Source organism: Myxine glutinosa, chromosome 11, assembly GCF_964187855.1.
Source record: "Myxine glutinosa chromosome 11, kmMyxGlut1.1, whole genome shotgun sequence".
In the NCBI taxonomy this organism is placed as follows: domain Eukaryota; kingdom Metazoa; phylum Chordata; class Myxini; order Myxiniformes; family Myxinidae; genus Myxine; species Myxine glutinosa.
The window spans coordinates 113788381-113860469 of NC_136271.1; the positions used below are offsets into that span (position 1 = coordinate 113788381).

The 72089-nt window shown below is 42.6% G+C and overlaps 3 protein-coding genes across 3 annotated transcripts; 2 read left to right on the forward strand and 1 right to left on the reverse strand.

Moving 5' to 3' along the window:
* The first annotated feature begins 2178 nt into the window (after nt 1-2178).
* LOC144894207 (uncharacterized) lies at nt 2179-16365 on the forward strand. Its single transcript, XM_078786306.1, has 4 exons — nt 2179-2553; nt 5470-5592; nt 9144-9267; nt 16259-16365. Exons 1-4 carry the CDS (start codon nt 2254-2256, stop codon nt 16363-16365), a joined length of 654 nt encoding a protein of 217 aa, XP_078642432.1. The 5' UTR covers nt 2179-2253.
* A 3687-nt stretch (nt 16366-20052) lies between these two features.
* Nucleotides 20053-34635, reverse strand: LOC144894208 (casein kinase II subunit alpha-like; the record flags this gene model as incomplete). Its single annotated transcript, XM_078786307.1, has 3 exons — nt 20053-22567; nt 25575-25652; nt 34455-34635. Coding segments are annotated over 3 exons (366 nt in total), but the record flags the coding sequence as incomplete, so codon positions are not given.
* A 1574-nt stretch (nt 34636-36209) lies between these two features.
* On the forward strand, nt 36210-40822 carry LOC144894335 (cilia- and flagella-associated protein 300-like). The gene is made up of 4 exons (XM_078787020.1): nt 36210-36903; nt 37446-37618; nt 38039-38105; nt 40227-40822. The coding sequence occupies exons 2-4, from the start codon at nt 37446-37448 to the stop codon at nt 40353-40355; spliced, it is 369 nt and encodes a 122-aa protein (XP_078643146.1). The 5' UTR covers nt 36210-36903; the 3' UTR covers nt 40356-40822.
* Nucleotides 40823-72089: the final 31267 nt, after the last annotated feature.

Genomic DNA, 72089 nt, shown 5'->3' on the forward strand with positions numbered 1-72089 from the left:
TTTTAGTATAAAACATCGTAAATGTATCGTAACGATTACTGCGAATGCTCTAATATCAAAATATATAGTTATTTGAATGTTAAATTTATACTTTTCTTTATTTGATTTGCCCAGTTTAACACGGGGATGCGAAAAACATTGTATTTCTATTTTTAGGGAGAGACGTTTACAAAGGACGTCATTCTGCGCTGTTTATCAATTCATTGATCATTTTATGTTCATATTCATTAACTTTGTCATGGTTGTTTCTAATTACCATGCAATAAATATTGTTTAAATCACAAAATATATAGGGGGAGTGTTAGAATCCTGGGGAGTCATTTGATCCTGCAAGGGGGAGTGTTAAAACCCAAGGGGAGTGTTAAAATCCTATGGAGAGTGTTAAAATCTTAGGGGGGGTGTTAAATTCCTCAGGGGGCGATAAAATCCTAGGGGGGGGGGGTGTTAAAATCGTAAGGGAGTGTACAAATCAAATGGGGAGTGTTAAAATCCAAGGGGGAGTGATTTCATCCTATGATAAAACCACTCTAGAGTGATTTTATCCTGGGGAGTGATTCTATCCTCCTACACCGGCAGGTAATGCGACCTGACAGATGGTACGAGCCAACTGTAGATATCATCGTTGTGGCGGCAGAAGCAGTAGATAGGACAGCCGGCTTCAGCAACGTTTGAGTGTTCGACCTTCATCATGGAAAAATGTCAAATGTGGATGGAGGTTATGTTTACACCCCTGTCTGTTTGTTTGTCTGTGAACAAGATATCTAAAAAAGTTGTGGACTGATTCAGACGAAATTTGGCAGAGAGGTAGCGTGTGTGACAAGGACGAAATGATTTGAGTTTGGTGAAGATCCTGATCCGGCTACTAGAATTTTAAAGTGATTCTTCACCATTGGGAGAAAGGGCCAAAAACGATACATAGTAGGATATCTTAAAAAGTTGTGGACGGATTTGGACTAAACTTGGTGGACCGGTTGGATGTCTGACAAGGAAGAATCGATTCGATTTTGGTGAAGATCTGAATATGGATTCGGATATGAGAATTATTTAATTTTTAAGTGATTCTTCACCATTGAGTGATCGGGCGAAAAGCGATTATATAACATGATATTAAAAAAAGTTATGGACGACTTATGACTAAACTCGGTGGATGATTTGGTTAGGTGACAAGAACAAGTTGATTAGATTTTGGTTCAGGTCCGAATCCAGATCCGGCCTATCAGTTGGATACAAAACAAACTGTTTAGCCTGGTGGAGGTATGCGCTCTACCGAGTACCGTTCTAGTAAAACAGGTTTTAATTAGTCTGATTCGGCCACAACACCATTTTAAAATTGAACTTATAGTGAAGAAAAAGCAGCGTCGACAATGCGAGGCTACAAAATAAGACTTCAAATAATTCAAAGAAATGCATTCTGGGTATGTTAGTTTGTGGTCGACTGCTTAAATACGCTCAAAATTTGTATCCGAGTGCTGCTGTGAGTGAGGATAAGCTATGAATGCATAAAATGTAGCGCTTTGAGCTAATTCTATCAGGATTAAAGTTGGCTCAAAGCCACAACTGCTCCTTGATGATGAACCACAATAAGAAGCTTTATGTGTATCTGCCAGGTATGTTCATCTTGAAAAGCAAAGATGTGGATGTGAGACTTCAATTTCAAAAGCTCAAGGTGGGAATTTTGATTTTCCATTTCATTATCATTTACACAAACATTTCATTGAAATATATTAATAAACGACAATGTGAGTTTTCAAATATCCTGCATATATGTATGTCGATTATTTTCATGCTTTGTTGGCTGTTTTTATTGCAAATTAGCTAAAGTACCTGCCATTGCCTGGAGAAATGCAATTAAACACTATGGTAATTAAATGCGTTGTTGATAACAAATCACTACAACCTCAACATATGATCTTCATAACACATATTACTCGATCTCTCAGGAAAAAAAAAAACCCCCCACGCAGTGTATAAGCACAAGACCCGATCAGGCCTGAAGGCCAATTATCTGGTTTCATCTGGGGTCAAATTTTTTTGTATCCAAACATAGCCCTTGACCTTCCTCTGGATGAAAGAGGAGGCCATGCAATGTTTGGTCGCACTGGATCCTGCTTAGAATGGACTTATTACACACACACACACACACACACACACACACACACACACACACACACACACACACACACACACACACACACACACACACCCTTTCAGTTTGGCTTCCCATGAACACAAATGTGCATGTAAGTTTGATTTATGGAGTATTTGAACATTCTGATTGATATATTATCTCTTGCAGGGAAGGATGCAATAGAACTTGAGTCATTCAGATTGAACCAGCAATGCAGAACCGAAGAAAGACAAAAACTGTTTGATATGGCTGCGAAGGAATACGTCAAGGTTACGGACACACGAGAAAAAGGTGGAAAATGCAAAAAGGTATTAGAAAAGGACGAGGGGGCCGAGGAAAAGCAACAAGTAAGACAAACAATGGAATCGGACAAGGATTTGATGGCGTACGTGGACAAACTATGCAGTGAAGATTCCTTAAATCAGGTAAGTTCTGGTTCACCCTCCCCACCCCACGCCCCCCCTCAACCCCTTTGTTGTTTCTTTGAGGGGAAAACGGCTGACTAATAAATAATAAATAAAGCCACAGTTTAAATGTTGATATTCTCAGGGTTATCCATGATTTATTTATCCATCCGCATATTATGATGTACCTGTTGATTAGATGAGGAGGAAAGTGTAAGGCTGGTTGGAGGTTTACCTGTTTTTGTATGTGCCGGGCAAAAGATGAGACTAAATCCGTGAATGAGAATCTTCATTATTTTTCAATGTAACCTCAATTAGAAGGTCATCACCTGCTTCTGTGCAGTTTGAACAGATCAAATTAATCAGAGCTCCAACATCCTCGTACTATTAATGTGCAATTGGTCACCGGTTTTGACACCAATACCATTTTTTCCCGAAGGAATGGGGAGGCTATTGTGATCAAAATGTGTGTCGGTGATTGTGTGAATAGAACACACACACACACACATATATTACACACACACACACACACACACACACACACACACACACACACACACACACACACACACACACACACACACACACACACACTTTTGCATCCTGACTCTTCCACCCTTTCAGGTTCATAATAGACAAGGCATTTTTACTCGTCGCTTGATGATGGGTTAAAATAAAAGATAAATATGTACCTCACAAACATTCTGCTCTATTTACTCCATGTATGCCCAAAGTCATCTGCCATCCGTGTTTGAAAGTTAGTTAACACCTTTCGCCGCCAGTCGGCCATATTGGATCTGATCTCAAAAAAGAATGAGGTGCATATGTAAGCCATTAATTCATTATCTGTGTGCAAAGTTTGAATAAAATCAGTAAATACATGTCCGAGAAAGGGTTGAGGACGTGTTCAACATCGGGTTTTTTTACAACTAAAATGGCCGCCAGTTGGCCGTCTTTGATCACATCAAGTGAAACAAAATGATGTGCATATGTACACCATGTATCGTCTTTTTGCCAAGGATGAACACAATCGGTCCATCCATGTCCGAGATATGGTTGCGGACAGACCCACGCACGGACGAGCTCCAATCCATAAGCCTCCGTTTCGGACTATCCAACGGGGACTAATAATTGTGAAAATGAAGTGAAGAGGGATGGGGGCTTGGGAAAATATGGATCAGAGATGGGTTGGGGATGAAAGGGGGAAAAACGGGGATTTTTTTTTTTGTATACAAGATCGAGGCTCGTGTAAGAGCTACTAACATCAATCACAAAAAAAAAACAGACACACAAAACATACAAAAAAGGGAGCGGGAGACAAGATGGGGAGAGATGGGGAAGCACACAAGTACAACAGCAGAGAACAGGGACATCGGGAGATCTGTGGGAGGGAGAGGGCTTGAGGGGAGGAGGCATGGGAATGGGGGTGGGAGAGGTACAAAACACTGACACTGCTAGGACTTCCAGGAAAGAAGTCGGAATTTCAAAAAAAGTGGATCTGGAGTGAATTAACGGGGGTAGAAAAGATCAAGGTTTTGGATGGGGGAAGATAAGAGATGGTGGTGAACAGCTGTTTTAAAGACCTGGAGGGAGGAGTGGGATTGAAGAGAGTGGGGGAGTTTGTTCCAGAGGCGGGAGAAAAGAGGAATGAAGGAGTGAAGGTGAACAGAGAGTCTTGATTTTGGCAGTTTCACCAGAAGAGGTCTGGCAGTTTCACCAGATCAGTGCGTCAAATGGTTCATCAAGACGAGATCCGGCAGGCAAGTTCAGTATAATTTCTGTACAAGGTATGGAAGGAATCCCCCATCATGGATGAGTATTAAAAGTGGTACAAAAGGTTTAAGGAGAACGGAAGTTTTCAGAAACAGAAAAGTACAGGTCGACCAGGCACAAGTGCAACAGATGTTTAACGTTGAACTAGTGCATCAATCATTTCAACAAAGTCCCAGAAAATCAATCGGACACACATCTAGAGAACTGGGACTACCAACCACCACTGTACACAGGATTTTGTATAAAAGACTGAAGCTTTATGCCTATGAGGTACAGATTCTGCAAGAACTCAAACCAAATGACGGATACAAACACAAGGCGTTTGCCTTGGAAATGCTCAGTCACATAGAGGATGACGAAGATTACCTGAAAAAGGTCATGTTCACAGATGAAGCTTGATTTCATGTATCGGGGAAGGTCAACCAGCACAATGTGAGGATCTGGGCCTCTGAAAATCCCAACGTGGTCATTGAACACATATGCGCCAGTGCAAAGGTCAATGTGTGGTGTGGCCTTCTCCATGACCACTTGGTGGGTCTGTTTTTCTTTGCGGAGGATACAGTGACCTCAATAATTTACATGAACCTGTTGGAAGGGTTCGCCTTCCCACAGATTGAAGACTTGCAATCAGATGTCAATTTTCAACAGGACGGTGCTCCCCTTCATTGGCCCGTAGTCGTTCGAGCCGTCCTAAATGAAAAATTTCCAGGTCGCTGGATTGTCCGAGACACACCAACTGCCTGGCCCCCATAATCACCAGGCATAACCCCCCTTGATTTTTTTTTCTGTGGGGTTTGTCAAAGATGTTGCGTAAAACACCCTGTACTCATTTTTCCCATCTCACCAATATCATTCATACATCCGTTGCCAAGTTATGCTCTTCCATGCTACCAGCTATTCTATTTATCGACCTAATAAGGTTTGGTTCTTCCAATTATGTATGAAACTGTAAAACTAAGATTATATACTGCACTACACAGCTTGTGTGCATTTGCACTTCAGCATTATCGTTCTTTAATACAATGAATGGTTCCAATTTGTTTTTTGTCCAACCTCTTTCCTTACAAAATTGCAATGTTAAATAAGCTTCTTTCTACAAAGGCCTAGTTTGCTTGTGGACAAAATACAGCCATGTCACTGTCTATACTTTCCTTTGCTGAACAGGTGGAGCAGGAGATTGATCCAGGATTCTTGGAGTACATTTTAGAGGAAGGTGGAGAAGAAAAGAAGAGGCAGTTAACGAGGTGGATGAATAGTATAACATGTGAGACGACTCTGATAGAAGAGGTACAGACACAGCTCATTCTATCCAACTTAGGTCTTTACTGATTACACCGAGGTTCGATAGAAAATACATGGCAAGGATCAACGTCGTGGATTTCAAAGCAAAAATATTTAACTAACATATTTTTTTAAACATCACTATTGTTACATTCAGGGTTTGGGATTTTGATGTAATTCAGGTTTTAACATTGCTCCATTCGTGGTAAGGCTGGTAAAAAAATTTTTCCTGTTTATCATCACTTTTTTTCAAAAAAGTGGGTAGGGCGGGAGGTTTTTTTTTTTTTTTTTTTTTTTTTCAGAGTGAAATTTTAATGGATTATTCAACGCACAATATGTTTTTTTCTTAAATATACTTGATCGGACATACATGATGAATCATGTTCTGATTTCTAAACTAGTAAACCTTCGTAAGTACGCACTGATACGATTCAAATAAAGAAAATAAAGAAACCTATGTCACATTGAGTTCCGTTTACTTTTAATATTTGCTGATACATATAACAATGGTCGACCAAAACTTCGGCTTTTAAGAATAATGTCCGGTTGCCATACATGTATCTATCAGCAGCTATTGCCATATAGCATTCATACATATTTGACGAGAATTCCTCGCCACGAAATATCACTTCATGGTACCGGTACGTGCATATTGAGCAGTTTGGTAAACATGGAAGAGGACATAAACCACATCAAAAGAATGTCTGATTCACGTTTATATGTCTATCTATCAGCAGCTACTGACCAGCGTTCCACATTCGTGTTTATACACCTATCAATCAGCAGCTACTGCTATTATAGCACTCGTACATGTTGAGTAGAGTTCAACACCAAGAGAATGTTGGTTGCCGTTTATTCATGTATCTATCATCACCTACTACATGTAGTGGTAGCGCTCGTTTCATTTTTGACGAGAAATCCACAGCAATAATTATCACGTGAGGCTCTCCCGTTTGCCGATGATATTTGGCTTCTCCTTCAGAATACCAACTGCAACTACTTCTTGAACTTCCGAGTGGGCCTCTTCTCGGCAGTAGGACTCTTAGTCTTAGAGTCTTACCGCAGGTACTGCATATCGGATATGACTCATCTGTGGTACTCAGCTCCTCAACACAGCCACAGAAATAGCACACATCTTCATAGCCAGCATAGCGGTCTTCATAGCGGTCCATGTAAATAGCGAGCGAGGGGGAAAACCCGCACACAAAAACATTCAACAACAACAACAACAACAACGTACATTAAAACGGTTATATTTCTTACCATCAAGCGTTCCTGACACGAGCTCATAATACAGTTCGTCCAGTGATATTTTCTGGCACTTTGACACCAACCCAGGCCTTTAGAACACTGCACGTTCGCCGAATTTGGCAAACAACGAACGCCATTTTCTTTCAAACTGTCGCGCACATGTAACTTGGCTCAGACTTGGCTTTGTACACGAGCACATACACAAAGACTTGGCTTTGTACGCGAGCACATACACAAAGACTTGGCTTTGTACGCGAGCACATACAAAATTCGAACCTGTTTTCCACTGAGCGGGAATGGTACTGACTTCGTGAGGGAAAAAAAAAAAAAAATTTTTTTTATGGGCGGGCTACTTTTATGGGGCGGGCGGCGATGATAAACAAGAATTTTTTTTTAACCAGCCTAAGGATGTAGAATGACTCTTTTGTATTGAGATTAATGTTGAGAGAGTGAGAGAGATAGTCCTTCATGTGTTGCGTATTACCTCCTCAAACCCCGGTTACGGTGCACCTCCGAGTCTGGAGCGGGAACACGGCAGAAAGATTTGATATTTTGCGTGTTCTAATAAACCATGGTAAAACCACACCAAGGCAATTGTAGAACAAAACAAGTAATTGCATTAATAACTCTCACAAACAGAATAATAACACTATTAAAGAAAGTACCATGAAAATGTCACTTGCATCAAATGAACAATACATATGATGGTACCATCATTCCACAATGCTCTCAAAGCAATGAACTCACGATACGCCAACCGTGAGTAGAATGTAACATTCCCCAAAGTCCAGGCACGGATCCCCACACAGGGTGAAGGTCGAGGTCGTGCAGAACGGCAAAACAGGCAGGCAGGTATTGGGGCGGCTGTGGATGAGGAGTTACGAGGTGAAAGGTCGATTATGGGAATTGAGCCGATATGTAAACCAACGGCAATCAACACGATGAGGTCGATATGGAAATCCCAACGGCAAAACAAGATGCACCAAGCGGACAGCCTCTTCTTCTTCGAGGACAAAATGGCATGTAGGCCGGTAATGGAGGCGCTTGATTTGTCCAACGATGACTCACACTTGGTGATAAAACCTGAGACGCAGGTGTAATTGCACTCACAATATAGGACGATGTCGCAAACAATCCCTTTCACAGGAAACCTCAACTCATTCGCGACCAATATATAAAAACAAGTCTTCTCGCAGCCTCGACATGACTCAGCTCTCTCCTCCTCTCTCTGCCTATATCCATCTCTCTTCTTCCGGTCTCTTTGCCACGTTTTCCTTTTTCCTTCACAAATATTTATTTTTACCTTTTACTAAAGTCATCTCCATTTCACACAAAAATCTTAACAATATTATCTGAAACAAAAATCCTACAAGTATATAATAACAACAATTGACAAAACTCAGGTGGTTTGATATCCGTTTGTTTTGTCATTAGTGTTAGCTCTTACATGAGCCTCGATCTTGTATACAAAAAAAAAAAAATTTAAAAACAATTTGCTGTTAACTGACGCTCTCCATCCAACTTAACAGCTTCAGCAAAACTGCAACGAAGAATGGGAGAAACTCTCCAAATCCAGATGTGCAAATCTGATACACACATAGCCAACAAGGCTCCAAGCTGTAATCGCTGACAAAGGCGCTTCTACGAAGTATTGACGCAGGGGGCTGAATAATTATGTAAATTAGATATTTCTGTATTTCGCTTTCAATGAATATGTAAAATTTTCTAAAAACACGTTTTCACTTTGTCATTGTGGGTTATTTTGTGTAGATTGGTGATGAAAAAAAATCTCAATTAAAGCTATTTTCATTTCAGGCTGTAACAACAAAATATGAAAAAGGGCAAGGGGTATGAATACTTTCTGAAGGCATTCAGATTAGATCGTAGCTGCTTGTTTCACACATTTAGTGAAATGTAACGTTTGTTCCAGGGGGAAATGTGGATCAACTGCACATGCTGGATAGTGTAGCATGTTTTCTCATAAAGAGAAAGCGTTGTTCCATTGATGAGCTCTTACACGAGCCTCGATTCTGTTTTTACATTAAAAAAAAAAATTCACTGATGAGAAAACGTTCCTTTTATCTTACAGTATGTGGATATCGAGTACAACATGGAAAATCTAAAGGTGTTAGCAAGGGATTCAATAATCTTTATGCCCTTTGGTTTAAAAAAAAAGCATGACAGTTGCCCGTCTACACTGTACCCAAATATCAATGAAGTATCTCATGAATAATGAATACTGTTTCACTGTGCTTATTTTCTACAATTGAGAACCTCATGATGCATGTTTGTGTTTGTATTTGTAGAGGATTTCTCAGCAAGTGGTGAACAGTTCACAAGCATTCCCGACTGAGGGTGAAGAGATCCCACCCATCCTGGAATGGTCAGAGGGGAACAAAGACGATTCACCTGGGCAAATCGATGATGCGAGTAGGAAAAGGAAGAAAAGGTTACCACAAACAAGTGGGAAGAGTAGAAGAGTAGATGGAAAGGTGGAAGTACATGGCAGCAAAAAACAAAGATCTTTTGCAGGAAGAAAGTTTAGTGAAGGGGAGAGTTCAGGGGTTGGAGCTAGAGGTGGTAGCGAAAAGAGACGAAGAGGAAAAGGGTGGAGGAATAAAGGCCAGCAGATTGGAAACGGAAAAAGACAGTGTAATGTTTAAAGAAGCAAAGAGCAAAACTTGTACTAGTGTAGCAGCATAGCAAACCTGTTTAGTGGGGCGGCTTAGCCCAAATATTCAAAAGAATTGTGCATTTTGTGATACAAGCACCAAATTTGGCACAAATGTACATTAATATGTTGCGAACATTTTCAGATATTGGGCCACTTGAAATTCTCTCTTTATGTCCGCCATATTGGATTTCAAAATGGCCGCCACTTGAAATCTACATTTGCTATTATCTCTGGACGTAATGCAGCTATTGACTTGATTCTGGTATCTAAATGTATGTTTTTGGGGGCAAGGAATCCAATGGTACCAATTTCAACTTAATATTATCTATCACAGTCTGTTATATAATTTTATTTGGAAATTATCTAGGCAAATATTGGATTCAACACAATACTTTGAAAAGAATGTCTTAGTTCTGTAAATGTCTTAGGTATAATACTGACATGCTACATGGTCTAGTATTTGAGGAGACGGAGACACTGACCAAACCTGACCAATCAAAGAGAAAAGACATTGGGAGTGGGTACAGTTCACTCGCAGAGAACTTGGTCAAATTCAGTGAACTTGGAGAGCTTCCAGGATCATTTCACCTGGAAAGACTCGATGATGGTCATGGCATTGAAGCTGCGATGGTTGCACACGGTGCAAAATATCATCAGACATGCAGGCTCCAGTACAACAACACCAAACTGCAGAGAGCACAAAAGAGAGCACTCAAGAAAGAATGTGAGAGCGATGAGGAACAAGCTGCATGCAAACGCACCAGGTTACATTCACGCTCATCGAGTACAGAGAAGAAGGTCCCAGAAAATTGTTTCTTCTGTGAACAACCTGCTGGGGCTGACAGTCTTCGGAAAGCTGCAACATTCCAAATGGACAAACGGGTGCGTGCCTGTGCAACCCTTCTTGGTGATACAGAACTGCTGGGCCGTCTCAGTGGTGGGGACATGATAGCGTTGGACGCCCAGTATCACCCACGGTGCTTGATAGGACTTTACAATCGCACAAGAAAGGCCCAGTCAACAGGATCACAGGACACAAAACAAGAGCGAGCAATGTCGGCAGTTGTCTTCGCTGAACTCGTCCTCTACATTGAAGAAACCAGACAAGATGAGGAGACGGCACCAGTATTCAGATTGGCTGACCTTGTCCAGCTCTATCAGTCCAGAATGGAACAGCTAGGAGTCCAGCTCGACACGAGAGTCCACTCCACACGACTGAAACAGAGACTGTTGGCTCAGTTTCCTGACATGCGGGCACACACCAAGGGGAGAGACATCCTGATGGCATTTGAAGAAGATGTCGGTGCTGCTCTTGCCAAAGCCTGCGAGCTGGACAGTGATAGTGATGCAGTCCATCTTGCCCATGCTGCACAGATTGTTCGCCGTCACATGTTTGGAGAAGCCAAGCCCTTCACAGGATTCCCTGAAGTATGTCAAGAAGAATCTGTGCCACCGTTGCTGCTTGCCCTAGTCAGTATGATCCTAGAGGGACCCAGTATCAAGGAACAGATGGCAGACACTAACCCTGCAGCAATTGCCACAGCTCAGATACTGAAGTTCAACAGCATCAAACACAAGCGAACACGTGGCACCACATCATCCACCAGTGTCAGGCACAGTGTTGCACAGGAGACCCCACTTCCAATATACATAGGGATGATGCTGCATGCTCATACACGCAAGAAGGAATTGGTCGACAGACTGTCACACCTTGGCCTGAGCATCTCCTATGATAGAGTGCTCCAGCTCTCAGCACAGATGGGCAACAGTGTCTGCCAACAGTTTCACAGAGAACGAGTGGTCTGCCCTCCGAAGATGCATGGCAAAGTGTTTACAACTGCCGCTGTAGACAACATAGATCACAACCCCAGTGCAACAACATCAAAGGACTCCTTCCATGGTACCGCTATCTCCCTCATACAACATCCTTCTTACACTGGTGAAGGAGTGGATCGGAGTATCGTCATTGTTGGAGGATCTGGGGATGCACGGTCCAAGACAGTCGCCCCCTTGCCGCACTACTACACTGATGTACCCCCTGTCACTAGCAGCATCAAGAAGTCGCCTGTCCCAGCTGCTAAAGTGGCGTCATTGACCAGAGGAGACTTCAAACAGCAGACTGATGAAGAATACCAATGGCTAGGCAATGCAAAGCGAGTCCTGGAAGACAACACTGGTACAGTGGACAATGACAACACATCTTGGGCTGCATTTCATGCCAGCCGACAGCCACCAGATGCTCGAGTCATCTGCCCCACGTCGCTGCTTCCACTCTTCCTGGAGAGTGCCCACACAGTGGCCATGATCCGGCACTCAATGGACGTCGTGAAGAATGCTGTGGAACACCTGAACTGTCAAGGACTGGAGAAGGACAGTACACACCTTACTGGACCAGGCTAACTGAGGCAGCTCACAGCTGCATTGAGCTGGTTTCTTGCAAGTGCAAGAAAGGGTGTGTGTGAGGCGCTGCAAGTGCAAAAAGGCTGCCCTTCAGTGCACAGCCCTCTGTGTGTGTGAAGGGGACTGCACATGACGATGAGTCAACAACATACATGTACTTGTGGCAATGCTGAACTTGTTAACATGACACTGTTTATGTACACGTATCTTCAGTACCGGTATATACCTAGCCTCAGATACCAGTACACCTAGCCTCAAATACTAGACCATGTAGCATGTCAGTATTATACCTAAGACATTTACAGAACTAAGACATTCTTTTCAAAGTATTGTGTTGAATCCAATATTTGCCTAGATAATTTCCAAATAAAATTATATAACAGACTATGATAGATAATATTAAGTTGAAATTGGTACCATTGGATTCCTTGCCCCCAAAAACATACATTTAGATACCAGAATCAAGTCAATAGCTGCATTACGTCCAGAGATAATAGCAAATGTAGATTTCAAGTGGCGGCCATTTTGAAATCCAATATGGCGGACATAAAGAGAGAATTTCAAGTGGCCCAATATCTGAAAATGTTCGCAACATATTAATGTACATTTGTGCCAAATCTGGTGCTTGTATCACAAAATGCACAATTCTTTTGAATATTTGGGCTAAGCCACCCCACTATACGTATATGTAAGATAGAGAGAGTTGAGCTTAAGAGTTGTGAGAGGGAAAAAAGAAAGAGAAAGGCAAAGATGAAGAGCAACTCAGCAAGTAAGCGCAGAAGATTGAGATTCTGACAATTGGATTAGTGACTGGAGCAGGAAGGCAAGAATCTACAAACCAAATGAAGGAAGTGAAGAGTAAAATGGTTTATGTACATTTTGGAATTGAGAAAAGGCTTTCAGTGAAGAACAATATTAAGATAGAAAGATTTTATTAAAATGAAAACTGTTATTTCAAATTTCGATAATAAACAATAGATCACAAATTGTGTCATGCATGTCTTAATACACGACAACCACACGCCGAATACACAACCACGACTAAACCTTTAAAGCCCCCAATTATTTCCCACTTTAGTGTGGGGTCGGCTACCTGATTGCTGACGGTATAAAGGGGCACTTGAAAATAAATTATCACGTGAACAGATGATTGCTGATAGTTTAGCTCAACAGAAAACAAATGCATGGAACTTGGCATTTTTAACTCACCTGGACTCTAGCACGGTGAGCTTATGCGATCGAGCAGTCTCCCGCAGGTAAGTCAGTCAGTCAGTGAGTCTAAATACTTGTCAATGTCGCTTGAACCAAACACGATTTTGATGAAACTTGGCCACATATTTTGTCTGATGCCGAACGAAGGTGCACTGACCGCATCAAAATCTATGCTCATTAATGGGTTGAAATCAGGCCTAAAACAATAAAATAATTCCGCCCTAACCTATAGAGGGCATTGCATCACCAGAATAGCCCGCACTCGACCAAAAACATGACCTGGAACCGGTAAAAACATGTATCGCTGTATTCAGCAGAGAGGGGCTCACATTCAACTGATCACGGCCTGTTATAGATATGAGGGCTGTTATAAATACGGGGTTTGTTTGATTTTTGGGGCCTGGGTTTTGTCAATTTTTGCTAATGTTCAATTCGGAGATCACTTCGTCCAGCGTAATGCGACGGTTTTCCCTCAGCACGCGTCAACTCCTGCAACCATTTCTGGTGTGTCAGCTGTGTGAGGTTTTGCTAAATCACTCCTCCCATCAGTCATGGAAAAGAAAATGTGTTGTGTTTGAGTGGAAGATTTGAAACCCTTTGTGATTCTTCCCAATCTAAATCCTCTGTCTTTCTTTCTCTTCCTATCCTTCTCAATCAATGTCTCTCTCACCACACCTGTGAATAACCTCTTTTTCATCTGTGTTGAACCATCCTCCCAACAGAGACAACTCTATCTACATCTACATCTGTCTCAGACAACATGGACAAACTTTTAACCACTCATCTCAACTTGATTGACTGCAAGGAGGCATCTCTTCAGGACTGGTCTCCCATATCTATTGCCCCTGACATTAATTCAGCTTGGGAATTCTTCCACAAAATCCTGCTCTCTCTCATGCACAGAATCACCCCATCTGTCTTCAATTATCCTACCCTTCTTCCTGCCCATGGTACACTGAATCCAGTAATGAAGTAGTTGCTCTGAAACAACTTGTCTTCTCTTCCTGGAAGGCAAATCTGACCGAAAGCAATCTCAGTGCATTCCAAAAATCCACAATAAGCGAGTCCACTCTCAAGAGAGCCAGAAAACATCAATCCAACCTCAAGGATTAACTTTCACATTTATCTCCCCCCTCTAAATCCTGTTGGCACTTTGTTGAGTCTGTCTCTGATGCATGCTCTCCTTCCATCCCTTCCCTCTCTTTAAATGGCACCACAGCTGACAACTTGTGAGAAGGCCGAATGCCTCAATTTTTTTGCTTTCAAATCTTGTGTCCTATCCCCCCTCTCTCGGTACCCACTCCACCCAATCACACACAACCGCTCCCAGACTCTGTCTTTTGTACCCGAGAACGTTATTTCAACCCTCGACTACGATTCTGATACTGAACTGGACGGTATCAACTCACATGTCCTAAAAACCTGCTCTGTTGCTCTTGCACTTCCTCTCTCTGCCCTTTACACCCTGTTATTTGTACCAGGTAATCTTCCATCTGCTTGTAAATCTGCAAACATCTCTGCACTACATTAAGAAAAGAGGAAAACTGATCAGCTTTCTTACAATCATCAGCAAGGTCATGGAATCCATCAGAGTAGTTAATATGAAATCCTTCCTTTTCTCCAACAACCTCATCCCAAATCGCCAATTTGGTTTCAGACCAGGTCACTCCACCTTGGACATGCTGCTTCTACTTACCCAACAAGCCCTCAATGTCAAACATGAGATCAGGGGCATCTCTCTGGATATATCTCATGTTTCTGATAGAGTCTGGCATTCTGTCTTACCCTCCAAACTGTCTGCCTATGGAATCCAAGGCCAATTCCACAATGGTTTGCTGATGTCCTCTACTCTCATAGCCAATGTGCGGCACTTGACGGAATCATTTTATCTCCTCTCCCTGTCAAGGCTGGAATGCCCCAAGACGGTGTTCTCGGCCCATTCCTTTCCCTGATCTTCATCAATGATCTCTCTGACTCTCTGGAAAACCCCCTTTATCTATTTTCTGATGGTTCCACCCTGTGCAATGACATCCCTCATCCTTCAGACAGGCAGGCAGCAGCCTCTTCCCTCTCTTCAGACCATAAAAATATCACAAACTGGTCAAACACCTGGAATATGTGTTTCAATCCAGACAAATGTCATACTCACGATCTCTCTCTCTCTCTCTCTCTCTCTCTCTCTCTCTCTCTCTGAAAGGACCGTCTGGCAAACCCTCCCATCTACCTTCTTGGCAATCGTCTTGAGGAAGTTCAGTCATTCAAACTCCTGGGTCTCACTATAAGCCATGATCATTCTTGGGCAAACCACATTTTAAAATTGGTGTTCAAAGCCAGCTGCTGACTGGGCATCCTCCATCATACAAAGTCCTCCCTTGGTACACCTTAACTCCGATCCACCTACAAGGCCTTCATCCACAGTTTGATGGAGTACTGCTCTACCATCTGGGCTGGCTACCCTGCCTCGCACCTTGCTCAGCTTAATACAGTGGAATCCAAGGCTCTTAGGATCATTGGAATCTCTCACGCTGAAGCAGTCCATCACTTAGCCATTGCAGACAACTCTGGTGTTCTCTCTGTCTTTTGGGTCTTGCACCCTCTGCTATTGCCGTGCTTTGTCCTCCCCAGGTTTCTACAGGGCTCACACGGTCCACCATCAACCCCCTTCTGGTGAACCTACCAAAATCCAGGATTACTGCTCACCTCCACTTGTTTGTTCGTCTTTTTCCCCACCTGTGGAATCAACTTCCACATCCCTCTTCAATCTCATTCTTCCCTTCACGTCTTCAAGACAGATGTTCACCACCATGTCAGACTGTCCCCAATCCTAAAGCATGATCTTCTCGAAACTCAATAACCCCACCCAGTTCACCTCTCCTACCAATTTTCCCTCCTTGGAGTTGACTTCTGTATCCATTTTGTCCACCCCTTGCATGCGTGTTTTGCGTCCTGTTTATGTCAGTACAATCCCGATCCGTTCACTGTACTGTACTAGCTCTTCCATGAGCCTCGACTTTGTAGGCAAAAAAAAACCCCATTACAAAACCCACATTACAGAACGAGTACAATCGATTATCAGCATCAAACAGCGCAGACCATGAATACAAATCCCATCAAGCGACAAACATTATCACGCAGAGCCAAGCCGTGCACCCTGGTCGACAGTATCACTGGAGGAGCTGGAATTGCTCAATGAGAAGCCTGGTGATGGCTTAACGGTTAAGATGGCTGGCTTGAGATCTTAGAGTCCTGAGTTAAATCCCGTCGTGCCATTGAAATAACAAGGTGGGTTCATTCAGCCTGTCATCCTTCTGAGATTGGTAAAATGAGTACCAGCTTACTGGTAAAAGGGGGAAAATTGCATCAGCGGCACAGCCGCACCTCCAGAAATAATGGATCCAAGCAAGTAGCCACAGGCTGCATACGAACCACCACACAATGAGCATCGCTGGGAGACAGGACAGACCAATGGGGAGACAGCCCTCCAGTTGGTTCGAACTACATGGAACAAGAATCCAAGGACCAAAATAACACTTGCCAGTGCAGTTTGATGCTGGTCGGTCCCTAAACTCAGCCTCTCGCCGGAACAATACAAGGCAGGAGAATCCAAGAGCTCAGGACTTTTTGCCCACGACTGGGGAAAGTGAAGTCAAGGATGAACCTGTGAGGCTGAATCTCCGAGAACGAACGGGTTGGTGACGTGGTGCAGTGGAGAACTGACGGGCTGTGGCGTTTCCCAGGATACACTGGCCAAACACATTCACTTTCTGTCTGTGGCGTTCATTACATCTAATTTGTTCACTTTGAACGCACAAGTACTCAACCATACGCCATCATTCCTTTATGGGAATGGTTTACTGACTCGCATATCACAATTTCTTCTAACACCTTAAAGCAGCTCTCCCTACAATGCGCACCACATCCTATATCCTTCTCTTCTTCCTCACCCTCCCCTTATTCACGTTGGGCCCAACCACCATTGGGACCTGCCAATACACCATCTTCCTCTCTCACTATCATTCTTAACTGCTTTTCCCCAGAATGATGAGGCGCCTGCCGTGTGTAGAATCATGAGACATTGACTGGCCAAGAGGGCTTACAAGTTAGGGGTAAGAGCTTTCTCGTGTGACACTGCTTGCTTGTAAGGTAGTGCCTTTGCCAATTCCTTGATAAACTGCTCGATCGTCTCTCCATTGATGAGACCATAATTTGTACGAGTAAAAGAGAGTTCTGCCCGACGTTTCGTTGTGGTCCGAGATTAGCAAGCATCCTATTTACAGTATCGCTCAGCCGTTTTGATTGACAGCAGTGGGGCATTGAGAGCATAGTACCCCATCTGGGGGGTTTAATTCGCCAGAAAGGTAAAACTGAGTTAGACGATGGACCCTGCCTGAATTAATCCTCTTAGTCTGCGCTTGTGGTTGCTTAGCAACACTTCGCGCCAGGAGTTATCTGCGGCCCGTCGGCTCCAGAAGTCATCAGCCAGGAGGTGGGTCCAAGAAGTCCTATCGCAACCCCCACCAAACCCATAACATAATGTATGTATGCTCTATGTCTCTGTTCTATGTCAGAATGTATGTATGCTCTAGGTCTCGCATATACCCATTGATTGCACAGCTGGTCTAACGCCACAACCACAATTGTAATTTTTTTTTTGTATACAGAATCGAGGCTCGTGTAAGAGCCAACACATTAAACATGAAAACATGCACAGACACATAAAACATACAAGGAAGGGAGCAGGAGACAAGAGGGGGAGAGAGAGAGGGGAGCACACAAGCACAACAGTAGAGAACAGGGACGTCGGTAGATATGTGGAAGGGAGAGGGCTGGGGGGAGGGGAGAGGTACACGGTATAAAGAAAATGACCACCACTATGAATTACAGGAAAGAAGTTGGAGATTGAAAGAGGGGGATTTGGGGTGTTTTAACAGGGGTAGATCAAGGTTTTGGGTGGGGAAAGATAATAGATGGTCGTGAACAGCTGTTTTAAAGATCTGGAGGGAGGAGTGGGATTGAAGAGTGTGGGAGTTTGGTCCAGAGGTGGGAGAAAAGATGAATGAAGGTGAGCAGAGAGTCTTGATTTTGGCAGTTTCACCAGAAGAGAATTGCTGGCAGATCTTGTGCGTCCTGCAGGAATATTTGGGGGACAGAGCAGGGGGAGCTAGGCCAGAGAGGAGTCGGTAGAAGATAGAAATACCACCAACCTGCCTGCGGTGAGCGAGTGAAAGGCCCTCAGATTCAGCTTCATCGTGGGAGATTACAGTGATTCGGAAAGCTTTGGTTTCTACAGTGTGATGCCGAGCTAGGTGTGAGGCAGGAGCACCAGCCCAGAGGGGAGAGCAGTACTCCATCAAGCTGCGGATGAAAGCTTTGTACGTGGTGAGGCACTCAGAGGTGCCAAGGAAGGACTTCGAACGACGGAGGATGCCCAGACGGCGACTGGCTTTGGAGGCCAGCTTGGAAATGTGGTTTTCCCAGGAAAGATCATGGCAGATAGTGAGTCCCAAAAGCTTGAGTGACAGAACTTCTTTAAGGATGGTTGAGAAAGTAGATGGGAGGGTTTTCCAGACGGTCTTTTCCGAGAGACACTGTGAGAGTGTGAGATTTTTCAGGATTGAAAGACATGTTCCACTTGTTTGACCAGTCTATGATTTTGTCGAGGTCTGCAGAGAGTGAAGAGGCTGCTGCCTGCCGAACTGAGGGGTGAGATATGGAGCGGCAAAGAGTCGAGTCACCAGCAAAGAGATAGAGAGGATTTTCCAGAGCATCAGAGATCATTGATGAAGAACAGAAATAGCACTGGTCCCAGAACACTGCCTTGAGGATCTCCAGCCCGGACAGGAAGGGGAGTAATTTGAGAATAAAATAAAAATAAACCAATCAGAATTATTACCAAATCGGAATAAACCAAAAGCCGATTTACGTCGAGTCTATTTGCGTCATTTTGATTGAATGCCGTTAACACATTATGGGGCAATAGTCAATTTAAGTCATGCGAGTCCAAAATAACATCGTTCAAAAATTAAGTACAGTACTGTTGTGCTTCTTGCGAAAAATTTCAATACAGTGGTGTGCGGTCTGCCAGTGCAACAGCAATGGCGCCCGCTGGTGGAGAACAGACAACATGGCAAGTGTTCAGTGGATGCAGTCGCTTTACCTCCCAGTCTCACATGTTTCACCCTGTGGTGAAGTGTACCACGTATGTCCATGATGTACTCGACCCTCGTTAGTGGGGCTTTGGCCATTATTAGTAACATGTAAAAGGGGTTTGAGATAACCCCCCCCCCCCCCCCCCGTTAGTGTGGCAGGGTAAGTGAAGGTTAAGTTAAGTTGGTGTGACCAAATTTCTTTTCCTGGCAACGCATCCCTCTCCTCATAGCACAATGCACTGTATATGGGAATAATCATATTCGAATAACGTCACAATTTTTAGGAACACATGCACAACGTAAATCGGCTACTTTCTCGATATAACCACGACATATATATGCACAAGCATTATGCATATTGTTACTTCATGTGGGCACAACACAGGTTATTTTTTTATTTTTCGGGAATAGCCGAGGCAGCGGGGCGGGGTACTCTGCCAGTTACAGGAACTCTTCACCACATCTCATCCACAGGTATTTCTTGCATTTCCGCGAGTCGAATTTGCATTCAGAAACAATTATGGTCAACCGCTTTGAAATTTCTCCCACCACCCCATCCCCTGCAATTTCCCATATTTTTCTCCTTTCGAAAGAAATGGTGACACCGACGGTGCCGATACCACTCCGTCCCCTCGATAACCGCATGGAAGTAACAATAATACCAGTGGTAAATGCACAAAGATGAACTACAGTTTTTGCAGTTGTAAAATTAAGAGCTGCGACGAAGATGTCAGTTTGTCTTTGTTCCAAATAAAGCAATTACTGGGACAACAAACAATGCAGTATTTCAAGTAACACTTGTATTACAACCTTTTTGTCCAAATCCAAAGCAAGGTATGCTGCAAGGACCTCAAATTCGAGATAATTACGGTTTTTAAATATTTCATGTACTCATTCTGTATCAAAATGCATGGTCGTGGTGGTTTAAGCTTGGCTTCCAAACTGCTTGGAGTAGCATGGGCAACAGTTTCACAAAAATGAACAGCTTCGGATCCTAAATTCAAACCACACACACAAACACACATATATCTTAGACTTAGAGCCCTCCCGCTAAACATATCCCTGGACTATCGTGTATATGCATTGTGCACATACAGCTGTGAAGACTCCAGACATATTTTTGTCCCTAAACAAAAACACTGAGAAAAATTTAAAAAAAACAATAGAGCAAAGCTTTTTACACGCAATTATCAATGTGTAAAAGTGGTTGCAAATGACCATGCCAGCCTCAAGCAAAATGTCTAGACATGAGCTGTCTGCTGCCAATTTCGTAACAAAAATAACCCTCCATCCTGATCTCCACAAGTCTAGACAATATTCTTCTATAGAAAACTACAAAACCTTGGTCACCAAAGTTCACCTCTGCTCATTTTGAGGTTACCTTAACCTTAAACCCACCCCCGAACCATCATTATTTGTTCGACAAGACATTCATCATTATGAGCTGATCGCAAGACCAGCTGCCAAAAAAAATTCCAAGCCATTTACCCATTTCTTCCACACACAAAAATAAAAAATGTCCACAATCCATCCGGACTGGTTGCAGTAGTAACAAAACAGCACATGACGCAGAGCCTTGCCGGGGTATATAGATTACAGTAGATCTGAGCACCAGTGCAGACTCACGGATAGCAGTTACTACAGCGTTTCATATTCCATTGGGAAAGTGCGACGTCAACAAATCACGCAGTAAATTCCCACATCCATAAATTGTGAAAAATACATTGGAAATGGTTCGTATGTAGAAAAGTTAACCGGTCTCATCATTTTTATTCATTTGCATGACTACGAGCAGGATAACTGGCACGGTGATGCAGACAGACACACACACACACACAACCTTTTATGAGCAGTGGAGATGAGAAAAGTATGGCCCTCAACACACAGACAGAGACACAGACAGACAGAGACACACACACAGACAGAGACACACACACACACACACACACACACACACACACACACACACACACACACACACACACACACACACACACACACACCTCTTCCCATCCCTTTGGAAACACGTGAGCAGGTGTACAACGCAAACAGGTGAACGCAGTCACCATTGTGCAGCCAATGAAGCAGTTCCTCATTCCCCTTGGTAACCGTTCAAACTGCAAACTTCCTTCAGGGTCAAATCTGAAAGATGAAAATCTCCAACAGCAAAAATCTTGCAATTTAAGAGCACAAACAAAAAATGAAACTGCCTTTTTTTTTCTTCCCCGCCCCCCACCCGCCCCCCTTTTTATCAACACATCAAAGGTGAAACAACTTGTACGAGGATTTGTTTACACGATCAAATGCTAGCAGGTCACCACAAATGATACTCAAAATAGATGAATACGTTTAAACGTCCCAATGAACAGCAAGACAGGTAACTGGACACAATCTTGTTTATTGGGTCTCTCTGCCTTGCGTGCCCGCGTAATGCAGGGCAGCCAGGCAGGCAATACGCTCAGAGGGAGAAACAAAGAATAAGGGAAATTGCGGGAAAGGGGGGGGGGGGCGGGGGGTGGTGTGAGCAATACGGTGAGCAGAAGGGGTCGTTCCCATCTGCCAACATCATAGGTATCCTGCTCCGTTTGCACCCTGGGCAACCTACAATAAACACTCGACTCGCTCTTTCCTTCCTGGATGCAGAACAACAAGCCTTGGCTCCGAATCTCGGGGAGAGGGACACAGTCTTTACAATGAACCCAGCCAAAGGTACGGCAAAGTGACTTGTACTGCCACAAGTTTTGTACAAATGTTTTACATAATGCTATAAAAAAGCAAGACCCATAAGAAATGAAAAATCCCAAACCTTCATACTGTAAACAGCAGCTGAGGAGGGTGGGGAAGGGGAGGGATATATCCTAAATTGAGGACTTGTGGGCTGGGACAGGAAGGTCACCATGTCAGAGAAATGGAGCTCAGGGCCGTTAGGCTGGGAAAAGCAATGCCTGGCTCGGGAAGGTCCATTTAGACAAAGGCAAAGTCGAGGTCGAAATGCTTGTACTGGGACAGACGGGGGGAGGTAAAAGTGTGCCTGGGATGGGAACACCACACTTGGCCATGTTTGTCATCGAACGCCAAGCTTGGGGAAGAGAAGGGACGGCTCGTCCAGGCCAGACCCCGTTGCCCAGTGCATGGGAGAGTGTGAGGCCAGCCAAGCATGCCTACCCCGGGGAGGAGAACCGTTTTTCTCAGGGCTGGGAGCCGGCAGCAGCTGCCACGGGGGCAGCTACAGGTGTCCCGGGTGGTGGGAGCATGGGCTGAGATGATGTCAGACTGCCACGTGGCGAGTTCATCCCTGCCACAACGGTAAAAACAAAGCAATTAGATTGCAGACCTTCACCAGGACTTGTTTTTATGGGGTGTTTGTATGGTATATATTGTGTTGGTGCAGTGTGCAGACGATGCATTTAGATGGTTGTTTATGTTGGTGTGACGGACAGACCGTTTCGGTTTTTTTGTATACATTCACTTTCCCAAAGTATGTATTTTATAGACGTATAAAATAGACTTGTATTTTATAGATACACGTATTTTATTGATGTAGGACGTATTGCTGTAGTACGTGCTTTATAAACGTGATCGGTTGAAAAAAAGATTACGTGCAATACTGGCTGAGCCACCACCAGGTGGGGCTTGTGGCCGACTTTAGCACATTATGTGTCGACAAGGCAAACCCAAATACAAATACAATACTTCCCCCTCCTCTGGTGAGGGTAAATATGTTCTCCATTTGCTCCATTTGCCAATTTGTGATACAAGTAATACTACAACCCTCCCACACCCTTCTCATTAAAGAATCAGCAATAATTGGTGGGCGTTTTTAAAGGTCGTCGATGGAGGCCATCTCTAAAATTTGGCTTCAATCGAGTAAATTTATCCCCAAAAAAATATAAAAAAATAAAAACCCTCGATTTAAATTTTTTTTCAATCAACCCCGACAACATTGTATGCACATCGTTGACCAAAATGTATTAAATTGTCCTTTGATGGCAAAGTCAAATTTTAGGCTCAGTACGCACGACAATATAGCAAAGTCTCCGTAATCTCCCAAAATACGGGCAAAGATGGAAGATGATCAAGAGCAACAGAATGTAGGTTATATAGAGGGGTGTGCTTTACATTAAAGGAAATACAATCACAGAAATGCATTATGGAAACGACATAGTATTCATAGAATACTTACCCCACGTAGTCAACTTGGTGTGAGCCAACTCTGGTTTTTTTAAAGGGTTTTTTCATTTGAACCAATATGGCTGTCAGACCACGAGACCAATGACATCATAAATTCACATTCTCTAATATAATTGTTGTATAGCTAACGCTCAATCAATTTCAAACTGATCAGATAAAGTGTTGTACTTGTCGAATTATGATGTCATATAAGGCACCAATGACGTCATCATTACCAACACTTATTCCCCATGCAGAGTTCTTTACAATGAGTCACGTTTAAATTTTTCCCATGGAGCAGTTTCGGAGACAGAGGTGCAACGGTTTTTTGTTTTTTCAAAGATGGTGCCTGTACCACATGACCTATGACATCATAATCATTAAACAATTCTAAAGGAAGAGGCGCTCGCTCCTATGGTGAAAATTTCGACCAAGCAACAGTTGTAGAGAATTTTTTTTCATACTGATCGTATCAAGCGTTGTACTTGTCAAATTACGATATCATAAAGAAGGCACTGATGCCATAATCATCAACACTTATTCTCCATGGGGAGTACTTGACAATGCACCAAGCTTAAATTTTTTCCATGTAGCGGGTTCGGAGATAGAGGTGCAACGTTTTTCCAAGATGGCCATGTCCATACCACATGACCTATGACATCATAATTACGACAAATTGTACAGGCGGACGCCCTCCGATGGTGAAATTTTTGTGTCAATCGGACCAACGGTGCCCGAGAATATGCATCTATCTATAATTCCAGCAATCTCTGTGTGTATGTTTGTATGTTTGTATGTTTGTATGTTTGTATGTTTGTATGTTTGTATGTATGTTTGTCTGTGACCGCTGTTTCTCGACAACTACCGGTCCGATATACTTGAAACTTGCCAGGTATATTGCTGGGGACCCGAGGATGTGCCTTTTCAAGGTTTGAAATTAATCGGACAAGCAGTTACCGAGCTATGTCCAAAAAACGATTCAACCAATCAGAGAGCAGCGAGCTATCACGTGTGCCGAACGTGGCGAACAGACTCTGCCTCGGACGGCACATTTGAGAGCGTATTCATTTATTTCACGTTTGCAAACTATGTTGGCGCTATGTTGGCGTTAAACTATGTTTTAAAACTAATAAAAACTAATTTGCGATTCATCGTAACTGCGATATACGACCTTCCGGAGCTCCCGTGAGAGCGTGCGCCATTACGGATAGTAATTCAATTAAAAACATAAAAACATTGTCCCAATTCAGTCAGAGCGAAGGGCGTTGTTTTAAGCGAAGAGCGTTTTATTTTTCCCCTTAAATTCAGTCGCCGGACGGTGAAAGCTTTTTTTTGGGGGCAGCTACGTACGGCCAATCACAGGACACGTTGTTGTGTCGACGTGCCGTGTTGTTTTCCCTCGCGGTTTGGAATGTTTTTCCTTTTCATTTCTTTTCTCTTCCTTACGGAAGTACGGGCATTTCCTTAAATTTGCGATTCTTTCGCTTTCCTGCGCGTTTGGGCACGCTATGGCGATTTCTTTACCAAACTCCGAAGCCGTTCGCTTTGGACCAAACCATTTCATGTAAATAGAGGGGGGGGGGGATATAATTTTAGATATACATATAGTACGGGCATGCCCTAGTTTTTAAAATGCAGACATGCACATACGACATGCGTAGGGACACACCCAATCGCTGAACCCCGCTTTTCGCTTCGCAAGCGCAGGGTAATAAAGTACGGCATTTCAGATCATGAGTTTTTGGCCCTACGCGATTGGGTCATTAATGAGGTTCAGGATAAGCAGAAAAAAGAGGGACCAAAAAATAGTTATAAGTTACGTACACAATGTCAGACGTCACAACACACAAACACAACACACAAAGACCCTCCCATGCCGAAAAACCAAGACACATATTAATCACTTTTTCCATCTGTAATCGGCACTCAAATGATGAATCATGAATCACTCAATTTTGAAAAATATATTGCACGAGAAAGCCATCGTGACAAAATGGACAAATTGGCGCACAGCACGACTTTGATCATGTGGGTCAGGTGTGCTTCAATCGGTGATATTATGGAATCCATCTTTAGATATCATGTATACCAATTGATCAATGTTGAGTCACATGGTTGGTGTTGGTAGTAACCTGGGACTGTGCTGGGAGATGAATTGGAGAAAAGACTGCTCATGGAACCTTTCCTGCCATGCTCCTTCACCACAGGATCTGAGGTAGACGGCCATAATCAGCAACCATCACAGTGTGTGCACACTATTCAAGCTCAACCACCATAAACCTGTACTCAGAGAGAAAACTGCAAGCAAAATACACTAACAGGGCAAAAGTTATGGAACAGTATTTTATAGACAATGCAAAACAAGCCTTGGTGTGCGGCCATTTAATGTCTTGTAGGACCTCGTCATGCCCCAATCACAACTTAAACATCTATTTGCTACCAGTGTTTGTAACACTTAAGAGTGCCGGTCACGAGGAGGGATACCTGACAGCATGCTCTGTCCAAACAATAGCACACTATACATTATTCCATTAATCCAAAATGTAACTTGTGTGATGTGCATGAGTAATGCGGACTGGAACACCGACCACTCCCTTTGACGTTTCATTGCCTCTTGGACAATCCAAGCATCAAATTGATCAAAACAATACTCTACCTTCACTTTGATGTACAGAATTTTTTTTTAAATTAAGAATGTTCTAATAATTTCTGTCTAAAAACTTAACTCTGATCATTTATCAGTGAATCAACATTTCAAACAATACTGACATTTCATCATCAAACTGGGACATTTTGAAAAACGTGGTTCTGGTTGCTGCAAAATCGTGTTGGTGTGAATAAATGGCGAAATCATGACCGGTTTGATGAAAAAGATTCGGAAATTCAAAACTTGTTAGAAAAACGCCTTTGTAAAAAAACAAACAAAAAAAAAAACTTGTTTGTGCATCAAATAACTTACGCGTGCAACAAGAACAGCAACACATAATTTGCGTGTGGCACCAAAAAAACCAAAATCTTCGGCACGACACTCATTGTGCAAAAACAATCTGTGGCAGCAAAACAAAGCAATATTGAAATCCAACAACTAGCTGATTCTGGCAATTGCCACAAATTTGTCTGAGCAATAAAAAATATTGTTGGTCCAATTTAAAAAAAATCAAGCTCTTCTCGCCTCGCTCAAAATAATGACGTTTTAACAGACGAGTCTCAAATGTTTTATCACTGGCATGAGCATTTCTCCAATCTTATCAAAGCTAATGATAATTTCTCAATTAGCGTTTTGGATTCAATCTCTCAACGTCCTGTTCGAGAAAGTCTCGACACTGCCCCATTAATCTCTGAAATTAATGGTGCAATCAAACAAATGAAAAACAAGAGCTATGGCCCCGATTCTATCCCAATGGGATGTTGGAAAATTGCCCACTTCCACACCTTTCTGTTTCATCATTTCTCTGCTTTTTGGGTTCATTAGTTTTTAACCAAGGGATTTCAAGAATGCAAATGTTATAAGGATTTTTAAAAAGGTGACCAGTCAAATCCATGCAACTACTGTATTGTGGAATTCATCTTCTATCGGCCACTGCAAAAAAGATTTTGCCAAAATTATGCAAAGTAGTCTTGTTTCTTTCAGGGAAAGAATTTTAAGGGAGTCGCAGTATGATTTTTGCAAGAATCGTTCGACTATTGATGCGATTTTCTCTCAATGTCAAATTCAGGAAATATATTGAGAGCAAAATCTTCCTCTCTTTGCTGCTTTTATTCATTTTACCAAGGCTTTTGATAGTCTATATCAATGTTTATGGTGGGAAATTTTGGGTCGACTTGGTTGTCCGGGCAATCTAATTTCGCCGATTCGTAGTCTGCATGATGATATGAATAGTCACATCAAAATGAGCAATAAGCTGTCAGCCCCATTCGCGATTGAGATGAGTGTGAGGCGGGGCTTGTTCACATCGCTCGCAGCGCCAACATTGTTCACATTTCTCCTTGTGGCTTTTTTGAACACTTCCTTGGGAAGGATGTTCCGAGTGGAATTGCATTCATGTGCGAATTGATGGTGGTATTTACCTCCACCACCGAGAGTGGATGGAGGTTATTTTTACGTATTACCTCCCCAAACCCTGGTTACGGTGCACCTCAGAGTCTCGAGAGGGAACGCGGCAGAAAGATTTGTTATTTTTAGTGTTCTAATAAACCATGGTAAAACCACACCAATACAATTGTAGAACAAACAGGTAATTGTATTAAGAACCCTCACATACACAATACACAACAACATGCATTTTAAAGGCCATTTTCCCTGCTAGAGCGGGGGTTAGCCTTGCGGTCCCCATGACAATCTTCTCCATTTTGCCCTATTTTCTGCATCTCTCCTTGTTAACCACCTTGCCCGCATTTCTTCTTCCACCATCTTTAGCCAAGTCTTTCTCGGTCTTCCCCATCTTCTACTTCCTTCTACATTCATTTCCATCACTCTTCTCAACCAGTCACTTTCATCCTTCCTCAACACATGACCAAACCATCTCAACCTGTTCCTCTTCACAGCATCAATCACAGGCTCTATTCCCATCATCTTTCGCAATTCATCATTTGTCTTCCTCTCTCTCAACGATACTCCGCACATCCGTCGAACCATTCACATTTCCACCCTTTCCAACCTTCGTTGCTGCTCTACGTTCATTACCCATGTCTCGCTTCCATAAATCATAGCACTTCTCACACATGCAGCATACACCTTTCCCTTCAGCTTCAACTTATGTCCTCACATACACAATAATAACATTATTAAAGAAAGTACAATGAAAATGTCACTTGCATCAAGTGAACAACACATATGATGGTACCATCATTCCCCAATGCTCTCAAAGCAATAAACTCACGACACGCCAAGCGTGAGTGGAATGTAACATTCCCCAAAGTCCGTGCACAGATCCCCACGCTGGTTGAAGCCGTGCAGAACGACGAGAACGAGGAGTTACGAGGTGAGAGGTCAATATGGGAATTGAGCCGATGGGTAAACAAATGGCAATCAACACGATGAGGTTGATATGGAAATCCCAACGACAAAACAAGATGCACTAAGTGGACAGTCTCTTCGAGGACAAAATGGCGCATCAGCCTGTAATGGAGGCGCTCGGTTTTTCTCCAACAATAACTCACGCTTGGTAATAAAACCGGAGACGCAGATTTAATTGCAATCGCAATATAGGACGATGTCGTGGGCAATCCCTTTCATGGGAAGCCTCAACTCATTCGCGACCATCGCAGCCTCGAAAAAGTCAGCTCGCAGCCTCGATGCGATTCACGGCTGCATCTCTCTCATGGCCGTCTCTTCCTCCTCCCTTCTCTTCCGGTTTGTTTTCCGTGCCTTCCTTTTTCCTTCACAAACACTTCTTTTCACGTTTTACTAAAGTCGTCTCCATTTCACACAACAATCTTAACAACAATATTACCTGAAACTAAAAATCCTTCAAGTATATAAGAGCAACAAAGGTGGAAGTGACGGATCCGTAACAGTTGTGCTTTCACTCGTCTGTCTTTGAACTGGGATATCTCAAAGTTGTGTATTGATTCGGCTGAAATTTGGTGGAGAAGTTAGGTATGTGACAAGGAAGAATTTATTAAATTTTGGTGAAGATTCAAATCCTGTTCCTATAATTTTTAAGTGATTCTTTACCATTGAGTGATCTTGCTAAAATCGATATATAGCACGATATCTCAAAAAGCTATGGGTGGATTCAGACCAAACTTTGGCTAAGCAATTAATCCATATAAAACAAATTTTACATCAACCAATAGTTCCTTAAAAATTTCAAAATTCCCACTCCTTTGCCATTGATGGCGCTGCGTTGAATTTGGTGAACAACCTTGTCTATCTTGGTAGCAATATTTAAAATACCCTCAGCAATGATCGTGAAATTAGTTATCGCATCTCGGCCGCAAGCTTCAGCAATCTGCGGAATCATGTGTGGCACTCCGCTGGCATTAATTTGCATACAAACTTAGCTGTGTATTGTGCCATAGGTTTATCTACTCTTATCTAAAGACGTGAAACTTTCCCCCTGTATGCCAACCACATTAAATGGATCAATGCAGCAACATCACTTGCGTTAAAATTCTTAAAATAAATTGGTCTGACTTTGTATCTTAGAGATGTTGGGTGCATTTCGAACTTCAAACCCATGTTCGTGCATCTGGCCTTAGCAAAGCTGCGTTACGACAACCGACTGCCAAAAATCCATTTTCTATTCTGAAATTGCTGCTGGCCATCGTAATAGTGGTGATGAATATCTACGCTACAAAGACCATCTCAAATGACTTTGAAAAAGATGTGAAGTTAGCATTTCCACATGGGAGCAATCCTGTCGCTGCGGTAACAATTGGAAAGAGTTGTGTGAAAATGGCATTGCGAAAATGATCGACAAGCAAAATTATATTCACGATTAACAGTCTTAATATTGTCATGTCCATGGCCAATGAACAGCGGCCTCAGACGGATAGCCGATCGGTTAACTCCAAGGCAGCAGTTCAACACTTGGCGGAATCTTTTTTGGCACACACTGGACAGGAAGGAACTGAGGTCTTGCCTGTACGAGCACACAGGGTCTAATCTGAAACCGACAGAACAAAGAAACGCGACACAAGAATAAAATGCACAATAAATGAATTTAATGAAAATAAATGCGGTACGATAAAAATGAAATGCGAGGTAAAAACTATAACTCCTACGGTGAGGATCCTCCATCAGACACAATTACACAACAATGGAATGATAAAAGAAAACAACTGCCCGTCCATGGTACACTGAATCTTGTGGTGAGGCAGTTGCCCTGAAACAACTTGCCTTTGCCTCTTGGAAGGCTAATCCAACTGAAGGCAATCTCAGTTCCTTCCACCAAGCTCGGAACAAGTGTGTGTCTACCCTCAGGAGAGCCAGGAAGCACTATCTCTCCTCACTCAAGAATGAACTCTCAAACCTGTCTGCTTCCTCCAAATCCTGGTGGCGTCTGGTCAAATCCGTTTCTGGTGTTTGTTCCCCCTCCATCCCCTCCCTTACCTCAAATGGCCACACAGTTGACATCGCACGTGACAAAGCCGAATGCCTCAACTCTGTGTTTGCCTCAAAATCCTTAGTCCCAAACCCTTCTCTCTCTGTTCCCACCTTTCCCAGTCGAACCCAACTGCTCCTGGACTCTGTGTCCTTCTCTCCTGACAAGGTGGAGGAGTTTTTTCAAACCTCGACTCTGATTCTGCAACTGGACCAGACGGCATCAGCCCACGGGTCCTAAAATCCTGCTCTGCTGCTCTATCTCACCCTCTCTCTGTTCTTTTCACCCTATCTTTTGCTCAAGGTCATCTGCCAGCATCCTGGAAATCAGCTAACATTACCGCTTTACACAAAAAAGGTGCAAAAACAGATCCTTGCAACTACAGACCAATCAGCCTGCTCCCAATTATCAGCAAAGTCATGGAATCCATCATTGCTTCGGATATGAAATCTTTCCTCTTCTCCAATGGCTTGATCTCTGATCATCAATTTGGTTTCAGACCAGGTCACTCTACTCTGGACATGCTGCTTCTGCTGTCTCAACAATGGATGGAGGTCCTCAATGCCAAACAGGAAATCAGAGCCGTCTCCCTTGACATATCACGTGCCTTCGATACGGTCTGGCACCCAGCTCTGCTCACCAAACTCTCCTCCTATGGTATCCATGGAAATCTCCATGCATGGCTTGCGGACTTCCTCTCTGGTCGTAGTCAACGTGTGGCCCTGAATGGATTTCTCTCATCTCCCCTTCCTGTTCAGGCTGGAGTTCCCCAAGGCAGTGTGCTGGGCCCTGTGCTTTTTCTGGTCTTTATCAATGATCTCTCCGACTCTCTGGAAAATCCTCCAAATCTCTTTGCTGATGACTCCACTCTCTGCCGCTCCATTCCTCTTCCCTCAGATCGGCAGTCTGCAGCCTCCTCACTCTCTGAAGACCTGGACAAAATCACAGACTGGTCAAACAAGTGAAACATGTCTTTCAATCCTGACAAATCTCACTCTCTTACTATGTCTCTCCGAAAAGATCGACTGGACAACCCTCCCATCTACTTTCTCAACAATCCTCTCCAAGAAGTTCTGTCGCTCAAGCTTTTGGGTCTCACTATCTGCCATGATCTTTCTTGGGAAAACCACATTTCCAAGCTGGCCTCCAAAGCCAGTCGCCGACTGGGCATCCTCCGTCGTGCGAAGTCCTTCCTCGGCACACCTGAGCTCCTCACCACATACAAGGCTTTCATCCGCAGCTCAATGGAATACTGTTCTCCCCTAAGGGCTGGTGCTCCTGCCTCACACCTGGCTCGGCTTCACGCTGTTGAATCCAAAGCTTTCAAAATCATTGGAATCTCCCGCGATGAAGCTATCTCTGAGGGCCTTTCACTCGCTCACCGCAGGCAGGTAGGTGGTCTTTCTGTCTTCTACAGACTCCTCTCCGGCCTTGCTCCCCCAGCTCTCTCTGTGCTCTGTCCCCCAAATATTCCTACAGGTCGCACAAGATCTGCCAGCAACCCTCTGATGGTTAAACTGCCGAAATCTCGGCTCTCTGCTCACCTTCACTCTTTCATTCCTCTTTTCTCCCGCCTCTGGAACAAACTCCCACACTCCCTTCAATACCACTCCTCCCTCCAGGTCTTTAAAACAGCTGTTCACCACCATCTCTTATCTTCCCCCATCCAAAACCTTGATCTTTTCTACCCCCACTAATTCACCCCAGATCCACCTTGTTTGAAATTCCAACTTCTTTCCTGGAAGTCCTGGCAGTGTCCATATGTTTATACCTCTCCCACCCCCCCCCCCCCCTTCACATGCCTCCCCCCAAAGCCCTCTCCCTCCCACAGATCTCTCGATGTCTCCATGTCTCTCGGTCCCTGCTCTCAAATGTTGTGTTTGTGTCCTTCCCCCTCTCTCCCCATCTTGTCTACCGCTCCCGATGTTATTTGTTTTATGTGTCTGTTTGTCTTTCTGTGTGATTAATGTTCGCTCTTTCACGAGCCTCGATCTTGTATACAAAAAAAAAAAAAAAAAAAAAAAAACTTCGTTCGTTGGCCGGTACTCAGCTCCGGCCTCAAAAAGGGCTATGGGATGCCTGGTGGCCGTGGAACGGGTCCCACAGTTCGGCCAATGGCCCGATCGTCGGCGGGAGTAAGATGGCGCCGAATCGCTCTTCCGTCAAGTCCCACTCCGTTTAAACCGCCACAAGCCCCACGAAGCGTCGCTTTCTGGCTCCTCTTCGACGGCTGCGACAATCTCTTCCTTGATAGTGCCAACAGTTCACAAAGGCTCCAAAATCACTCCACAGCGTGCCCGGGCACGAAAACGCAGCCGTTCCCTCACGCGACGAATAACTAAGAGAGCGAGCAAGGGGAGATGTCGTCTTCTTCTCTCTCAAACATTCGACCTCTGAAATCACCCCTGACCAATCGCCGAGCTTCGTCAACACCACTCCATGTCCCCTGGACCAATCTCGACTCTCGGGGTGTGGTCTCTCGTTACGAGTTGTCGGGGCAGAGTGTAGTCTCTATTGGCAATGTCGGTTGTTGTGGTTTAAGGGACCAAGTGAATGTAAAACCGGAAGGGAAAATCACAGGAAGCAATTACACACGGGAATTAATCTTAAGCCCTGTCTTGTTAACACAAAAACCACGCCCCTTATGGCGACATGCAAACACTTAACCTGACAGGTTCCCTACTTATTACATCTGGGTTCTTCTTCACGTCCAAGGTCCAAGCTAAAACCTATACATTCCTATCTCCATTATGGTATTTCTTCCCTACCCCCACAAATGTACCAATATGAATCGCCCTTTTAACCCAAATCAATGATCGGTGACTTATTCTGTTTAACCCCTTCTACTATTTGGAATTATTTTTTGTAACTCAATGATTTCACGAATTGGCCTTATCCTGTCATAGGACAGCTAATGATGATAATCTTTGCGCCATGAGAGCTACTCAATCGTGATTTGGTTCACTTTTTTGCAATCCTGCAGGGGCACAATGCATGTCTCGATTGAGCTACCTGCAAAATAATAAATGAAATGGAAAAATTGTTTTTACAAGTTTGAGGTGGGATTGACGATATTATTTTATTTTATTCAGTCTATCATTCAGTTTTATCAAGCCTGTAACTGGCATCCCAGAATCCCGCAGATCCTCCATCACACTTCAACAATGTGCTCCAAGGCGTGGCATTCCACCAATCCCATTTCAACATTTTTAGGCCCAGAATACACCCTATTTTTGCACCGTGTCTGTGTCCTTTTCTCTTGCGTGGTATTCCAAATCGCACTGATGCTTGCCTTGCACCCCGATATCTCATTATTAAAGGTTTTATGTCATGACAGAGTTTAGTATCTTGCCCAAAAATGTCGGCATTCTCTTCCCTGAAGGGAATTCTCAATGGTTTGTTAAGTTAGTTTGGCCTGTAGTCTTCACTTCATAACATTCCCCATGGTGAATTTGAGGATTACACGGGTCTTCATTACCATGATGGGGGTTCTACTCTAACAGCAAATAAACATTCCTCAATGAACTCCATACATTTTATTCGTCTTGGACATGGCGTGATGAAAGAAAGCAACAAAATCCATTCCAAGGCCATGTACAGAAGGTATCTGTTCAAATCAGCCAAACATCTGGGCAATTCTCAGCTGGAAAGCAGCGACTTGTCATTTCACCATTGGTAGTATAGTGCGGTAGAAGATACTATAGAAAAAGAGGGTTTTTTAATTGAGTTTCATATTCATTCATTTGAAGCGCATTGCATTTTACCTTTGCAAACTCGCACAAAACCTCAAATATATTTTATAAACATACGGGTTTGCCTTTTTGAAAAGATCAGGAGCTTATTGCTGTGTAACCACCTTTAGTGGTATTTAAGAGGAGGCTGTGTGGACGTCATATTTAAGAAAAAGTGATTTGTACATTGCTGCATCTACAGACAATGGATGTTTGAGCTGTGTTGTCTTACAGAAGTATGCATGTTCCATGGCCTCACGGGGAGGGAGTCTGGTCTGGTGATCATAACGCAACAGCTTGTCCAGAAAGTCCAATGCCTCCGGGCTCACCAAATGTTGATTCTCACTGTGTACAAAGCGCTCCCAGCGCTTCCGTGAATGCCTGCGATGAAACACATGTACCTTATCACCACATAATAAACAAAATCACAACTTTGGACTCTCCCAGATTCCAGAAAAAAGGGGAAAAAACACGAGTCAAAAAATAAATAAATAAATAAACTTTCATCTGATATGCAAGTCAACTGAAGTATCAACAGCAACAACAAACCAATGACAAATGCACAAATTTGCGCAATAATATGAAAAGCATTTCTAGCTGAACCAAGTGAGGATACAGAAACATTATTGCACGAGGACAAGCAAAACAAATTCAAGCCAAAGAGAAACGCTTCCTGAAAAAAAAAAGATAATAGATAAAAAGGCATGAACCACCTTTAGAGGCCATTTTTCCCCGCAGAGCAGGGGTTGGCCTTTTTGGGGCACCCTGGTCCCCTTTTTGAAGCAATGTTTTATGGCCGGATGCCCTTCCTGCCGCCAACCCTGTTAGTCCCCTCTTGCGACACACAGGGAATTACCAGTGACCTGGTACTCAATTTGCCGACCTCGGAAGGATGACAGGCTGAGTCAACCCCCCTGGTGTTAATTCAGCGATAAACCGGGATTCAAACCCAGGATCCTAGGATCCCAAGCCAGCACCCTAACCGCTAAGCTAACACCAGGCTAAGCCAATAGATAAAAAGGCATGACACCTTGAAAAAGCATTTAAATATTTTTCGGTTGTTTCACTAGTGGTTTCACTAGTAGATGTCCACTAGTAGATGGGAAGGTTGTCCAGTCGGTCTTTTCAGAGAGACGTCGTAAGAGTGTGAGATTTGTCAGGATTGAAAGACATGTTCCACTTGTTTGCCCAGTCTGTGATTTTGTCCAGGTCTGCAGAGAGTGAGGAGGCTGCAGACTGCCGATCTGAGGGATGAGGAATGGAGTGGCAGAGAGTGGAGCCATCAGCAAAGAGATAGAGAGAATTTTCAAGAGAGGCAGAGAGATCATTGATGAAGACCAGAAAAAGCACAGGGCCCAGAACACTGCCTTGGGGAACTCCAGCCTGAACAGGAAGAGGAGATGAGAGAAACCCATTCAGGGCCACACGTTGACTACGACTAGAGAGGACGTCCGCCAGCCATGCGTGGAGATTTCCATGGATACCAAAGGAGGAGAGTTTGGTGAGCAGAGCGGGGTGCCAGACCGTATCGAAGGCACGTGATATGTCGAGGGAGACAGCTCTAATTTCCTGTTTGGCATTGAGGACCTCCATCCATTGTTGAGACAGCAGAAGCAGCATGTCCAGAGTAGAGTGACCTGGTCTGAAACCAAATTGATGATCAGAGATCAAGCTAATGGAGAAGAGGAAAGATTTCATATCCGAAGCAATGATGGATTCCTTGACTTTGCTGATAATTGGGAGAAGGCTGATTGGTCTGTAGTTGCTAGGATCTGTTTTTGCACCTTTTTGTGTGAAGCGGTGATGTTGGTTGATTTCCAAGCAGATGACAGTTGACCTCCTTGATGCAATTAGATGAGAAAGTAAGCAAAAATGGAAAATTCAAGATGGCCGCCATAGCTCAAAATTGCTACTAACAGGGGTCGCACTTAACTTAATTTTGTAGACTTAGAAGATGCAGTAGTTCTAGATGCTGCTTAATTTGTATTACTCAAATGAAGTTGAGTTCAGATTCCCATGTCCCACAGCAGGTAGGCTCATGAATGATTTGGCTGTCTTGACTGAGGGTCTTGGTGCTACATGGGCACAGTAGTGTTGATTTGGATCTGGTCGTGATTGAGTACCTTGGTTAGGTAGGATGAGTAAGAGTTTATGAAGGTACAATTGGAGTACTTGAGCTTTTTTTTCAAATTGGACTTTTGATTTTGGTAATGGTACCAAAACAAAATGGCTGACTCCTTTCAAAAGGTACCACTTGATACTTAACATTCACAAGCAAGCGCTAGTAGACAAGGCAACTGCCTTAATGTCCATCTGAAGGACGCCGGCCGTACTCACTGTTGCAGCACCAGGGAGACGCTTTATCGTGATGCTGGGAAACGAACCCAGATGACAGCTCAAAGCCACGTGCCCGAACTGAGCTATCCTGGTTAAATGAATGCTTGCTCCCTGAAGTAAAGAGACTAAAGTAGAAAAATGTACAGCAGATGTGAGAGAAATTTTTGTTTTTGTTAGGGTGTAAAGTGCAGCAGGCCATTGCTGAAGAGCTGTACTGCACCCAGGTGACCCTCAATTTCTTTGACCGCCTGGCTGCTGTTGGTGTCACCCGTGACAATGGCCGACTGGTCAAACGGCTTGATGAACCTTGTGGGGATTTTCTGATTTCAGACAGACTACGAGAGGTGATGCAACATGAGCGGCCATCGATTTATATATTATATATATAGATATACATATACAAAAATTGCATATATTAAAATATTATATCTTCTCCCCCCCACCCCCCCTGCCCTCCTTTCATTTCCTCTCCCATATATAATCCTTCCCTTCCTTATCCTTGCTTCCATCTTTTTCAAAATACCTTTCATTTTCACCCCACTTCTCCCACATTACTGTCCCGACCCTTCACTTATTTTAACTTCAAAAAAGAAAATTCAAAAATGGTTCACTCGCCTTGTTAGATTTGTCCTTTTTGTCCAACTTTTCCCAATGAGGAACCTCTTCAAAGTCTTAACCATTTTTATTCTCCTTCCCTGTCTCAAGACTCCACACTATACACAAAATCACAACTCAGTCATTTCAGTCCTTCACTTATCCATGAGCATCAAACAATGCATGAAAATCTTTCAAAAGATGAAGATAAAATTAGGATCTGCAATTGTGTGTTGGTGATGCTGAATATTATTACGATGACGCTGACGATTATGACGTTTTCTTCCTGCAGATGCTTTTGATGCCCGATTCTGAGCTCGCGGAAACCTACAGTGAAAGGGAGAAGAAAGAGTTCCTCTACGTGCTTTTCCGCCACCTGTGCCTTGGTGGTGTTGTGTGTCAATTTGAAGATGTCATTGATCCTTACTTTGATATTACCAAGGATATTTACAAACAACTCATTGGGTCAGCACTTTCAAATATTATACATAAGCTCCCATACAGAACTCATGCTTACGTCTTTTCCCCAGATGTAGTCAAGGTTACAAATGAGAAATTTCAGAAAGCTTATTTTTTACTGATAGTAAAAAGAACATGTGCTGTAATTTGTTTTAATTTGAGAAACAATGATCTTACACGGGCAGCTGAGTATGGAAGTGAAATGAAAATGGACGGTATGGGAGTTCTGGTCATCATTAATCTGGTTTGTCAAAAGTTGCTCTGAGTATCACCGTGGGTGATGTTGTGATGGATCACAATTGTAGTCAGCATGGTGTCGAGGAGGGTGAGGAGGCTTGAAGTGACAAGTTGTCACCTGTATTATTTGGGGATTTTCAGATAATTGCAGAATGGAGAAAATATTTCACTGTATTTTATTCCTTACAGTGTTGTGAAGGATTCAGATACCAAGTCAATACGGATTACATCTGCTGTATATCGAATTACTGCTTACGTAAGTATCGAATGAAAGCAACACATTCTTGATAAGCACTATAATCACGAAAAGGATGTCCTTAGAACTACGGTATACAAAACCTAACAAATCTATAATAATAATAATAAACATACACAACATGACCAAAAGTATGCGGACACCTCTTATAATTAGTGGATTCGGCTGTTTCAGCCACACCTATTCCTGACAGGTATATATGATCAAGCACACAGCCATGCAATCTCCATAGACAAACAATGTCAGTTGAATGGGCCGGACTGACGATCTCAGTGACTTTCAACGTGGCACCGTCATTGGATGCCACCTTTCCAACAAGTCAGTTTGTAAAATTTCTGCCCTGTCAAATGTTAAGTGCTGTTATTGTGAAGTGGAAACGTCTAGGAGCAACAACAGCTCAGCTGCGAAGTGATGGGCCACACAAGATCACAGAAAGGGACCGCCGAGTGCTGAAGCGTGGAGCGCGTTGAAATTGTCTGCCTTCAGTTGCAACACTCACTACCGAGTTCCAAACTGCCTCTGGAAGCACCGCCAGCAAAAACTGTTCGTCGGCAGCTTCATGAAATGGGTTTCCATGGCCGAGCAGCCGCACACAAGCCTAAGATCACCATGGGCAATGCAAGCGTCGGCTGGAGTGGTGTAAAGCTCACTGCCATTGGACTCTGGAGCAGTGGAAACGCGTTCTCTGGAGTGATGAATCACAATTCACCATCTGGCAGTCTAACGGATGAATCTGGGTTTGTCGGATGTCAGGAGAACGCAACTGCCTGAATGCATAGTGCCAACTGTAAAGTTTGTTAGAGGAGGAATAATGGGCTGGGGCTGTTTTTCGTGGTTCCGGCTTGGCCACTTAGTTCCAGTGAAGGGAAATCTTCACGCTGCAGGATACAATGACGTTCTAGACAATTGTGTGCTTCCAACTTTGTGGCAACAGTTTGGGGAAGGCTCTTTCCTGTTTCAGCATGACAATGCCCCCTTGCACAAAGCGAGGTCCATACAGAAATGGTTTGTTGAGATCGGTGTGGAAGAACTTGATTGGCCTGCACAGAGCCCTGACCACAACCCCATCAAACACCTTTGGGATGAATTGGAATGCCGACAGCGAGCCGGGCCTAATCGCCCAACATCAGTGCCCGACCTCACTAATGCTCTTGTGGCAGAATGGAAGCAAATCCCAACAGCAATGTTCCAACAACTAGTGGAAAGCCTTCCCAGAAGAGTGGAGGCTGTTATAGCAGCAAAGAGGGGAGGGCGAGGGGGGTGGGGGGGGACCAACTCCATATTAATGCCCATGATTTTGAAATGAGATGTTCGATGTTCGGGTGTCCACATACTTTTGGTCATGTAGTGTACGTGCAATACCCCTGGGTGCTCAGCTGGTAGAATAAACAGTATACTACACTGACTAAAGGTATTTTAAATCAATTTCAATGGTTGCTAGAAGGCAGGGCAGCAGGTAGAATCATACTAACATAATCATAAGACTTTAAACAAACAAACAAAAGATACCTATGTTTGTGGGGCAGGTTCACCTGTCCTCCACCTTACCCCCCTCCCCCATAGTCTACCTTAGATCCCGATTTTTAAAAAATTATTTTAGCAAACTTTGGTACATCATGGGTAATGAAGGTTGTGGTCGAGTTTCATCGAAAAGGAAAGGAAATACCTATTTTGGGGGGGCAACCCCCTCCCACATACACCCCCAAAGGGGAGGACTTTTCTTTTTAACGTCGTGAGCAAACTTTAGTCAAAACATAATAATTTTATTTGTGCCAAGTTTGGTCACAATCCCATCAGCGGTTTCGGAGAAGATGTTGCAAGTGTTTACGGACTGGACGGACGGACGAGGCGCCATCGCATAAGCTCATCTGAACTTAGTTCCAGGTGAGCTAAAAATTGAGACTCATGGTGGTGCAATTGCTGAAACCTCGTTGCATTTACTATTGCGGGTTCGATTCCCGTAGCTGCTCAGAACCCTGGTCCGCAGAGGAGATGGGCACCACTGGGTCTATTTCCCCTTTCGAAACACCATTATGGATTTCCAACAACTTTTATATGCTTATGACCTCCACTATCTCTAACACCGTTGTAATCATTCCATGTGATGAAATCTTTTTGCAGGACAAACATGGAAGTTGCTATCCATCTCCACGTGAGCATGAACAAAACTTTGCTTACCTCATACTTGATCCAAGCAAACATCAAGCAACTGTACTCTACCATTGTTACGGGACTAAAACCGGTTGGTAATATGTTACCTTGGGTTGGCGGTGAGAATATTTGAGTTAACGCTAACAATATTGCCAACAGATTGAAGTTACCGGGTGTTAAAGCCAAAACAAATGATAGAGTTGAAACTATCTACAAACCCGAGTTCTTCACCCGGTTAAAACCATTGAAGAAGTTCCACAATTGTTACATTTTCCCATTCCGAAGGGACAAAAGAGACTATTATAATTGGTCTGTATGTCAGATCTACTGTGATCTATATGACCTAGGGAGGCTCTGAATTATTAAATCTATAACTCTTCTTCTTTCTTGTTTCACTCCAAACTCGATTAAAATTTGCACTTGCTAAAAAACATTTTCTGCTACTTAATTGTATTTTTGTTTTATGTCAGAAAATATATATTTAATGATGAAATTTGGTTTGTTATACTGCACTTCACTTCTGTATCTTTGCTCGATTCATGTTCATTAAACTGTTTCCACTTCTGGCCATGATTCATATTATTCTCAGAAATGAAAATTTGAATGCTGTCCGAAAGCAGTGAACGTCTTCTGAGAAGATGAAAACACCTATGGTGGTGATATGTGACAAATTGGCAGGGTGTGCTGATCAAGCTTACACACCGTCAATCCGATGTAGGCCGGCGCACGCAATGATGTCTCGCCCTTCATTCAGAGCACCAGGGTGACGGTTTATAGTTGGCTCGAGGTTCAAATCCATGCTGGACATTTGAGACGAGTGTGCATATCTCCAGGCTATGTCGATAGCCCTTGAAACAATTAATTACCTGTGACTTTACTTGTTTAAAACGTCTCAATCATGCTGCTCACACCCTTTGTAAATGGTGCTCACGCAGTTGTACACGACACATATTCTCACGTGGTTGCAACTTCAGTATGTTCATGATGATACTGTTCACCACAGTTTTTTTTTTTTTTTTGTTTTTAATACAAAATCGAGGCTCGTGTAAGAGCTAACATTAATCACCAAAAAAAAAAATAACCGGACATATAAAACATACAATAAAGGGAGCGGGAGACAAGATGGGGAGAGAAAGGGAAGCACACAAGCACAAAAGTAGAGAACAGGGACATCGGGAGATCTGTGGGAGGGAGAGGACTTGGGGGGTGGGAGGCGTGGGAAGGGGGTGGGGAGAGTGGTGGGAGAGGTATAAAACACATGGACACAGCTAGGACTTCCAGGAAAGGAGTCGGAATTTCAGAAAAGTGGATCTGGAGTGAATTAACGGGGGTAGAAAAGATCAAGGTTTTGGATGGGGGAAGATAAGAGATGGTGGTGAACAGCTGTTTTAAAAATCTGGAGGGAGGAGAGGGATTGAAGAGAGTGAGGGAGTTTGTTCCAGAGGTGGGATAAAAGAGGAATGAAAGAGTGAAGGTGAGCAGAGAGCCTAGATTTTGGCAGTTTAACCATAAGACGGTTGCAGGCAGATCTTGTGCGACCTGCAGAAATATTTGGGGGATAGAGCCCTGAGAGAGCTCGGGGAGCAAGGCCGGAGAGGAGTCGGTAGAACACAGAAAGACCACCAACCTGCCTGCGGTGAGTGAGTGAAAGGCCCTCGGAGTTAACTTCATCGCGGGAGATTCCAATGATTCTGAATGCTTTGGTTTCAACAGCGTGAATTCGAGCTAGGTGTGAGGCAGGAGCACCGGCCCAGAGGGGAGAACACTTCCATTGAGCTGCGGATGAAAGCCTTGTATGTGGTGAGGAGCTCAGATGTGCCAAGGAAGGACTTCGCACGACGCATGATGCTCAGTCGGCGACTGGCTTTGGAGGCCAGATTGGAAATGTGGTTTTCCCAGGAAAGATCATGGCAGATAGTGAGACCCAAAAGCTTAAGTGACAGAACCTCTTGGAGTGGGTTGTTGAGAAAGTAGATGGGAGGGTTGTCCAGTCTGTCTTTTCGGCGAGACATAGTAAGAGTGTGAGATTTGTCTGGATTGAAAGACATGTTCCACTTGTTTGACCAGTCTGTGATTTTGTCCAGGTCTGCAGAGAGTGAGGAGGCTGCAGACTGCCGAACTGAGGGATGAGGTATGGAGCGGCAGAGAGTGGAGTCATCAGCAAAGAGATAGAGAGGATTTTCCAGAGAGGCAGAGAGATCATTGATGAAGACCAGAAATAGCACAGGTCCCAGAACACTGCCTTGGGTAACTCCAGCCTGAACAGGAAGAGGAAATGAGAGAAACCCATTCAGGGCCACAAATCTACCAAAATCTATCAAATTCAAAATCTATCAAATTCAGTTGTAATCTATCAAGGATATTTTTTCCAAAAAATATTAAATGTGGATTTATTTAATCACTTATGACGTCTATATTAATCGAAGGAGCTTTGTCTGCTCTCTGTCTGTCTGTCGTGCTATAACTTGAGAACGGACTATTGGATTTCAACGAAACCAATGGTGGTGGATGCAGGGAACTCACAGGAAGGTTTGTGATGCAAAAAGAAAAGGAAATAAGGAAGGTTTGTGTATTGGTACATGGGCATATGTGGCAAAAACTGCAATCACCAACTTGTGATGCTGGCTATTCCCACACATAGGGCAGGATCTTCCAAGAATCATTTTTTGTTGTTGATCCACAGGTTAGCCATCAGAACTACACTACCAGTCAAAAGTTTTAGAACACCTCAATTTTTGCAGTTTTTGTTGAAATTTACACAGTTTAATGTCCAGTGAATAACCTGAAATGGTACAAAGGTAAGCAGTAAACTGCTCGAGGTTAAAAAAAGAAGTTTAGGTTAGCAAAAACGGGGAAATAATGTAAATTGCACAGTTATATTGTAAGAAAAAGGCCTTCTTCAGGGAACAAGTAATGGGTTAACAACTTACAGCTGTTCTGCAGCAATGTAAGTAAATTAAGCCTTGAAAGTTGGTGCAAACAATTCTTACAGGTGTCCCAACCTCTACTGATTACTTCATTACAAACCCCCTGTCTGTATGAAAGCAGTATTGGAACAGACTGTTATTACACCCTCAAGCATTATTTGGACAATGTTGCACAGCGGGAAGTAGTATATTGGAAACTGGAGGAAACTCGGACAGGAAGAGGTCTGGCAGACCCAAAGCCACAACAGAATCAGAAGACAAGTTTCTGAGAGTCAACAGCTTGCGTGATAGGCGGCTCACAGGACAACAGCTTCAAGCACAGCTTAACACTGATCGAAGTAAGCAAGTCTCAGTTTCAACTGTGAAGAGAAGACTTCGAGCTGCAGGTTTGAGGTGCAGCTTAACACTGGTCAAAAAATTGAGGTAATCTAAAACTTTTGACGGGTAGTGTATGCCGAGGAAATGAAAAGCTCCGTTCTTTTAAACATTTAGGTGAAAGGCAGAGACGAGGAGTGTCCTGCCATAGCCTGGCCGTGCCCAATACGTACCTAATCAAGGCATTACAGAAGTTTGGCGCCATTGGACCTCACCCCTTATAACTGGAAGAGAAGACGTGATATTAATAGTACGTACAGTACTCAGTATATTGATTACTTTCTCGAGCAAATAGATTGATTGCTTTTATGTAACTAGATGGTATTCATAGAATACTTACCCTGCGCAGTCAACTTGTTGCGAGCCAACTCTTCTGTTTTTGAACATTTTTTTTCTTTGATCCAATGTGGCTGCCAGACCATGTGAGCGATTACATCATAAATTTATATTCTTTAATATAATTGTTGCATAGATCACGCCCAATACATTTCAAACTGATCAGACTAAGCGTTGTCCCTGTCGAATTATGACGTCATAATTATGGCATCAATGACATCATCGTTAACAACACCTATTCCCCATATGGAGTTCTTTACAATGAGCCATTTAAAAAAAAATTCCATGAAGCGTTTTCGGAGATATAGAGGTGCCACTTTTCTCGATTTTCCAAGATGGCGTTTGTACCACGTGACCTATGACGTTATAATTATCATTAAAAAATTCTGCAGGAGGAGCCGCACATATTCTGATAATTTTGTGTCCATCGGTCTAACAATTGCAGAGGAATTTTTGTTTTATTCATACTGATCAGATCAAGTGTTGTACTTGTTGAATTATGACGTCATAATTAAAGCACCGATGACATCACCATCAACATATCTTATTCCCCATGGTGAGTACTTGACAATGAACCATGTATCAATTTTTTCCATTGAGCGGTTTTGGAGATATCGAGGTGTAACGTTTTTCCAAGATGGCGTCCGTACCGTGACCTATGACGTCATAATTATGAATAAAAATATTCTACAGGAGGAGGCGCTCCTATGGTAAAATTTCATGTCAATCGGACCAACAATTGGCGAGAAAATGAATTTTTAAAATGCAGACACGTATGAAGTACAGCACACGGCACACTTACGTACTTGAATGCTTAACCGCGCTTTTCGCTTCGCGATTACTTGTTACCGATGCCACCTAAGGTGGGCAGAGGTCATGTTTTCACCCCTCTTTGTCTGTCTGTGAGCAGGATTTTTTAAAAACGATTCTTTACGATCGAGTGACAGGTACAGGCTGAACAGCACAATATCTCAACAAACAAGGAGCTAATGCTCCAGGTACTCTGCCTTTTGGATGGTATGAGGAATACGTGTGTAATACGAAAGCTACATGTCGAACCGTTTTTGAAATATTGCGTACACAAGCCAAGTTAGCGAGATGGTTGTCATGGCAACATAATTCAGCCAATCACAGCCGTGATCTAATCAGGTTGAGATAATGTCATGAGGAATGAGCAAGACCGCTCCTTTTTGTATCGTGATGATGCGTAGGTAGTATGGCAGATAGGTGCAGGAATTGTGCCTTTGATGATACAAGCGTGGCATTTGGCACACAGTCAGAGTTCGTCCTAAGGAAGATATTTGGCTATAGGGCCATCGCAGATTTGTCCTTTTTTGAAAAATGGCCGCCATTGTTGTCACAGGACAAATCTGCGATGGCCCTATAGCCAAATATCTTTCTTAAGGCATACTCTAACTGTGTGCCAACTCTCGTGCGTGTATGATCAAAGGCACAATTCTCCCAAATACTTCACCTATCTGCCGTACTATAGGGGGTCCGAGACCGTTTCTCGGCTATTGGGAACAATCCTGGAATGGTCGCCACTCCGACGTAGGATACCTGAATGGCTCATTCATCCCAGCGAGCTGGTACTCATTTTGCAGACCTCGGAAGGATGACAAGCTGAGTCAACCCACCTGGTGTTAATTCAACGGTATGACAGGGCTTGAACTCACGATCCTAATATCTCAAAGTAGCCACCTTCGAATGAGCCATCAAACTACCCACCTTGGGGACGGATTCGGACGATAATGGGTGGACAGGTTGGATGTGTGACAAAGACGAATCGATTCGATTTTGGTGAAGATCCGAATCCAGATCCGACCACTGACGATCGGTTAACGGTTAGAATACTTGCCCCGACTCCGGTACTCTTGGAAGTTCGTGGGTCGAACCCGGCCTATAACCAGCCGAGTCATAGCAAAGACTTTTAAAATGGTATTCAGGTGCTAATCCCGGTACTTGATACCGTTCGGACAGAGCAGCCATAGGTTGGCTACCATAGCGCACGCAGGCTTTGCTGTGCGTCAAAGATTCTTGCACAACAATATCAGGGAACATGATTGTATTATTACGTGCAGGTATTAATATCATTGTTATTTTAAAAGCAAACGCCATCATGTTGTTTCGACCAATCAACAGCGACAGGTATTAAACGTTCTTTTCAAACGAGCGCAGGGAAGGATTTGTGGTCGTTTTATTCGTTCGCATTAATATCAAGATGGAACATTATTTTAAATATTCACCAGACATTCGAGGAAAGGTCCTGAAAATGTCGTAAATCGGTGTCTGTTCAATTTGTGCTCATTTAGTAATTAAAGCGGGAAAGGCAACTCGATGTTGATAATTCAAAGTGTTCGTTAATGCGTTCTTTTTCAGGTTTGTTGGAGTTGCCGTTAACGACCGTTTCGTCGGTTATCATCGTCGTCCTGTTTTTCACGTGATTTACCGTTAAACTTCCGTCGCAGTTGCCACGACCCGATGTTGTCCTTTTTGAGATCTTCACGCATCTCGAGGTCCTCGGCTGTCTTCCATCCGACGCTTGTTGCCATGGCATCTTCATCCAACAAGGACCACAACCCGCTGAGCTCGGAACCGTTGGGATATTCAGCTCCCGGTGCTTCGGAAGTCGGTATGGATGGCACAGCCGACGTTATCAGCTCTCTTAGCTCTGGGTCAAGTGGACACACCTATCAAGCCAATCCGTCGTCTCGAGACCATGGAGAACCTGTGATACCTGACTGCGCTGATGCAGCACGAGGATTACCTGTAAGACTACATTTAATCCGTAAAAAGCCTAATGTCACCTATTCACCCATAATGGACCAACAAGAAGCCAAGTACCTGGCAATATCTCCATCAGAAGGTTCCATCTGTGCTCAAGGCAAGTTCCTGTCGTCAAACGTGCCGCCATCGCTGTCCAATCATCTTGAGCCTTCGACTGCTGCGTCCCAGCTCAATGAAGCTCAACCTCAAAGTATACGTTGGCGTTCTCAACCTCCCTTATTCATTTTCCCTTTCAAACATCCGCACAGGGTCACTTATTCGATTAGGCCCGGTTTCAAATACTCTTTGCAGCTGCCATGCCGATCAGACTCCCAAAATATTCACGCCGTCCAAGCGCAGACTCAGGCCCAGATCAGGTACCAGGTGCACGCTTGTTCTCGAGAGAAGCGATGTTTTTGTGACTTGCGCAAGAACTTCTTGGCATGGCAGAGGTATCGTCCTCTCGCCGCCTCGTTCTACTCTCAAGCGGCGGATATCGACGCCCTCGCCTGCTACTTCATGTAACTATGGGGATGACGATGTGGGAATCTTTCTGATATTCTCCTTACATTTGCTGTTAAACGATTTTTCCTTAACCCAAATGAATGTATTGTCTCTTCTTTACCCAGTCCAGCTTTGAGCAGGTTGAGCCAAAGTCATCCCCAGCTGGAACCCCAGCAGAGTGTTGCCCTTGCGCACTGCATGTGGAAGCGCAGCAGCTCCTCTCAAAGAATTATTTATTATGAGACCGCAGCAAAGTAAGAGCAGTATCCTTTTTGTTATTACTACCCTCACAGGCGAGGGTATTGCATTTCAGTCCTTTTGTCTGTCTGTCCGCACAGAATAAATATGATTTTAATGGCAACCGTTGGTCCGATTGACAGGAAATTTCCACCATAGGTGCAACTCCACTTGTAGAATTTTTTAAATAATTATGACGTCATAGGTCACGTGGTTCGGCCGCCATCTTGGGAAAACCGAAAAACTTTGCACCTCTATATATCTGAAAGTGCTGCATGGGAAAAAATTGAGACGTGGCTCATTGTAAAGAACTCTCCATTGGGAATAAAATATGCTAATGATGTCATAGGTGCCTCCATTATGACATCATAATTCGACAAGTACAACACTTCATCCGATCAAGATGAAATTTCTTTAGCATCGCAGGATAAATTTGAGAAAATAAAATAAAATAATAATGACGTCATCGGCCACGTGGTTCGACCGCCATATTTGTTTTTAACACAAAAGCCTTAAAACCACTGAAAACATCCTGGCGAGGGTCTGCAATCTCTGATTGCTCTTTCTTGTTATTCTTGGAATATATGTTGACATTACCATTTCCAATCAGAAAAGAGGGATAGTGTTCTTTTCTGCTCGTAATATTTATACTGTACTGTATTTGAATGTTTGCTAAAAACATGGCTGATTGCTAAAGAAAAGAAGGTTGTATGAGTTAAAGTGAGAGTGTTTTGTAGGGGGATGTATGTTTGGGAGGTGAGTGTACAACATTAACCATCACCTGTAGAATCAGTCAATTCTGAAGTCTCCCAGCCTTGTGTGAACTACCTGGTGAATAGCAAGCAAGGTGTGGCTGTCTCCCCCTCCCCGATCATAGATTTATGGCAAATGTTTAAAACGTGCCCGCTCGGCTACCGACATACAATGGATGACACTTTCTATGAAGTGTAACAATCATATGGTCATGTAAGGTTTGTCTTACATGTTCAGTAAACTCCATGGGCCAAAGTAAACTCCAGTTCAGTAAACTCCCGACCCTGGTATGAAAACCCACATGCAAACATTCAAAAACAATATTTAACCTTAAGCTCATGCCTCACTCCACAAATTCTATGCATTCGCTCATTGGGCATGCAATTTAAACAGCACAAAATCTTATTGAAACAACTTGTGGTTGGGAAAATGGTGGATGTAGCAGGAGGGCTGCTTCTTCTTCTTGCTCCGAAGAATCTGTTAAGTCAATGGACCCGTCTACCCGGTAAAGACCCCTCCCCCAACGCCATCTATCAGGGCCCTGGGGACCCGGTGTAGGAGGATAGAATCACTCCAGAGTGGTTTTATCTCCAGATGAAATCACTCCCCCAAGGATTTTAACACTCCCCCTAGGATTTTATCACTCCCACTAGGATTTTATCACTCCCACTAGGATTTTATCACTCCCACTAGGATTTTATCACTCCCACTAGGATTTTAACACTCCCCCAAGGATTTTAACACTCCCACTAGGATTTTATCACTCCCACTAGGATTTTATCACTCCCACTAGGATTTATCACTCCCACTAGGATTTTATCACTCCCACTAGGATTTTAACACTCCCCCAAGGATTTTAACACTCCCCCTAGGATTTTATCACCCCCCCAAGGATTTTAACACTCCCACTAGGGTTTTAACACTCCCACTAGGATTTTAACACTCCCACTAGAATTTTAACACTCCCACTAGAATTTTAACAGTCCCACTAGGATTTTAACACTCCCACTAGGATTTTATCACTCCCACTAGGATTTTATCACTCCCACTAGGATTTTATCACTCCCACTAGGATTTTATCACTCCCTCAAGGATTTTAACACCCCCTAGGATTTTAACACTCCCCCTAGGATTTTATCATACCCCCCCTAGGATTTTAACACTCCCTATATGATGTTAACACCCCCCAATGATGTTAACACCCCCCAATGATGTTAACACTCCCACAATGATGTTAACACTCCCCCAATGATGTTAACACTCCCCCAACGATGTTAACACTCCCCCAATGATGTTAACACTCCCCCAATGATGTTAACACTCCCCCAATGATGTTAACACTCCCCCTAGGATTTTATCATACCCCCCCTAGGATTTTATCATACCCCCCCTAGGATTTTATCATACCCCCCCTAGGATTGTAACACTCCCTCTATGATGTTAACACCCCCCCTAGGATTTTAACACTCCCCCCTAGGATTTTATCATACCCCCCCCTAGGATTTTAACACTCCCCCTAGGATTTTAACACTCCCCCTTGCAGGATCAAATGACTCCCCAGGATTCTAACACTCCCCCTATATATTTTGTGATTTAAACAATATTTATTGCATGGTAATTAGAAACAACCATGACAAAGTTAATGAATATGAACATAAAATGATCAATGAATTGATAAACAGCGCAGAATGACGTCCTTTGTAAACGTCTCTCCCTAAAAATAGAAATACAATGTTTTTCGCATCCCCGTGTTAAACTGGGTAAATCAAATAAAGAAAAGTATAAATTTAACATTCAAATAACTATATATTTTGATATTAGAGCATTCGCAGTAATCGTTACGATACATTTACGATGTTTTATACTAAAAGGATATTTTCATTTCAACATAATATGTCATTTTAAGTTACGTTCTATAACTTTACTGCACTTTTACGAAATATCAAATACGGGTTTTAAATGTTACTCAAATGTTTGTATATTGGCAAAGGTGTGTTCAGGTACCGATAACCAGGAAACGAGCGCTTCTGAGCAGTTCCGAGAACTGGATATATGAATGTATAGTATAATAATATTCACAAATTTCACAAAAAAAAGTCTAATCTAATAGATTTAAGCGATGTTAAATGACGATGTCTGAACTCAACACCAACAATACTTATTGCATTTCCGTACTGTAAACGTCCCAATGTTTCAGTGCTCATTCCATTCATTTGTATTTCATTGACATATTCGCACTGCACATTTGTGGAAATAAATATTGTTTAATCATTTCGATAAGAATCCAAGAATCGAACTAAGTATATTGGCCAGAGCACATGTAGTGTTCCCATGGGTGTACAAAATAGATCGTACTCATTGTGCTGTTATTGAATCCAATGGATGCATTTTAAATGAGGTTACAAACCTTCTTGTGCGGCCATTTATATTCATGAATTTAAGTTATTTCCATGAAGCAATGTGAGGGGTTTCATGGAATAAACTTTGACTTGACTGCACTTTGGCTATACAATGGACAGATCATGAATGTATGATATTCATCTTCCATGCATACACCATCATCCATGCACTGAGATTTAATCCTTAATTGGATCGAGTATGATCCAGGGTAGACTGGGTCCACTTTTGCTACAAGTTAATTCGGATGTTTTGACAGTTTGCCGATCACTTTATACTCATTGTCAATGATAACGTGAATTGCATGCTTCCTATATCTTTTGCTTACAAACTATACCATATCTTACAAACCATGATCATTGGCGAACTTGGTGTTCTTTCAGACAACATGAGTACGCGATTTCCTGGAGTGTTGTTCTCACAGTTAGTATCTCAATCGAGGTCTTGACAAGGGGGGGGGGGGGGGGGGCGGGATATGTCTGTTGGAGAAGGGACGGGGGTATTTTCATCTGTAATTCTACATAAGTATGAAGCGGCTAATATTTATTCCACTCGATCTTCAATGATGGATTTCGACGCTACACGCACGTTCCTCTCTACTCATGAATACCCTGCAATGCGCATTGGTGATCGTGGGAAGAAGTGAAACTTTACAGTCATCAACTCGGAAACTTTGTCGGAGTTGTTCTTCAAGCGCAAGACTACAAGAAACAAGGAAAAGCAAGGTAGGTCCGAGTTTACTGACTACTGATGGACGTCTTTACAAAAATCTTTGTACTCACGTGATTTTAAAACATTCAATCTCAGTTGAAGTACGTGTAGCTATAGTTTAAACAATGTTTAAAACTACTATAAAGCAAAAGTTTTTACTCACCGCTAAATTAATATTTCTTGTTTAATTAAATAAATCTCTCACAATGTTTTCAAATAACCTTTTAATTAAATTAAATTCACCAAAAGAGGATATTCTAAAATCGTTAACAATATATTCATGCTCCGAAATACCCTTCCCATGCATTCTGCAATGTAAATATTGAATCATTTGAAAACTGTGATGATCATAAATGAACTCATGTCTTCTTTTGTTGTATTGAAATAACGATGGGCTCGGATTAGTTTTTTTTTTTTTCATACAAGATCGAGGCTCGTGAAAGAGCTAACATTAATCACACAAAGACAAACCAACACATACAACATATAACATGGGGAGCGGTAGACAAGATGGGGAGAGAGGGGGCAGGAAACAAAACACAACATTTGAGAGCAGGGACATCGAGAGATCTGTGGGAGGGAGAGGGCATGGGAAGGGGGAGTGGGAGAGGTATAAAACATATGGACACTGCAAGGACTTCCAGGAAAGAAGTTGGAATTTCAAACAAAGTGGATCTGGGGTGAATTAGCGGGGGTAGAAAACATCAAGGTTTTGGATTTTTGTTTTTGTTTTGTATACAAGATCGAGGCTCGTGAAAGAGCTAACATTAATCACACAAAAAGTCAAACCGACACACAAAACACAAAAAAACAAGGGGAGCGGCAGACAAGATGGGGAGAGAGGGGGAAGGACACAAACACAACATTTGAGAGCAGGGACATCGGGAGGACTTGGGGGGAGGTGGGAGAGGTACAAAACATATGAACACTGCAAGGACTCTGGGGTGAATTACCGGGGGTAGAAAAGATCAAGGTTTTGGATGGGGGAAGATAAGAGATGGTGGTGAACAGTTGTTTTAAAGACCTGGAGGGAGAAGTGGGATTGAAGGGAGTGTGGGAGTTTGTTCCAGAGGTGGGAGAAAAGGGGAATGAAAGAGTGAAGGTGAGCAGAGAGCCTAGATTTTGGCAGTTGAACCATAATAGGGTTGCTGACAGATCTTGTGCGACCTGAAGGAATATTGGGGGGACAGAGCACAGAGAGCTGGGGGAGCAAGGCCGGAGAGGAGTCGGGAGAAGACAGAAACACCACCAACCTGCCTGCGGTGAGTGAGTGAAAGGCCCTCAGAGTTGACTTCAACGCAGGAGATTCCAATGATTCTGAAAGCTTTGGCCTCAACAGCGTGAAGCCGAGCTAGGTGTGAGGCAGGAGCACCACCCCAGAGGGGGGAACAGTATTCCATTGAGCTGCGGATGAAAGCCTTGTATGTGGTGAGGAGCTCAGGTGTGCCAAGGAAGGCCTTCGCACGACGGAGGATGCCCAGTCGCGACTGGCTTTGGAGGCCAGCTTGGAAATCTGGTTTTCCCAAGAAAGATCATGGCAGATAGTGAGACCTAAAAGCATGAGCGACAGAACTTCTTGGAGAGGATTGTTGAGAAAGTATATGGGAGGGATTTCCAGTCGGTCCTTTCGGAGAGACATTGTAAGAGTGTGAGATTTGTCAGGATTGAAAGACATGTTCCACTTGTTTGACCAGTCTGTGATTTTGTCCAGGTCTTCAGAGAGTGAGGAGGCTGCAGACTGCCGATCTGGGGGAAGAGGAATGGAGCGGCAGAGAGTGGAGTCATCAGCAAAGAGATAGAGGATTTTCCAGAGAGTCGGAGACGTCACTCATAAAGACAAGAAAGAGCACAGGGCCCAGAACACTGCCTTGGGGGACTCCAGCCTGAACAGGAAGGGGAGATGAGAGAAATCCATTCAGGGCCACACGTTGACTACGACCAGAGAGGAAGTCCGCAAGCCATGCGTGGAGATTTCCATGGATACCATAGGAGGAGAGTTTGGTGTGCAGAGCTGGGTGCCAGACCGTATCGAAGGCGCGTGATATGTCAAGGGAGACAGCTCTGATTTCCTGTTTGGCATTGAGGACCTCCATCCATTGTTGAGACAGCAGAAGCAGCATGTCCAGAGTTGAATGACCTGGTCTGAATCCAAATTGATGATCTGAGATCAAGCCATTGGAGAAGAGGAAGGATTTGATATCCGAAGCAATGATGGATTCCATGACTTTGCTGATAATTGGGAGCAGGCTGATTGGTCTGCAGTTGCAAGGATCTGTTTTTGCACATTTTTTGTGTAAAGCGGTTATGTTTGCTGATTTCCAAGCAGATGGCAGATGACCTTGAGCAAAAGAGAGGGTGAAAAGAACAGAGAGAGGGTGAGATAGAGCGGCAGAGCAGGATTTTAGGACCCGTGGGCTGATGCCATCTGGTCCAGTTGCAGAATCAGAGTCGAGGTTTGACAAAAACTTCTCCACCTTGTCAGGAGAGAAGGACAGAGTCCAGGAGCAGTTGGGTTCGACTGGGTAAGGTGGGAACAGAGAGAGATGGGTTTGGGACACAATATTTTGAGGCAAACACAGAGTTTAGGCATTCGGCTTTGTCACGTGCGGTGTCAACTGTGTAGCCATTTGAGGTGAGGGAGGGGATGGAGGGGGAGCAAACACCAGAAACGGATTTGACCAGACGCCACCAGGATTTGGAAGAGGGAGACAGATAAGAGAGTTCGGTCTTGAGAACGGAGAGATATTGTTTCCTGGCTCTCCTGAGGGTAGACACACACTTGTTCCGAGCTTGGTGGAAGGAACTGAGATTGCCTTCAGTTGGATTAGCCTTCCAAGAGGCAAAGGCAAGTTGTTTCAAGGCAACTGCCTCACCACAAGATTCAGTGTACCATGGACGGGAGGAAGGGTAAGACAACTGAAGACGAGATGGGATAAATCTGTGCATGAGAGAGAGCAGTTTGCTTTGGAAGAATTCCCAGGAAGAATTGATGTCAGAGGCAGTAGTTGGGAGACCAGTCCAGATGATTGATGGCTGCTTGAAGACCGTGCCAGTCGGTCTGAATGAAATGCCAGGCTCGTCGACGCTGAGGAGGCTCTCTGAGAATGGCCAGAGAGATGTCCATTTTAACAAGCACATGATCAGAAGAACCGATTGGAGCAGAAGAAGAGCAGCAGACATTTACAGGGAAGTTTGTCATCACCAAGTCGAGAAGAGAAGATACTCCATTGGCTGAGATCCAGGTCGGGAAATTGACAGTTTGTGTCAATCCCAGTGAGTCACAGAAGTCCTTTGCTGAGGTGCCATGACTGGTGAGAGAGGAACGCACACCCAGCCAGCTGGCATGATGACAGTCGAAGTCGCCACATATGAGGAAGAGAGAGTTGGAATGAGTTGATAGAAGTTGGTCCATGTTGTCAGACAGTGAAATGTAAATGGAGTCATCACTGTTTGGAGGACGGTACAGAACACATATGAACAAAAGGTGGGAGCGGAGAAGAAGCCGTAGCCAGAGGTACTCCTGGGGGTGAGGTGGAGAGAGGGCAGTGACAGGAGAGTGAGGAAGAGTTTTTGATAAGGATAGCAACCCCACCACCAGGACGAGGCTCAGGTCTATCATACTGGAGGAGGGAGTAACCAGGAAGAGATATTAAGGAATCAGAGACATCTTGAAGGAGGAAAGTTTCTGTTAAGCAGATCAAGTCTGGATTGTCAGAAGCAACCTGTATGGAGAGATCAGTCAGGTTTGAGCGAAGGCCCCGGATGTTTGAGGTTCATACCGTTAATGAAGAGAGAGGGGGAGCATCGGGTACAGGACAGTGTAGGGGAGGGGTAGGGTAAGATGAAGGATGAGAGGGAGAGGTAGGGAGAGCAGTTGATAGTGTGTCAGAGATTACAGAAGAGTTACAAGAAAGGGAAGGATGAGGACGAAAGGTTTGATGGTGATGGGATGAGGCACAGTGAGGGTTGTTTGAGGGGGGGGGGGGGTGGCAGAGGAAAGTAGAAGGTTGGGGGAGGTGGAGGTATGAGATAGAAGGGAGACAAAGTGGGGAGGAGGCGGCTTTGAGGAGGAGGGGGGAGGAGGGAGAATTGGAGAGGAATGGTATGGGAGGAGATTTGAAGGGGAGGGGTTGGGGGGAGTTTAGGAGGGGAGGGGCAAGGGGGGAGGGGGGAGTTTAGGAGTGTAGGGGCAAGGGGGGGATTTGGAGGGGAGGGGCAAGAGGGGAGTTTAGAAAGTGGATGATTAATGAAAGACGAACATTGGTAACAAATTGGGTTTATTGTGATTTTCAAGTTAGCGATCTGATTAAGAACGATGGAGGAGGGGTGGAATGAATGAGAATTTAGAGCATGTAGTGAGGGAGAAGTATAAGAGATTGAATTATTTTTTTTGAAGTGGAGTGAGTTGGAGAGGAAATTCAAAAGAGCCTTTTAAATAGGAAGAAAAACAGCGTGTTGTAATAAACCACTGAATAAAACTGCTGGGGAAAGTTTAAACATATTTAAATGATATTTAAACAGAACCGTGAAGAACAATCTTATATTCACAAAATACCAACGGGGAGAGGGCCGAGAGGGACAACCACGAGTCACGTGAACAGGGCAAAAGGTGGATGGCAAGGAGATAATGGGGGCGGGGCGAACAGCACACGTGGACAGAAGTACACGATGAGACAACAGCACACGTGGAGAAAGGAAAATAAATGTTTTTGGTTTTTTTTTCTTGGTTTTTTTTTTGGGTGGGGGGGGGGGGTGGGATTTAAAACGTTAGACAAAGAGTAGATGTTTGGGGGAGAAGGGAAACATCTAAGAACCAAGCAAAACAAGAAGTAGGGAACTTAAGTTAACAACCACCGACGGGGGTAGCCTCAGGGTACAAGGCCGCACATGCGGAGCAAACAGAACACGATTAATTTATTACGAGTTACAGGAAATTCAAACCAAAACTAACTATAAACAAACAATAACGCATAGACGATAAAATAACGAGTTGAAATTTGACAAACACACAAATGGAAAAATAACTTCACTTTGGATGCCTGGAGAGAACCAAGCTTCAAGGTAGGAAGCTTCAACAACTAGGCCGCGCGGCACGAAATACTCGACTCGACTGCTGGTTCACTCTCGAGTTCAAATACTCTACTTCACTCGAGAGTGAGATTTTCGGGGAGTGAGAGAATCCTGCTACACCGGCACAATTGTCCGATGTGACTGCAGGGCCATTTAGCACCCGGTGCTCCCCAATGGCCCAGGTGGCCTTTCCACAACTGAAAATTTTAAAATTGCCTGGATGACCCACAACAATGCACAAAAGGGCCCATTGGACTATGGGATGTGCGCTCGTATCGTTCAGTCTTGTGGTCCACTCATGGGGGGAAGATTAAATTTGGTTTAAAGTGAAGCTAATATATATCATCACTATTATACCTTATCCCACATCCAGAAGTTGCACATTCGCGAAGGGTGTGGGCTCAAAGTTTTGGGGGTAAACAAGGAATTAAGGGCATGCATCGTCACTTCAGACCAAAATGTTGTTTTTCTACTTGTGTGCTCTGTATGTATTTAACCATTTTAAAAATATTAAATATGCAACTGGTGTATTTTTATTATAAATACACATCTGGGTAATAGAAAAACGTAATGTGCACAAAAAAATAATGACCTGATGAGAAAGGAACTATCAAAGTTGGTATAATTTTATATAAAATGTGTTCTGGACTATTTTGATGTAGAGTGTAATGTTGTGTGATGTAAATATGACGGTATGGACTATGGGATGTCCGCCCGTGTCGTTCAGTCTTGTGGTCCAGTTCGGGGGGGGGACATAAAAAACAGTTTAAAATTAAGAAATAATTAAGAAATTACCTATTTTACCTTATCCCGTGAATATAATGTGCACATTTTAGCGCAATTCGTGAAATATAAGCGACTTACAATTCTAAATAGTATTGAACGACCTGCAAGCTTTCATCCAATGAGATATTATTTAAGTAACGTCTTCGGCAGCGTCTTCTTGTTTATCTAATAAGGAACGCTGTTTGGGAAGACGACGGCAAAGGCAGCTATTGGCATTTCATTGCCGATTTACGTAAACCGCGATTTTTTTGGTCACGTCCGACGTCCACAAACAGCTGATCGCATGTAATTATGTGTCGTAAGTGGCATGATGGCTGCGGAAAGGGAGAGAATTTCTCTCAATTTAAAGTGTATTTGCAACGATTTGGTGTTGCTGATGAAGATATAAGACCCTTCATCGAATCTTTGTGGGCTTCATTTTTATGTAGTGTTCATATTTGGCAAAATCTAGTCGGAAATCGGGCTGAAATATCCATGTTTTGTGCAAGAACATGGCGGCTACATTAACGTTCCTACACCCGAAGACGCTGGATTTCATCGGCGATGCTACCAGTATTTTACCGATTCTTCGAAGCAGAAACGGGGCTTGGTTGCAAAACAAAAGCAAGAAGATAAATATTTTGCACCTACGTTGATATCCTTGTACAATAATGCCATAAACATCGGCAGATAATACTGCACATGTGTTGATGTGATCGAATCCATGTGAACATGTTCAACCAGCTCTTTCATAAATAGCATGACTAGTAGTAGTAGTAAAGCTTGCTCGTCCGTGATCAATATGTTATCTGTATTATCATGTTTGTACACAAGAAAATCTCATGGTTTGAACTCTGTCATGCAGCGGAGCTACGCCCGATTTTTCAGGGGCACATTTAACATTATTAAATCATTTTCTTGCACCTACTTGTCAGGTGTGTGCGTCAAAATACAGGTAAAATCAAATGCATTTATTGAATCACGACATTGAATGTATTAGTTTTCTTAAATTTTTCGTTTAAAAACCTGTTGCACAGCAGAGCCATGTCCAATTTTAGCAGTGCATACATTTTCTTGTTACCTTCTGTGCATCCTTTTACACCCAAGACCTGTTAGTTTTCTGACAGCTTTTTAAAAAAGCTGTCGCACAGCGGAGCTACGCCCAATTTTTCAGGTGCACATTAAGTTCCTTGCTCGATTTATCTACATTCTTGATACAGCCAAAATACATATTAAGTTTTCCAAAATGTTTTGTGTAAAGGGAATGTCTGTGGGCAGACAGAAATTGCAACACACTGCAGTGGCCTATGAGGCACTTAATTTAACTGCAGTAATTCAAATTCAATGTTTGAATCAACTGAATTTTAGGAAATAAGCCATTTTCCTGGATATCTACTGAACCATACATCAAAGATGATGCTAGAATCATGAAATGCACCTTAAAAGCAAATGTTTGGATTTTTTAAAAAGTAGACATGGATCTACATCACCACATGTAATGGGAGGTGATGCAAGGAATTCTAAAATTGAGGTAAATTTGTAACATATGTAGGTCAGGGGGTTTTGAGTTATGGTCATTGTCAAAATGTTATCCAAACCCCACATGTACATTGACAATTCATAGTCATACATGACAAAGTTTTGTAAATGTATTCACTCTTCTACATGTATGACGGATCAGGTACATGTATACATTTTGTAAATATTTCATTTATTTTTAACAAAAGTCGAGACGCCAGATTGTATTTTTTTTTTGTGGATCAATGAGATATTGATAGCCAGATTTCAGATTTTATGGATTTCTGATTTCCAAATTTTACTTCTCTAGTAGATGTACATACAAATGATGAATTGTAAAAACTGTAAAAAAAAGAAAGAAAGAATGTTATTCAAGTCATTGATTCATTTATCAATTCAAGTTTATTGATTGACTTTACAGCAAGAAAATCACTCTTCATGTAAATGTATTATACAAATCATGAATTGATTGACTATAACAAGAAAATATTAATATTGTAAATGTTAATATAAATACAAATCATAACATGTTCAATTGATACGAGGAGAATTCAATTGTAATGCCGATACATTAGAGCCCTAATTATTCTGTTATACCAGGAAACCTGTGTAATCAAACTTTCAAATACAAAGTTTCTCCACATGTTTCCAAACTATGTACGAGTCGAGTCACAAGCATAGTAACTCCTGAATAAAATACAAATACCATGTAGATAACTGTCAACCGACTATATCTGTTGAGTCTACCATCATATTTACATCACACAACATTACACTCTACATCAAAATAGTCCAGAACACATTTTATATAAAATTATACCAACTTTGATAGTTCCTTTCTTATCAGGTCATTATTTTTTTGTGCACATTACATTTTTCTATTACCCAGATGTGTATATTTATAATAAAAATACACCAGTTGCATATTTAATATTTTAAAAATGGTTAAATACATACAGAGCACACAAGTAGAAAAACAACATTTTGGTCTGAAGTAACGATGCCCTTAATTCCTTGTTTACCCCCAAAACTTTGAGCCCGCACCCTTCGCGAATGTGCAACTTCTGGATGTGGGATAAGGTATAATAGTGATGACACATATATTAGCTTCACTTTAAACCAAATTTCATCTCCCCCCCATGAGTGGACCACAAGACTGAACGATACGAGCAGACATCTCATAGTCCAATGGGCCCTTTTGTGGATTGTTGTGGGTCCTCCAGGCAATTTTAAAATTTCCAGTTGTGGAAAGGCCACCTGGGCCATTGGGGAGCACCGGGTGCTAAATGGCCCTGCAGTCACATAGGACAATTGTGCCGCTGTAGCAGGATTCTCTCACTCCCCTAAAATCTCACTCTCGAGTGAACTAATCCGAGGACTGGCACACTCTCGAGTGTAATTATCCTGGGACAGAATCACTCCCCCTGTCAGGATCAACACACTCCCTCCAGCATCAAAGCACTCCCCTTTAGGATAAAGTCAATCCCCCAGAAAGAATGGAAAGATATATTTAGTTACTTTGGAAATATAACTCAGGATGTTAGATATCGTTACAATGATCAACAGAGCTGTTACTATGTATTCTAGTGTATACGGTATGAGCATGTGCATCATATTGTCGGATCTTAATATTCAATTGTTGAATACATGTACTATATTTGAGCCCATCATTATTTCAATACAACAAAAGAAGACACGAGTTCATTTATGATCATCACAGTTTTCAAATGATTCAATATTTACATTGCAGAATGCATGGGAAGGGTATTTCGGAGCATGAATATATTGTTAACGATTTTAGAATATCCTCTTTTGGTGAATTTAATTTAATTAAAAGGTTATTTGAAAACATTGTGAGAGATTTATTTAATTAAACAAGAAATATTAATTTAGCGGTGAGTAAAAACTTTTGCTTTATAGTAGTTTTAAACATTGTTTAAACTATAGCTACACGTACTTCAACTGAGATTGAATGTTTTAAAATCACGTGAGTACAAATATTTTTGTAAAGACGTCCATCAGTAGTCAGTAAACTCGGACCTACCTTGCTTTTCCTTGTTTCTTGTAGTCTTGCGCTTGAAGAACAACTCTGAGTTGATGACTGTAAAGTTTGCCGCTGTCTGTGGAAAGTTTCACTTCTTCCCACGATCACCAATGCGCATTGCAGGGTATTCATGAGTAGAGAGGAACGTGCGTGTAGCGTCGAAATCCATCATTGAAGATCGAGTGGAATACATATTAGCCGCTTCATACTTATGTAGAATTACAGATGAAAATACCCCCGTCCCTTCTCCAACAGACATATCCCGCCCCCCCCTTGTCAAGACCTCGATTGAGATACTAACTGTGAGAACAACACTCCAGGAAATCGCGTACTCATGTTGTCTGAAAGAACACCAAGTTCGCCAATGATCATGGTTTGTAAGATATGGTATAGTTTGTAAGCAAAAGATAGAGGAAGCATGCAATTCACGTTATCATTGACAATGAGTATAAAGTGATCGGCAAACTGTCAAAACATCCGAATTAACTTGTAGCAAAAGTGGACCCAGTCTACCCTGGATCATACTCGATCCAATTAAGGATTAAATCTCAGTGCATGGATGATGGTGTATGCATGGAAGATGAATATCATACATTCATGATCTGTCCATTGTATAGCCAAAGTGCAGTCAAGTCAAAGTTTATTCCATGAAACCCCTCACATTGATTCATGGAAATAACTTAAATTCATGAATATAAATGGCCGCACAAGAAGGTTTGTAACCTCATTTAAAAAGCATCCATTCGATTCAATAACAGCACAATGAGTACGATCTATTTTGTACACCCATGGGAACACTACATGTGCTCTGGCCAATATACTTAGTTCGATTCTTGGATTCTTATCGAAATGATTAAACAATATTTATTTCCACAAATGTGCAGTGCGAATATGTCAATGAAATACAAATGAATGGAATGAGCACTGAAACATTGGGACGTTTACAGTACGGAAATGCAATAAGTATTGTAGGTGTTGAGTTCAGACATCGTCATTTAACATCGCTTAAATCTATTAGATTAGACTTTATTTTGTGAAATTTGTGAATATTATTATACTATACATTCATATATCCAGTTCTCGGAACTGCTCAGAAGCGCTCGTTTCCTGGTTATCGGTACCTGAACACACCTTTGCCAATATACAAACATTTGAGTAACATTTTAAAACCCGTATTTGATATTTCGTAAAAGTGCAGTAAAGTTATAGAACGTAACTTAAAATGACATATTATGTTGAAATGAAAATATCCTTTTAGTATAAAACATCGTAAATGTATCGTAACGATTACTGCGAATGCTCTAATATCAAAATATATAGTTATTTGAATGTTAAATTTATACTTTTCTTTATTTGATTTACCCAGTTTAACACGGGGATGCGAAAAACATTGTATTTCTATTTTTAGGGAGAGACGTTTACAAAGGACGTCATTCTGCGCTGTTTATCAATTCATTGATCATTTTATGTTCATATTCACTAACTTTGTCATGGTTGTTTCTAATTACCATGCAATAAATATTGTTTAAATCACAAAATATATAGGGGGAGTGTTAGAATCCTGGGGAGTCATTTGATCCTGCAAGGGGGAGTGTTAAAACCCAAGGGGAGTGTTAAAATCCTAGGGGGGAGTGTTAGAATCCTGGGGAGTCATTTGATCCTGCAAGGGGGAGTGTTAAAACCCAAGGGGAGTGTTAAAATCCTAGGGGGGAGTGTTAGAATCCTGGGGAGTCATTTGATCCTGCAAGGGGGAGTGTTAAAACCCAAGGGGAGTGTTAAAATCCTATGGAGAGTGTTAAAATCTTAGGGGGGGTGTTAAATTCCTCAGGGGGCGATAAAATCCTAGGGGGAGTGTTAAAATCCAAGGGGGAGTGATTTCATCCTATGATAAAACCACTCTAGAGTGATTTTATCCTGGGGAGTGATTCTATCCTCCTACACCGGCAGGTAATGCGACCTGACAGATGGTACGAGCCAACTGTAGATATCATCGTTGTGGCGGCAGAAGCAGTAGATAGGACAGCCGGCTTCAGCAACGTTTGAGTGTTCGACCTTCATCATGGAAAAATGTCAAATGTGGATGGAGGTTATGTTTACACCCCTGTCTGTTTGTTTGTCTGTGAACAAGATATCTAAAAAAGTTGTGGACTGATTCAGACGAAATTTGGCAGAGAGGTAGCGTGTGTGACAAGGACGAAATGATTTGAGTTTGGTGAAGATCCTGATCCGGCTACTAGAATTTTAAAGTGATTCTTCACCATTGGGAGAAAGGGCCAAAAACGATACATAGTAGGATATCTTAAAAAGTTGTGGACGGATTTGGACTAAACTTGGTGGACCGGTTGGATGTCTGACAAGGAAGAATCGATTCGATTTTGGTGAAGATCTGAATATGGATTCGGATATGAGAATTATTTAATTTTTAAGTGATTCTTCACCATTGAGTGATCGGGCGAAAAGCGATTATATAACATGATATTAAAAAAAGTTATGGACGACTTATGACTAAACTCGGTGGATGATTTGGTTAGGTGACAAGAACAAATTGATTAGATTTTGGTTCAGGTCCGAATCCAGATCCGGCCTATCAGTTGGATACAAAACAAACTGTTTAGCCTGGTGGAGGTATGCGCTCTACCGAGTACCGTTCTAGTAAAACAGGTTTTAATTAGTCTGATTCGGCCACAACACCATTTTAAAATTGAACTTATAGTGAAGAAAAAGCAGCGTCGACAATGCGAGGCTACAAAATAAGATTTCAAATAATTCAAAGAAATGCATTCTGGGTATGTTAGTTTGTGGTCGACTGCTTAAATACGCTCAAAATTTGTATCCGAGTGCTGCTGTGAGTGAGGATAAGCTATGAATGCATAAAATGTAGCGCTTTGAGCTAATTCTATCAGGAATGAAGTTGGCTCAAAGCCACAACTGCTCCTTGATGATGAACCACAATAAGAAGCTTTATGTGTATCTGCCAGGTATGTTCATCTTGAAAAGCAAAGATGTGGATGTGAGACTTCAATTTCAAAAGCTCAAGGTGGGAATTTTGATTTTCCATTTCATTATCATTTACACAAACATTTCATTGAAATATATTAATAAACGACAATGTGAGTTTTCAAATATCCTGCATATATGTATGTCGATTATTTTCATGCTTTGTTGGCTGTTTTTATTGCAAATTAGCTAAAGTACCTGCCATTGCCTGGAGAAATGCAATTAAACACTATGGTAATTAAATGCGTTGTTGATAACAAATCACTACAACCTCAACATATGATCTTCATAACACATATTACTCGATCTCTCAGGAAAAAAAAAAACCCCCCACGCAGTGTATAAGCACAAGACCCGATCAGGCCTGAAGGCCAATTATCTGGTTTCATCTGGGGTCAAATTTTTTTGTATCCAAACATAGCCCTTGACCTTCCTCTGGATGAAAGAGGAGGCCATGCAATGTTTGGTCGCACTGGATCCTGCTTAGAATGGACTTATTACACACACACACACACACACACACACACACACACACACACCCTTTCAGTTTGGCTTCCCATGAACACAAATGTGCATGTAAGTTTGATTTATGGAGTATTTGAACATTCTGATTGATATATTATCTCTTGCAGGGAAGGATGCAATAGAACTTGAGTCATTCAGATTGAACCAGCAATGCAGAACCGAAGAAAGACAAAAACTGTTTGATATGGCTGCGAAGGAATACGTCAAGGTTACGGACACACGAGAAAAAGGTGGAAAATGCAAAAAGGTATTAGAAAAGGACGAGGGGGCCGAGGAAAAGCAACAAGTAAGACAAACAATGGAATCGGACAAGGATTTGATGGCGTACGTGGACAAACTATGCAGTGAAGATTCCTTAAATCAGGTAAGTTCTGGTTCACCCTCCCCACCCCACGCCCCCCCTCAACCCCTTTGTTGTTTCTTTGAGGGGAAAACGGCTGACTAATAAATAATAAATAAAGCCACAGTTTAAATGTTGATATTCTCAGGGTTATCCATGATTTATTTATCCATCCGCATATTATGATGTACCTGTTGATTAGATGAGGAGGAAAGTGTAAGGCTGGTTGGAGGTTTACCTGTTTTTGTATGTGCCGGGCAAAAGATGAGACTAAATCCGTGAATGAGAATCTTCATTATTTTTCAATGTAACCTCAATTAGAAGGTCATCACCTGCTTCTGTGCAGTTTGAACAGATCAAATTAATCAGAGCTCCAACATCCTCGTACTATTAATGTGCAATTGGTCACCGGTTTTGACACCAATACCATTTTTTCCCGAAGGAATGGGGAGGCTATTGTGATCAAAATGTGTGTCGGTGATTGTGTGAATAGAACACACACACACACACATATATTACACACACACACACACACACACACACACACACACACACACACACACACACACACACACACACACACACACACACACACACACACACACACACACTTTTGCATCCTGACTCTTCCACCCTTTCAGGTTCATAATAGACAAGGCATTTTTACTCGTCGCTTGATGATGGGTTAAAATAAAAGATAAATATGTACCTCACAAACATTCTGCTCTATTTACTCCATGTATGCCCAAAGTCATCTGCCATCCGTGTTTGAAAGTTAGTTAACACCTTTCGCCGCCAGTCGGCCATATTGGATCTGATCTCAAAAAAGAATGAGGTGCATATGTAAGCCATTAATTCATTATCTGTGTGCAAAGTTTGAATAAAATCAGTAAATACATGTCCGAGAAAGGGTTGAGGACGTGTTCAACATCGGGTTTTTTTACAACTAAAATGGCCGCCAGTTGGCCGTCTTTGATCACATCAAGTGAAACAAAATGATGTGCATATGTACACCATGTATCGTCTTTTTGCCAAGGATGAACACAATCGGTCCATCCATGTCCGAGATATGGTTGCGGACAGACCCACGCACGGACGAGCTCCAATCCATAAGCCTCCGTTTCGGACTATCCAACGGGGACTAATAATTGTGAAAATGAAGTGAAGAGGGATGGGGGCTTGGGAAAATATGGATCAGAGATGGGTTGGGGATGAAAGGGGGAAAAACGGGGATTTTTTTTTTTGTATACAAGATCGAGGCTCGTGTAAGAGCTAACATCAATCACAAAAAAAAAACAGACACACAAAACATACAAAAAAGGGAGCGGGAGACAAGATGGGGAGAGATGGGGAAGCACACAAGTACAACAGCAGAGAACAGGGACATCGGGAGATCTGTGGGAGGGAGAGGGCTTGGGGGGAGGAGGCATGGGAATGGGGGTGGGAGAGGTACAAAACACTGACACTGCTAGGACTTCCAGGAAAGAAGTCGGAATTTCAAAAAAAGTGGATCTGGAGTGAATTAACGGGGGTAGAAAAGATCAAGGTTTTGGATGGGGGAAGATAAGAGATGGTGGTGAACAGCTGTTTTAAAGACCTGGAGGGAGGAGTGGGATTGAAGAGAGTGGGGGAGTTTGTTCCAGAGGCGGGAGAAAAGAGGAATGAAGGAGTGAAGGTGAACAGAGAGTCTTGATTTTGGCAGTTTCACCAGAAGAGGTCTGGCAGTTTCACCAGATCAGTGCGTCAAATGGTTCATCAAGACGAGATCCGGCAGGCAAGTTCAGTATAATTTCTGTACAAGGTATGGAAGGAATCCCCCATCATGGATGAGTATTAAAAGTGGTACAAAAGGTTTAAGGAGAACGGAAGTTTTCAGAAACAGAAAAGTACAGGTCGACCAGGCACAAGTGCAACAGATGTTTAACGTTGAACTAGTGCATCAATCATTTCAACAAAGTCCCAGAAAATCAATCGGACACACATCTAGAGAACTGGGACTACCAACCACCACTGTACACAGGATTTTGTATAAAAGACTGAAGCTTTATGCCTATGAGGTACAGATTCTGCAAGAACTCAAACCAAATGACGGATACAAACACAAGGCGTTTGCCTTGGAAATGCTCAGTCACATAGAGGATGACGAAGATTACCTGAAAAAGGTCATGTTCACAGATGAAGCTTGATTTCATGTATCGGGGAAGGTCAACCAGCACAATGTGAGGATCTGGGCCTCTGAAAATCCCAACGTGGTCATTGAACACATATGCGCCAGTGCAAAGGTCAATGTGTGGTGTGGCCTTCTCCATGACCACTTGGTGGGTCTGTTTTTCTTTGCGGAGGATACAGTGACCTCAATAATTTACATGAACCTGTTGGAAGGGTTCGCCTTCCCACAGATTGAAGACTTGCAATCAGATGTCAATTTTCAACAGGACGGTGCTCCCCTTCATTGGCCCGTAGTCGTTCGAGCCGTCCTAAATGAAAAATTTCCAGGTCGCTGGATTGTCCGAGACACACCAACTGCCTGGCCCCCATAATCACCAGGCATAACCCCCCTTGATTTTTTTTCTGTGGGGTTTGTCAAAGATGTTGCGTAAAACACCCTGTACTCATTTTTCCCATCTCACCAATATCATTCATACATCCGTTGCCAAGTTATGCTCTTCCATGCTACCAGCTATTCTATTTATCGACCTAATAAGGTTTGGTTCTTCCAATTATGTATGAAACTGTAAAACTAAGATTATATACTGCACTACACAGCTTGTGTGCATTTGCACTTCAGCATTATCGTTCTTTAATACAATGAATGGTTCCAATTTGTTTTTTGTCCAACCTCTTTCCTTACAAAATTGCAATGTTAAATAAGCTTCTTTCTACAAAGGCCTAGTTTGCTTGTGGACAAAATACAGCCATGTCACTGTCTATACTTTCCTTTGCTGAACAGGTGGAGCAGGAGATTGATCCAGGATTCTTGGAGTACATTTTAGAGGAAGGTGGAGAAGAAAAGAAGAGGCAGTTAACGAGGTGGATGAATAGTATAACATGTGAGACGACTCTGATAGAAGAGGTACAGACACAGCTCATTCTATCCAACTTAGGTCTTTACTGATTACACCGAAGTTCGATAGAAAATACATGGCAAGGATCAACGTCGTGGATTTCAAAGCAAAAATATTTAACTAACATATTTTTTTAAACATCACTATTGTTACATTCAGGGTTTGGGATTTTGATGTAATTCAGGTTTTAACATTGCTCCATTCGTGGTAAGGCTGGTAAAAATTTTTTTCCTGTTTATCATCACTTTTTTTCAAAAAAGTGGGTAGGGCGGGAGGTTTTTTTTTTTTTTTTTTTTTTTCAGAGTGAAATTTTAATGGATTATTCAACGCACAATATGTTTTTTTCTTAAATATACTTGATCGGACATACATGATGAATCATGTTCTGATTTCTAAACTAGTAAACCTTCGTAAGTACGCACTGATACGATTCAAATAAAGAAAATAAAGAAACCTATGTCACATTGAGTTCCGTTTACTTTTAATATTTGCTGATACATATAACAATGGTCGACCAAAACTTCGGCTTTTAAGAATAATGTCCGGTTGCCATACATGTATCTATCAGCAGCTATTGCCATATAGCATTCATACATATTTGACGAGAATTCCTCGCCACGAAATATCACTTCATGGTACCGGTACGTGCATATTGAGCAGTTTGGTAAACATGGAAGAGGACATAAACCACATCAAAAGAATGTCTGATTCACGTTTATATGTCTATCTATCAGCAGCTACTGACCAGCGTTCCACATTCGTGTTTATACACCTATCAATCAGCAGCTACTGCTATTATAGCACTCGTACATGTTGAGTAGAGTTCAACACCAAGAGAATGTTGGTTGCCGTTTATTCATGTATCTATCATCACCTACTACATGTAGTGGTAGCGCTCGTTTCATTTTTGACGAGAAATCCACAGCAATAATTATCACGTGAGGCTCTCCCGTTTGCCGATGATATTTGGCTTCTCCTTCAGAATACCAACTGCAACTACTTCTTGAACTTCCGAGTGGGCCTCTTCTCGGCAGTAGGACTCTTAGTCTTAGAGTCTTACCGCAGGTACTGCATATCGGATATGACTCATCTGTGGTACTCAGCTCCTCAACACAGCCACAGAAATAGCACACATCTTCATAGCCAGCATAGCGGTCTTCATAGCGGTCCATGTAAATAGCGAGCGAGGGGGAAAACCCGCACACAAAAACATTCAACAACAACAACAACAACAACAACAACGTACATTAAAACGGTTATATTTCTTACCATCAAGCGTTCCTGACACGAGCTCATAATACAGTTCGTCCAGTGATATTTTCTGGCACTTTGACACCAACCCAGGCCTTTAGAACACTGCACGTTCGCCGAATTTGGCAAACAACGAACGCCATTTTCTTTCAAACTGTCGCGCACATGTAACTTGGCTCAGACTTGGCTTTGTACACGAGCACATACACAAAGACTTGGCTTTGTACGCGAGCACATACACAAAGACTTGGCTTTGTACGCGAGCACATACAAAATTCGAACCTGTTTTCCACTGAGCGGGAATGGTACTGACTTCGTGAGGGAAAAAAAAAAAAATTTTTTTTTTATGGGCGGGCTACTTTTATGGGGCGGGCGGCGATGATAAACAAGAATTTTTTTTTAACCAGCCTAAGGATGTAGAATGACTCTTTTGTATTGAGATTAATGTTGAGAGAGTGAGAGAGATAGTCCTTCATGTGTTGCGTATTACCTCCTCAAACCCCGGTTACGGTGCACCTCCGAGTCTGGAGCGGGAACACGGCAGAAAGATTTGATATTTTGCGTGTTCTAATAAACCATGGTAAAACCACACCAAGGCAATTGTAGAACAAAACAAGTAATTGCATTAATAACTCTCACAAACAGAATAATAACACTATTAAAGAAAGTACCATGAAAATGTCACTTGCATCAAATGAACAATACATATGATGGTACCATCATTCCACAATGCTCTCAAAGCAATGAACTCACGATACGCCAACCGTGAGTAGAATGTAACATTCCCCAAAGTCCAGGCACGGATCCCCACACAGGGTGAAGGTCGAGGTCGTGCAGAACGGCAAAACAACAGGCAGGTATTGGGGCGGCTGTGGATGAGGAGTTACGAGGTGAAAGGTCGATTATGGGAATTGAGCCGATATGTAAACCAACGGCAATCAACACGATGAGGTCGATATGGAAATCCCAACGGCAAAACAAGATGCACCAAGCGGACAGCCTCTTCTTCTTCGAGGACAAAATGGCATGTAGGCCGGTAATGGAGGCGCTTGATTTGTCCAACGATGACTCACACTTGGTGATAAAACCTGAGACGCAGGTGTAATTGCACTCACAATATAGGACGATGTCGCAAACAATCCCTTTCACAGGAAACCTCAACTCATTCGCGACCAATATATAAAAACAAGTCTTCTCGCAGCCTCGACATGACTCAGCTCTCTCCTCCTCTCTCTGCCTATATCCATCTCTCTTCTTCTGGTCTCTTTGCCACGTTTTCCTTTTTCCTTCACAAATATTTATTTTTACCTTTTACTAAAGTCATCTCCATTTCACACAAAAATCTTAACAATATTATCTGAAACAAAAATCCTACAAGTATATAATAACAACAATTGACAAAACTCAGGTGGTTTGATATCCGTTTGTTTTGTCATTAGTGTTAGCTCTTACATGAGCCTCGATCTTGTATACAAAAAAAAAATAATTTAAAAACAATTTGCTGTTAACTGACGCTCTCCATCCAACTTAACAGCTTCAGCAAAACTGCAACGAAGAATGGGAGAAACTCTCCAAATCCAGATGTGCAAATCTGATACACACATAGCCAACAAGGCTCCAAGCTGTAATCGCTGACAAAGGCGCTTCTACGAAGTATTGACGCAGGGGGCTGAATAATTATGTAAATTAGATATTTCTGTATTTCGCTTTCAATGAATATGTAAAATTTTCTAAAAACACGTTTTCACTTTGTCATTGTGGGTTATTTTGTGTAGATTGGTGATGAAAAAAAATCTCAATTAAAGCTATTTTCATTTCAGGCTGTAACAACAAAATATGAAAAAGGGCAAGGGGTATGAATACTTTCTGAAGGCATTCAGATTAGATCGTAGCTGCTTGTTTCACACATTTAGTGAAATGTAACGTTTGTTCCAGGGGGAAATGTGGATCAACTGCACATGCTGGATAGTGTAGCATGTTTTCTCATAAAGAGAAAGCGTTGTTCCATTGATGAGCTCTTACACGAGCCTCGATTCTGTTTTTACATTAAAAAAAAAAATTCACTGATGAGAAAACGTTCCTTTTATCTTACAGTATGTGGATATCGAGTACAACATGGAAAATCTAAAGGTGTTAGCAAGGGATTCAATAATCTTTATGCCCTTTGGTTTAAAAAAAAAGCATGACAGTTGCCCGTCTACACTGTACCCAAATATCAATGAAGTATCTCATGAATAATGAATACTGTTTCACTGTGCTTATTTTCTACAATTGAGAACCTCATGATGCATGTTTGTGTTTGTATTTGTAGAGGATTTCTCAGCAAGTGGTGAACAGTTCACAAGCATTCCCGACTGAGGGTGAAGAGATCCCACCCATCCTGGAATGGTCAGAGGGGAACAAAGACGATTCACCTGGGCAAATCGATGATGCGAGTAGGAAAAGGAAGAAAAGGTTACCACAAACAAGTGGGAAGAGTAGAAGAGTAGATGGAAAGGTGGAAGTACATGGCAGCAAAAAACAAAGATCTTTTGCAGGAAGAAAGTTTAGTGAAGGGGAGAGTTCAGGGGTTGGAGCTAGAGGTGGTAGCGAAAAGAGACGAAGAGGAAAAGGGTGGAGGAATAAAGGCCAGCAGATTGGAAACGGAAAAAGACAGTGTAATGTTTAAAGAAGCAAAGAGCAAAACTTGTACTAGTGTAGCAGCATAGCAAACCTGTTTAGTGGGGCGGCTTAGCCCAAATATTCAAAAGAATTGTGCATTTTGTGATACAAGCACCAGATTTGGCACAAATGTACATTAATATGTTGCGAACATTTTCAGATATTGGGCCACTTGAAATTCTCTCTTTATGTCCGCCATATTGGATTTCAAAATGGCCGCCACTTGAAATCTACATTTGCTATTATCTCTGGACGTAATGCAGCTATTGACTTGATTCTGGTATCTAAATGTATGTTTTTGGGGGCAAGGAATCCAATGGTACCAATTTCAACTTAATATTATCTATCACAGTCTGTTATATAATTTTATTTGGAAATTATCTAGGCAAATATTGGATTCAACACAATACTTTGAAAAGAATGTCTTAGTTCTGTAAATGTCTTAGGTATAATACTGACATGCTACATGGTCTAGTATTTGAGGAGACGGAGACACTGACCAAACCTGACCAATCAAAGAGAAAAGACATTGGGAGTGGGTACAGTTCACTCGCAGAGAACTTGGTCAAATTCAGTGAACTTGGAGAGCTT

Bases quoted from the DNA above. Each gene is read 5' to 3' on its own strand.
- LOC144894207 (XM_078786306.1), top strand. From the start codon at position 2,254: ATGGAGTATTTGAACATTCTGATTGATATATTATCTCTTGCAGGGAAG. The intron at 2,554-5,469 runs GTAAGTTCTGGT...TTTGCTGAACAG, and splicing joins GTGAAGATTCCTTAAATCAG to GTGGAGCAGGAGATTGATCC. The intron at 5,593-9,143 runs GTACAGACACAG...TTGTATTTGTAG, and splicing joins AGACGACTCTGATAGAAGAG to AGGATTTCTCAGCAAGTGGT.
- LOC144894335 (XM_078787020.1), top strand. From the start codon at position 37,446: ATGCTTTTGATGCCCGATTCTGAGCTCGCGGAAACCTACAGTGAAAGG. The intron at 37,619-38,038 runs GTCAGCACTTTC...TATTCCTTACAG, and splicing joins ATTTACAAACAACTCATTGG to TGTTGTGAAGGATTCAGATA. The intron at 38,106-40,226 runs GTAAGTATCGAA...ATCTTTTTGCAG, and splicing joins TATATCGAATTACTGCTTAC to GACAAACATGGAAGTTGCTA.